Source organism: Azolla caroliniana, unplaced genomic scaffold (assembly GCF_043228905.1).
Source record: "Azolla caroliniana isolate FFs.n. ecotype wild unplaced genomic scaffold, voAzoCaro1.0.p SCAF_14, whole genome shotgun sequence".
NCBI lineage: Eukaryota > Viridiplantae > Streptophyta > Polypodiopsida > Salviniales > Salviniaceae > Azolla > Azolla caroliniana.
The window spans coordinates 2,148,616-2,220,704 of record NW_028230449.1 but is presented as its reverse complement, the minus strand read 5'-3'; the positions used below and the strand labels follow the sequence as shown (position 1 = coordinate 2,220,704).

The following is a 72,089-nucleotide window of genomic DNA, read 5'->3' as shown; positions in this document are numbered from 1 at the left end:
GGTTCGGAGTATGCTCACGCATGCAAAATTATCCAAGACATTTTGGGCTGGGGCATTGTCGACGGCGACATATGTGATAAACAGATCACCCTCAGTACCCTTGGACGGAGACACGCCGCAGAGAGTATGGACCGGTAAGGAAGTGTCCTACCGGCATCAAAAGGTGTTCGGACGCCGGAATTAAACGGGTTGGCCGAGATGATGAACCAGACCATAATGGAGAGGATCCGGAGTATGCTTGGGCATGCAAAATTATCCAAGAAGTTTTGGGCTGAGGCATTGTCGACGGCGACTTATGTGATAAATAGATCACCCTGAGTACCCTTGGACGGAGACACGTCGCAGACAGAATGGACCGGTAAGGAAGTGTCCTACCGGCATCTGAAGGTGTTCGGGTGTCTCGTGTACGTGCATGTTGCTAAGGACCGGAGAGGAAAGTTAGATCCAAAGCCCCGGCCATGCATATTCCTCGGTTACGGCGACGATGAGTTCGGCTACCAAGTGTGGGACCTGGTCGACAGGAAGGTATTCCAGACTCTAGATATTATCTTCATGGAGAACAAGACGCTTGCCGACTGGGAGTCGGAGAAGAAGATAATGAACTCCGAGTCGACCGGTGAGGATCGACTCTACAATGAGCAGACCCAACCGGCAAGAAGTAGATGAAGCTGAAACCGGAACCGGTCAAGATCCCGAATCGGATTCAAATGACGTGCAAATGGAGGACCCGGTTACCGAAGCCCAAAGACGGAGATATCCTCTTACAGAGAGAAGGGCCCCCCGGAAATTTCCGGATGCAGAGCATGTGCTGCTAACCGATGAGGGGGAGCCAGAAAGCTTCATAGAGGCAAATGGTTAAGTGCCATGCAATATGAGATGGATTCCCTGCATGAGAACCATACGTACGAATTGGTGGAGCTGCCGAAAGGAAAGCGGGCACTCTGAAACAAGTGGGTGTACAAGTTGAAACTGGGAGATGCCGGCAACCCCTGGAGATACAAAGCCAGGATTGTGGTGAAGGGGTTCCAGCAGAAGAAGGGCGTGGACTTCGACGAGATATTTGCCCCGGTAGTAAAGATGACCTCCATCCGGACGGTGCTGAGTATAGTGGCAAGCATGGACCTCGAGGTAGAACACCTGCACGTGAAGACGGCATTCCTTCACGGCGACCTCGAAGAGGAGATCTACATGCAGGAACCGGAAGGATTCATGGAGAAAGTGAAGGAGCACTTGGTTTGCCGGCTGAAGAAGAGCCTGTACGGACTAAAGAAGGCTCCCCGACAATGGTACCGAAAGTTTGACTGCTTCATGACCGATCAACAGTACCACAAGACGGCAGCCGATCATTGTGTGTTTGTGAAGAAGTTCGAAGGAGGCGACTTTCTGATACTCCTTCGGTACGTGGACGACATGTTGATCGTCGGACGCGACCAGGTCAAAATACGGATGTTGAAGAAGGCCCTCAACCGGACCTTCTCAGTGAAAGACTTGGGTCCGGCAAGACAGATGCTGGGGATGCATATTATCCGGAACCGGTCAGCCAAGCAATTATGGCTGTCACAGGAGAAGTACGTGACAAAGGTGCTTCACCGGTTCAACATGTCAGATGCCAAACCAGTCGGATCGACACTTCCGGCAAACTGTAGGTTATCCGGTAATCAAAGCCCGAAGATGAAAGCAGAGAAGGCATATATGATGAAGATTCCATATGCCTCTGCCGTCGGGAGCTTAATGTATGCAATGGTTTGTACCCGACCGGATATAGGATACGCAGTCGGAGTGGTGAGCCTACCATTCCCAGACGAAGCATATCCAACGAAGCTATCACTAGATCCGGGAAAGAGTAGATGACTAGGAGTTCGCGCTGATGAAGATCCACACGGCCGAGAACGGGTCAGATATGCTAACCAAAGTGCTGATACCCGACAAGCTGGAGGCATGCCGGAAGAGAATCAGACTCGTAAGACACCCCATGCCGTAGTGAAGGGGGAGTTTGTTGGGAGACAGGTCCCTCCGGATGGGAAGGGAGAAGAACAGTGCTGATGAGACCCGGTGAGAGACCCGGTGAGAACCGGCTGAGGAGTACCCGGCTACTGAGGACCGGATGGTGCAGACCTGGTGAGAACCGGATGAGGAGTACCCGGCTACGGAGAGCCCGATGGTGAAGACCCGGTGAGGAGTGCTCTCCGGATGAAGAGACATATTTGTAAATATGTCTCTGAGAGTCCATCATGGCTATATTTGTAAATAGCCGAAAAGTTACATTAGTATAAATATGACTTAGGGCAAACCTTTTGATATAGTTGTTGTCATTCTTGTTGGTGCAAGGAGAGAGAGAGCGCGTAACTGTGTACAGAGAGAGAGAAAGAGAAAGAGGTCGTTGCCTCTGTTGTAACCGCCGCATGTGGCGAGGATCGCGAGCACGAGGTCGTTGCCTCCGTGAACTTATTGTTGTACATTCTAACATAGTGATAGTTTGCAGCCTGTGGGCTGCCGTGGTTTTTCCCTTAGTTTGGGTTTTCCATGTAAACATCCTGCGTACTCGTCTCTTCTTCGTGTCGTTCATTATTTCCCTTTTTCTCTGTATGATTCTAAGCTCGGCTGTGGCCGAGCGTTGCGTATAGGGAGCGTGTAGTTCCCGTCATGCTGGGGATGCATATTATACAGAACCGGTCAGTGAAGCAATTGAGGTTGTCACAAGAGAAGTACGTGACAAAGGTGCTTCATCGGTTTAACATGTCAGATGTGAAACCGATTGGATCAACAGTTCCGGCAAACTGCAGGTTATCCGGTAAGCAAAGCCCGTACACGAAAGCAAAGAAGGCGGATATGATGAAGATTCCATATGCCTCTGCCGTCGGGAGCTTAATGTACGCAATGGTGTGTACCCGACCGGATATAGGATACGCGGTCAGAGTGGTGAGCCGATTCATGAGCAATCCCAACAAAGAGCACTGGAAAGCGGTCAAATGGATACTCCGGTACTTGAAGGGCACTTCGAATATGTGTCTCCGATTCGGCTCCGGAAAACCTCAACTTGATGGTTTTACCGATTCGGACATGTCGGCTGATGTGGATACCAACCAGTCTACATCCGGGTATGTAATGACATATGCAGGGGGAGCTGTTTCGTGGCAGTGGAGGCTACAAAAGACGGTTGCGTTGTCAACCACGGAGGCGGAGTACATAGCGGTTGTGGAAGCTAGCAAGGAAATATTATGGATGAAGGACTTCATCGGAGAGCTCGGTATCCGGCAAGATGAATACCGGCTCTATTGCGACAGTCAAAGTGCCATCCACCTTGCTATGAATATGGCCTACAATTCCCGGCGAAGCATATTCACCGAAGGTATCACTGGATCCGGGAAAGAGTAGATGACCAAGAGTTCGCGCTAATGAAGATCCACACAGTTAAGAACGGGTCAGATATGCTGACCAAAGTACTGATACCCGACAAGCTGGATGCATGCTGGAAGCGAGTCGGACTAGTAAGACATCCCATACGGGAGTGAAGGGGGAGTTTGTTAGGAAACAGGTCCCTCCGGATGGGAAGGGAGAAGAACAGTGCTGATGAGCAAACTCCGAAACAAGTGGGTGTACAAGTCGAAACCGGATTAGGAGTACCCGGCTACAGAGAGCCGGATGGTGAGAGACCCGGTGTGAACCGGATGAGGAGTCCCCGGCTACGGAGGACCGGATGGTGCAGACCTGGTGAGAACCGGATGAGGAGTACCCGGCTACGGAGAGCCAGATGGTGAAGACCCGGTGAGGAGTGCTCTCCGAAGGAAGAGACATATTTGTAAATATGTCTCTGAGAGTCCATCATGGCTATATTTGTAAATAGCCGAAAAGTTATATTAGTATAAATATGACTTAGGGCAAACCTTTTGATATAGTTGTTGTCATTCTTGTTGGTGTAAGGAGAGAGAGAACGCGTAACTGTGTACAGAGAGTGAGAGAGAGAAAGAGGGAAAGAGGTCTGTTGTAACCGCCGCATGTGGCGAGGATCGCGAGCACGATGTCGTTGCCTCCGTGACCTTACTGTTGTACATTCTAACATAGTGATAGTTTGCAGCCTGTGGGCTGCCGTGGTTTTTCCCTTAGTTTGGGTTTTCCACGTAAACATCCTGCGTACTCGTCTCTTCTTCGTGTCGTTCATTATTTCCCGTTTTCTGTGTATGATTCTAAGCTCGTCTTTGGCCGAGCGTTGCGTACAGGGAGCGTGTAGTTCCCGTCGTGCTGGGGATGCATATTATCCGGAACCGATCAGTGAAGCAATTGATGCTGTCACAAGAGAAGTACGTGACAAAGGTGTTTCATCGGTTCAACATGTCAAATGCGAAACCGGTGGGATCAACACTTCCGGCAAACGCCAGGTTATCCGGTAAGCAAAGCCCGTAGATAAAAGCAAAGAAGGCGGATATGATGAAGATTCCATATGCCTCTGCCGTCGGGAGCTTAATGTATGCAATGGTGTATACCCGACCGGATATAGGATACGCGGTCAGAGTGGTGAGCCGGTTCATGAGCAATCCGAACAAAGAGCACTGGAATGCGGTCAAATGGATACTCCGGTACTTCAAGGGCACTTCGAATATGTGTCTCCAATTCGGCTCTGGAAAACCTCAACTTGACGGTTTTACCGATTCGGACATGTCGGCTGATGTGGATACCAACCGGTCTACATCTGGGTATGTAATGACATATGCAGGGCGAGCTGTTTCGTGGCAGTGGAGGCTGCATAAGACGGTTGCGTTGTCAACCACAGAGGCGGAGTACATGGCGGCTGTGGAAGCTAGCAAGGAAATATTATGGATGAAGGACTTCATCGGAGAGCTCGGTATTCGGCAAGATGAATACCGGCTCTATTGCGACAGTCAAAGTGCCATCCACCTTGCTAAGAATATGGCCTACAATTCCCGGACGAAGTATATTCAGGGAAGGTATCACTGGATCCGGGAAAGAGTAGATGACCAGGAGTAAACGCTAAGGAAGATCCACACAGTTGAGAACGGGTCAGATATGCTGACCAAAGTACTGATGCCCGACAAGCTGGATGCATGTTGGAAGCGAGTCGGACTAGTAAGACATCCCATGCGGAAGTGAACGGGGAGTTTGTTAGGAAACAGGTCCCTCCGGATGGGAAGGGAGAAGAACAATGCTGATGAGCAAACTCCGAAACAAGTGGGTGTACAAGTCGAAACCGGATGAGGAGTACCCGGCTACGGAGAGCCGGATGGTGCAAACCCGGTGAGAACCGGATGACGAGTGCCCGGCTATAGAGAGCCAGATGGTACAGATCCGGTGAGAACCGGATGAGGAGTACCCGGCTACGGAGGACCGGATGGTGCAGACCCGGTGAGAACCGCATGAGGAGTACCCGGCTACGGAGAGCCGGATGGTGAAGACCCGGTGAGGAGTGCTCTCCAGATGTAGAGACATATTTGTAAATATGTCTCTAAGAGTCCATCGTGGCTATATTTGTAAATAGCCGAAAAGTTATATTAGTATAAATATGACTTAGGGCAATCCTTTTGATATAGTTGTTGTCATTCTTGTTGGTGCAAGGAGAGAGAGAGCGCGTAACTGTGTACAGAGAGAGAGAGAGAAAGAGGTCGTTGCCTCTGTTGTAACCGCCGCATGTGGCGAGGATCACGAGCACGATGTCGTTGCCTCCGTGACCTTACTGTTGTACATTCTAACATAGTGATAGTTTGCAGCCTGTGGGCTGCCGTGGTTTTTCCCTTAGTTTGCGTTTTCCACGTAAACATCCTGCGTACTCGTCTCTTCTTCGTGTCGTTCATTATTTCCCGTTTTCTGTGTATGATTCTAAGCTTGGTTGTGGCCGAGCGTTGCGTACAGGGAGCGTGTAGTTCCCGTCATGCTGGGGATGCATATTATCCGGATCCGGTCAGTGAAGCAATTGAGGCTGTCACAAGAGAAGTACGTGACAAAGGTGCTTCATCGGTTCAACATGTCAGATGCGAAACCGGTCGGATCAACACTTCCGGCAAACTGCAGGTTATCCGGTAAGCAAAGCCCGAAGACGAAAGCAGAGAAGGCGGATATGATGAAGATTCCATATGCCTCTGCCGTCGGGAGCTTAATGTACGCAATGGTGTGTACCCAGCCGGATATATGATACGCGGTCAGAGTGGTGAGCCGGTTCATGAGCAATCCCAACAAAGAGCACTGGAACGCGGTCAAATGGATACTCCGGTACTTGAAGGGCACTTCGAATATGTGTCTCCGATTCGGCTCAGGAAAACCTCAACTTGACGGTTTTACCGATTCGGACATGTCGGCTGATGTGGATACCAACTGGTCTACATCCGGGTATGTAATGACATATGCAGGGGGAGCTGTTTCGTGGCAGTGGAGGCTGTAGAAGACGGTTGCGTTGTCAACCACGGAGGCGGAGTACATGGCGGCTGTGGAAGTTAGCAAGGAAATATTATGGATGAAGGACTTCATCGGAGAGCTCGGTATCCGGCAAGATGAATACCGGCTCTATTGCGACAGTCAAAGTGCCATCGACCTTGCTTAGAATATGGCCTACCATTCCCGGACGAAGCATATTCAGCGAAGGTATCACTGGATCCGGGAAAGAGTAGATGACCAGGAGTTCGCGCTAACGAAGATCTACACAGCTGAGAACGGGTCAGATATGTTGACCAAAGTACTGATACCGGACAAGCTGGATGCATGCTGGAAGCGAGTCAGACTAGTAAGACATCCCATGCCGGAGTGAAGGGGGAGTTTGTTAGGAAACAGGTCCCTCCGGATGGGAAGGGAGAAGAACAGTGCTGATGAGCAAACTCCGAAACAAGTGGGTGTACAAGTCGAAACCGGATGAGGAGTACTCGGCTACGGAGAGTCGGATGGTGCAGACCCGGTGAGAACCGGATGACGAGTGCCCGGCAAGATCCAGATGATGCAGGCCCGGTGAGGAGCGCTCTCCGGATGAAGAGACATATTCGTAAATATGTTTCTGAGAGTCCATCGTGGCTATATTTGTAAATAGCCGAAAAGTCATATTAGTATAAATATGACTTAGGGCAAACTTTTGATAGGGTTGTTATCATTCTTGTTGGTGCAAGACTAGAGAGCGCGCAACAGTGTACAGAGAGAGAGAGAGAGAGAGAGAGGAAGAGGTCATTGCCTCTGTTGTAACCTCCGTCTGTGGCGAAGATCGTGAGCACGAGGTTTTTGCCTCCGTGAACTCACTGTTGGAATCATTGTGATATAGTGATAGGTTGGAGTCGGTGGACTTCCGTGGTTTTTCCCTCTTAGGGTTTTCCACGTTAAACATCCTGTGCACTCTTCTCTCACCTTTGTGTCGTGCATTCGTTACCTGTTTTCTGTGTTTGATTTTAGACTCGGTTGTGGCCGAGCGTTGTTCATTGGAGCTTGTAGTTCCTAACATAACCTAGATTGGAGATTGAAGAATGAAGGTGGTTTTTCTCTCGCCAAAATTGTTATCCTTATTGGGTCGAACCATTGTGTGAGGCCGTCTAGGCATACTTGAACCATCTCATCTTCGTTGAAGTTTATGTTGATGGAGCCAAGCGAGTCCCAAATGCACTTGATCTTGACCGTGTAGTCCGACACTAACATGTCCTTTTGCCGAATGTTTTTCTACTTTTCCCGGAGTGGAAGCTTATGGGCAGTTGTGTTGGCGATGAAGATTTTCCTCAAGTTCTCCCACGCTTTTTTGGGATTCTTGGCATCACGAATGTGGCTCAGCATGTGATCATGAACACATATTGCTAAGCAATACATTACCCGACTTGCTCCACATTGGGTAATTGGCATTTGCGATGACAGGTTTATTTTCGAGGGCGTCGTCAATGTACCTCCAATACCCTTGGCCAACTAGGTATTGGTTCATCTTGTACTCCCAAGATGAAAATTTGCTGCGGTCCAGCTTTTCACTAGGGAGCGAGCTACCCATTTATGTGTTCATGTTGATGTAGTGTCTTCCTTCTCGGCTTTTCTTCCTTTAGTCACATACATGTGCTACGTAGTGGCACAACGATAGCGGATATCTAGAGTTGTCATCGGCATCATGAACACACTATCACTATGAATCGGATGGGCTTAGTGGATATGCTAAACCACACGCTTTGATACCATGTTAATAATTAAGTAATTAACTAAGGGTTAATTAATATCTAATTATGTGGTAGTTAATCATGTATGTGATTAAGCAATGGAAGACTATGTGATATGTGTGTGCGTGTGCACGTGAGAGAAAGACGAAGTTCAACTTATGAACAAAATGGGGGATAGTTAACAAGGGTATAGCTTAATGACCTTTCTCTATATTAATAAGCATCTAGTTATAAAAATACCCACAATGAGGTATATATACATCTCATGTACAAGGGTGCACATGTGTGAGGAGAATATAGGTACAAGGATGTAAATCCTATATTAAATGAACTTTGAACTGAAGGATCTAGAATGTATCCCACTTAAGTACAAAATCCTATTTAAGGCTTTAAGGTCAACACTCTAACTAGATTCTATTTATGCAACTACTAAGTTACATAATTGACAAAATAACTAGACCTACTTGAGCTTGATACCTCAACACATGTGATGTATGTGAGGGTGCATGACATGCATGCATTCATGAAATGCATGACATGATGTATGATCGCCATTTGACGCACATGTGTTACATGTGATGCATAATAGCCATCCTGCTTATATGAGATCCTATGTGTGATAAATAAACATAAGACGTAAGTATAATGATTAGAATACAATCATGTAGAGTAGTTTATCTTAATGGTTTATACCTTATACTCGATGTATAGAGTTATAAGTTTGAACCTCATTAATGAAACTTGATATATTTGAATTTGTTTTTATATCATGACACAATTGCTTCATTACATCGTGAACAATCATCAATGAAGGTAAAAACGTTCCCACACCCACCAATTGTCTTGTTCTTAACCAGGCCCCATTCAAATGTCCCGCTTTTTGATCGTGTATGGGTCTCCTTAATTCCTAGCATGGATTTCAAGTCAAAAAATATTAGGGGGTTCTCCCTTTTTGTTATGATGGTCTAAAAATCACCATAGTTTCATGCATAGATTGACAAATGCGTGATATTCGTCATATTCTCCATGTGTAATATTCTCAATATTCGAGAATACGAAATGGCCCCAAGAATATTATAAAACCATTCGTTTTACAAAATAAATATATAAAATATTAATTCATTCATTTTTTATTTAAATAAATTTAATTCACTATAAAGAGAACAATCATTCATTAATAGATTATAAATATATGATTAGTATTAACTCTCCTTTATAGTATCAAATAAAAAATGGGGAAGTTTATGAACCTTTATTTTAATTAATTATTTTTTAAAATAACGAATATTTGTATATTTATTATAGAAATATGATTAGTTTAAAGTCCAATTTTTTATGTCAAAATAAAAATATCCATAATTTTTGAGAGAATAAAAAGTGAGGAATTAAGGAAGCTTTATTTTATTTTATTTATTTATTAAAAATAAAACGAAGACTTTTATATTTATTATAAAAATTTATTAGTGTCAAGTCCCCTCTTTTAATGTCACTTTTTATTGTCAAGTCCTTTTTTCTTATCCTAGTAAACTAAAAAAGGAGGGATTTCTTGGACTCTTCTTCTTTTTGGGGGGGGGTTAAACGAATACTTGACCATGCATTTGTATGTGTATTCATTTGCATTCGAATGGGAAACCCCACAAATGCGAATATGTCAATCTATGCTTTCATGTGAGGCTGCCAAGATAGATATGCACCATCGTGTCATCATCGACCGTGACATTGATGGAGCCGAGTGAGTCATACAACTTTTTGATCGGGAGGGTATAGTCCGTCACGGATATATCACGTACTACCAGAGTTGTAGTTTTCAGGTCGTGGTTGAAGCCACGAAAATCCTCTTCCAATTTTACCACACGTCCTTCGAGGCCTTCGAATCTCGAATATAGCTTAACATGTGATCTTGCACATATGTTGCCATGTAGTACAATACCCGATTGATGCCTTACTACCACGTGGGGTAGTTGGGGTTCATAAGATCGAGGGTTGTTTCTTAAGCACCCTCAATATAACTCTAGTACCCCGGCCCGATAGGGACTGGTGCATCTTGTACTCCTAAGATGTGTAGTTGTGTCCGTCCAACTTCTCTATTGGAAGTGTGCTACCCATTCTTGCATTCATCTTTCTAATTTTGCTTGATTTGTATGTTCCTCTTAACATGAATCTTTTTGTTGTGCAACACCACTACAATGACGATAGGCGGTTTGAAACAACGTCTCTAACTTCTCACACAATTTCAATGTTAGATCTTGGTGAAGGATCTCCAACCCTCACATTTTGATACCATGTAATCTAACTCTCATAGAGTTGGGGTATGCGGAAGCGTAGTGCATGTGTGGGGGTTGGGGTGTGAGCAAGACAAGGAATCTGAGAAAATAACCAGAAACAATAAAATATACAATAGTGGGATAACTTAATATGTGTTCAAGAGAAACTACATTAACCAACTAAAGATTATCAATTGAACACAATGGGCCAAGGGGTTTTTATATACAAGTCCTCAAGGGTCTACCTCATTAAATGTGGTTGGTGGAATCTACTCATAAATATTCACTCGAGTATTATTTTGTCATAAGAATATCTTAACACGTTCGCGTTCACAAGTGGAAGGATCGCGCATTCCACTTGTAGAATCTTCTTGAAAATATACAAATATACCCTCTCTACAAAAATTGGATGCACTAGTATCACATGTTCCACAACTTGATTAGAATTTGCAAATATAAAAATACATGATAGGTCTACGAGTGAAGATCATTAGAAATCATTCAAGTTTGGAGGTGTTGATAAGTTAATGTAGGCATAATAAAGTTCAACAATGGCTCAATATGTCACTAATGTGCCACATGGGAAACACTAAGTTAAAGACCTTTATTAATTTGGTAAGGTTTACAAAAATATGAGGTGTACTTGTAACCATACTAATAAAATGAGTTATAATTTATACTTTGACCCATACTCACATGTATATAATTGTGGACAATGTAGGATAGTGAACTTTAGGATAATGTGATTGGAATAACTAACTTATTAAGGTATTTAATACTTGTATTTAAAGTTGATCTAATCTATTCCTTAGTTTGTTCGTATGGGATCAAACCATATGTATATAATTGTGGACAATGTAAGACAATGAACTTTAGGATAATGTGGTGGAAATAACAAACCTATTAAGGCTTTCATACTTGTATCTAAAATTGATCTAATCTATTCCTTAGGTGATTCACATTGGATCAAACTCCGAACGATAACACTAGTGGAACTACAAGCGTATAAAAACATGCGAATAACCCTAGTGGAACCATTATCAACACACTACACAATCAAAGCAACAATGGAAGAAAAACATAATAGTTTTAACAATAGAAGACAAAGATCCATAATATATGGACTGGTATATATTAGACACGGAATGACAATCTCAACAATTGATCGCAAATAACAACATGGACAGTCATGGCAACAATTCTACGAGCATGTTATGTTAAGGTAAAGTTTGACCAAAGTCAACCTTAATTTAAACTAATTCATGTTTCTCCATACTGGTAGTCAGCAATGCACGCGGCGAAACCAATGTCATAAGTCTACTAACCAAGTATATAGAAATAAAATTGAAACATATAGAAGATTATAAAGAATAGAATACACCAAGTAAAACCCCAAATTTGTATTAGTAATGTGAATTCCAAACAATACATTTCGTGAACAAAAGAGTCTATTATATAGCAAGCAAATCGTCAATGTCATTTTATTCTTCATCATGTATAGAAGTCTCTTCGGCTATACTTGCATTGTCTTCCCCTGTTAGCCAAGCCAACAAAATATCTTCTACAAGCTCATCGTCAAGCTCTATTAGCTCCCCGGGTTCCCCGATTCCCCGGCTAATGGAGGAATAGGCTCTGGCAAAGCAGGTTGAAACCTTTCGGTATCAACGAGATTCTTTGCACCGACCTCCTCGTCCTGGTCTAGGCACTCCCACAAAGCCGTAATCCTCATGTTTATAGTTATAACTTTCTCCTTGTCATTCTCCAATGCAACTATGTTTCTAAAGAGCTTCAATGCACATGCAGACGTTGTCCCTGTGAAGAAAGTAACAAGAAGAATTAGTTTTCAAACAAAAAAGATTCAGTATTGGTTATCTCAAGATCATTAACCTAGTTCGAGGAATACTTGTGCCAGAAAAGAGGTCTAATATCCAATCTCCTTCTACAGAAAACATCTTGATCAAGCGCATCATAAGTCGTTGAGTTTTTCGGTATGGGTTGACAAGTCCCCATTTTGTCGTGGTGACATGTCGCAATTTCTGTGTCATTGTTGGATATACCAGTAGATTTGAACCTCCAACTTCATTAGAATGCTCCTTGATTCTTTGTTTCTTTATTTTATCGAAGTAACCAACCGTAATGTATTCAATGGCATTTACGAACTGAAAGGTTGGCCCTCTATTGACATTGGTTTTTATCCTATAACAAATATTACATCGAGTTAAGAATAGATTGAACAATCTTAAGAAAGGCAATATAGTGAATGAGACATATAAATAATCCTTACCATGCAAGGTTCTCGATGTCATGGCAACGAGATCTCAAAGCTTGAGCTACCGAGTACCCTTGGTCCATACTATGAAAGACAATATCCTCCACAAGGATGCAGTCGTTAGCTCACCAAAATCCTTGACCATCTTCTCTAATTGTTTAAACCTAAACAGTTCATCATCATATGATGACCCTGCCATTCGAAATCCATATGGAATATCAACAATCATTAGCGTATATTCCTTCTTTGGCACTTTTTGGATCATGTCAACGACATCGCCACAAACCACGTTGTAGTAAAGATCTCTCGTAATATCCTTTTTGTGGCTAAATTTTTTGAAGGAGCCATCTTCCTCAATTTCGTACGCCTTTACTAAGCGACGATCCTTTTCTTTTTTGGCTCTCTCGAGATGTGCTAGGAAGGATGTCGGGAAATCGTGTATATCCTTAACTTCTCCTTGTTTCTTGCCACGACACGGTTTCTAATAGAAGCAGTAAGACATCAAGTATTATTACACAACCTCTACATATAAGGAAAGCTCAATGAAAAAACACCAATACTAACCCAATCCTTGAATGCAATAAAATACTCGGATAACGCCTTATATGAAGACGTTAGAGGATAATCCTCGGTCACTTGTTCCCAAGTTATACATCCAAGTTGTTTCATCATAACTTCTTGGATCTTCATGTACACCTTATGACTGTGAAATTAGAAAACGAGATTAGAACTTTCAATTGCACCATATTGAATTCAATATCACTATTTGAAAGACTTACTTATTGAACTCAGTGACCATTTCCTCAAGGCTTAAATCTTTCGCCACAACCCTTGACAAAACAGACACAAGAAGATGCTCATCCTTACTACTTTGCATCACACTCCATAGAGACAACTTCATGTCATCAACCGCTTCTTCAATTGTCAAATCAATTTTCTTGGCCACTTGTGACTTTAATTCTAGTTGAGGGTCTACATTACATTTCTTTTGTCATTGACCCTTGACCTCCTTATTCTCCCACATTGAGAAGATTTGATCTTGTAGGTCCCATACTTCTCCATCTCTAAAGGCAAGTTGAAACAATGACTCATATTTCTGAAGACCATCGGACTTAACATTATCATCTACCACAATGCCAACTTCATGCAAGCATTGACGTCATAGGCCTAGATGTAACTTCACACTGAACTTTTGTTTGATGTCCAAGTACTCGTGGTGGAAGAACCTTATACGCTCAATCGATGACATTTTCTGCCTATAGTCATTATCGTTATTGTGGTCCCATGCCAACAACTTTGCCTCTTTAGTTGTGAGGGCCACGTAAATTTTGCACTCGGCATACTTGAAGAAGAAAGTCGTTGGATGTTCTCTCACAAGTTGCCGACGTGCCTCCGCCGAATGCGATCCACCAATTACAAAGTAATTGTATTGATCATGCTTTCTTATGTTGAATTCTTCAGTGGTTTCACATTCTTCGGGATCTACCATCATAATGAAAGGCACAACGGTAGCATGTGGATTAATTTTCGTTTTTTTCTTGAGATTTTGAACATGCATTCGGCGTGGCTCTCTGATCTCAAGTGGTCTTCGTCCTGTTTTTTCATTTACAGGGGGCCAATGGATGTGTGTTATAGGCAAATTAAACACTTGCCCTTTTCTCACCAGTTTACATTGCATTAATTCTCTCCATATCTTATTCTGCTCGGATGACAATACAGCCAATGCCAGCTCAGCTCCTGGCGTCCCCCTAGTGTCCTCATCTTCATTTGAGTTTGATGAGTCGAAGTTTGACATTTTAGTGGTCTTCTTTTTTGCTGGTCTTGATTGCACTTTAGATGCCCTTTTTGGGGCCTTCACTAGAGAGGGAAAGGGCTCCCTTAGAGTTACATGACCTTGTATATAAGGCCTCAACGTGACAATAAGGTTTTGTGAGCTTTGTAGATCTTTTTTAAAAGATTCTGGCCCATAAGATTCCTTTACTAGTCGATCTTCATAAAGGTACACTTTACGTACCCCCTTCGAGCACTCTATCATTACAAGAATGTTGGCTAAATCTGAATCTTCGTAGTCAAATCGTAGAATACGGCCATACATAAATGCATTGTCATTTTCAAGCTGACCGTCGCCCTTCTTCTTGGAGTCGACGTTGTCGTGAAGATCCGTCACTAGGCGCGGATCACGAGGCGGAACCGCCGAGGTTCTGGACCGGAAGGATCGAATTTTGCACCAAGCTTAGCGAGAAAGTATTTAGGATAGATTGAGAGAGAGAAAGAGATTAAGATTAAACGCTTGACTTAGATTGAGAAAGATTGATATGGCCAAGAGAGAGATATTGAGATTAAGATTTTAACTCTTGATTTAAGAAACAAGATATATCATCAATGAATTTTCTTCCCATTAATTTCTTAGTTCATACATGGATCCATAATACATTTTCATCCATCCTTTTATAGATGCCCCCATGCATATGATGCATGTTTGCCATTTGGCGCTCATGTATTACATGTGGTGCATGATAACCATGTCACTCATTGTAGCTCTCATGTATAAGAATTTACATGTAAAAGTACGATGATAGAAATATAATTTCAACTAAATATCTTGGCTTAGTGGTAAGCCAATTGACTCCTAACTTAGAGGTGCAAGGTTTGAATCCTTACTTGCCCTCCTTGTATATGTATATTTATTTATTTATCTAGTTGCCGAACGTCGGTTCGCCGGATATCGATACCGCCGGCTCCGTCGGATGCCAATACCGTCCAGTTCCGTTTTGGTGGGCCAAAACCATTACGAGTGGCTAGGCCACCTCCACTCTTAGTTCAAGTTACCTTGAACTCTCTATGCTTCACACAAAGATAATAACTTTTGCTCTATCTTATATATGGTGAGAGCCTTATTCGTCTTGTCTATGTGGGATATCTCACAATTTTCTCTTTTTCTTTCACAACTTCTTACCCACATAAGTTGACACTTAGATGTCCATTTTTTATGTAGTAAAGTGCATCTATTTAAGATCTTCGTCTTTTGTACTAAGATATTAAACTTATTTAGAATTAGTATATTCACTATTATTGTTTTATATGATTGACACTTGATTTCGTACGTCTTAGGTGATTTTCACACCATTGCCGAAAATCTTCCCGACATTCACCCCCACCAAACCGCACGTCCTCTGATACGTGCCAAGAAGAGAGAAAGTGAGATTTCGGCAATGGTGATCAGCATGACTCCACGTCGAGCATGTCCTTTCCTTTGCACTCGAATCATGGTTGCCAGCCAATCCACCATATCATTCCTCTTTTCTTTGCTTTACCATGACTTATGTGATTTTCACACCATTGCCGAAAATCTTCACGACAACGTATTGCATACACCATTCCTTGTCCATTAGATCACGGTCAGGAAGGTCCTCACCACTAGTATCTGCTACCATTTTCTTTTGGCTGACATCATCGGATGGTTGATATTCTATCTCCTCGTTGAAGAGAAGCTTTTTTCCTCTCTTCATGTTCTGAGGAACTTTTAGTTGCTGGGTCTCAATTGGAGAGCCCTGAATTCGGAGCTTTATTTTCTTCACAGGTCGGTCTAACAAGTTCTCAAACGACCTATTTAAGAAAGGACGTGCGAAAATATAAGTTAGGTGGTTTCCTAGATTAAGGTTGTATATTAAAATATACATAAGTAGATCAAGACAACAACTAGCAAGCGATTTGTCCTAAACTATAAATACAAATCATACTTTGAGTGAACATGATAGTCCTTTATTCAGAATTTATATCTAGTAAGGGCTATTCAACTTCGAAAATTATATGTCTTAATAATTAAACAAGGATATGTATCATATTGAAGGGTAGGTATGGCTTATATTGATTCCATATCCATATTGTAGAGAATTTTAATACGACAAACTTAAATTTGGTATCATAAAGGTAATTCGTGGGTTATTTTCTATTATTTTAAGCTATTATAGGTCATAAAACCTTTCTAAGTAAGGTCATTAATTGTTACAAAATATAGCAAATGTCACTAAAAAAGTCTGAATTGGACATAAATTGTTCCCCCAAAGACACAATATTCCTGTTTAAATTTTGTGTTTTATACAGTAACTCGATACAACGTATCGAGTTCATGTATAAATCACAAAATTTAAATAGGAACTCGATACAGGGTATCAAGTTCATGTATAAAACACATACTTTACACAATAACTCAATACGCCGTATCGAGTTACTGTATAAAACACAAAATTTAAACAGGAACTCGATATGGCGTATCGAGTTCCTGTATGAAACACAAAATTTAAACAGGAACTCGATACGGCTTATCGAGTTCCTGTATGAAACACAAACTTTAAACAGGAACTCGATACGGTGTCGTGAAGATCCGTCACTACTCGCGGATCGTGAGGCGGAACTGCCGAGGTTCTGGACCAGAAGGATTTAGAGTCGATACAAGCTTTGGCGAGAAAGTACTTAAGATAGATTGGGAAAGAGAGAAGTTGAGATTACACGATTGATTTGAAAACGAATTTCTTCCTTTTAATTTTCATAAAAAAAAACCGTGTTTTTTCTTCTCCCCCTTCCCTCTTTTATAGATGCTCTCATGCATATGATGCATGTGAGGGTACAAGACATGCATAAATTGCATGTTTGCCATTTGGCGCTTATGTATTACACGTGGTGCATGATAACCATGTCACTCATTTTAGTTCTCATGTATGAGAATTTACATGTAAAAGTACAATGATAGAAAGATAATTTCAACTAAATAGCATGGCTTAATGGTAAGCCATTTGTCTCCTAACTTGGAGGTGCAAGGTTCGAATCCTTACTTGCCCTCCTTGTATATGTAAATATGTATATATATTTATATATTTATTTATCTAGTCGCCAGATGCCGCCGCCGGATGCCGTCGGTTACCGGTGCCTCGCCGAATGCTGTCGCCGAATACCGGTGCCGGATGCCGCCGGATTGCCGCCGGATGCCGCCGGATCATCGGCTCCATCGCCAGTCCGGTTTTGGTTGGCCAAAACCCTTTACGAGTAGCTAGCCCACCTCCACTCTTAGTTCAAGTTACCTTGAACTCTCTATGCTCCACACATAGACACAAAGATAATATCTTTTGCTCCACCTTATATATGATGAGAGTTGTATTTGTCGTGCCTATGTGGGATATCTCACAATTTTCTCCTTTCCTTTTACAAACTTTATACCCTCATATCTTGACATTTAGTTGTCCGTTTCTCGTGTAATAAAGTGCATTCGAAACCTCCATCATTTTGTACTTAGATATTAAATCTATTTAAAATGTTATCTTCACAATTATTGTACTATGTGATTAATACTCGATTTCGTACGTTTTATAGGATTTTCACACTATTGCTGAAAATCTTCACGACAACGGCGTATCGAGTTCTTGTTTAAAACACAAACTTTAAACAGGAACTCAATACGCCGTACTGAGTTCTTGTATAAAGTTTGTGTTTTAAACAGGTACTCGATACGGCGTATCGAGTTCTTGAGTGCTAAAACATATTTACAAAAATGTCAGGACTGCCAGGTGCTTACCTGGATTCTTGGCGCTCGATTTTCTTCGAAGACATGATTCACGTTGTCGATGCTGAGGGGGAGATGACAATTTGGCTCTTTGTGCTTTGTCTGCTCTGTGTGCTCGTGTGCTTTGTTCTGCGCGTGTGCTTCGTGTGATTGAGATATGAAGAGGTCTTCCTATTTATAGGAATTTACCACAGTGGTTAAAGTAACCACAGTCACTTTAACCAGGGTTGGCAAGCTTAAGGTTAGTTAGTTAGACCTAAGAAAGAGTTACTTTATTTAGTGCATAATCTTGAATGTACCAATCACTCTCTTATGGATTTGAATTAAATGATGCTTATGAATGCATCAATGATTAAATACTCAAACTAACATATTAATGATTATTTTATAGTCAAACTAACATACAATGACTTTGAAGGTCATGAAGGAAACAATGATAGAGGTTCATGAATGAACTAATGATTGAATACTCAAAGCAACATTTTTATGACTCTCAATTGCTTTGTATTAAAGATGTGGCCATGAATGAACCAATGATTAAAATGGCTGATATTTAAAATGGTGGGCATGAATGAACCAATGATTGAGAAGTTCTATATTAAATATGGGTGCCATTAATTAACTAATGATTTTAACTTTAAACCAACATATATATGGCTTGGTAATGATTGTAATTATATTATACTTCATGGCTAAAGTAAATTTAATTGAAATAATATATTATATGATTAATAAGGTATAAAATATAATTGATTCAAATTTATACTAACTAGTTTAAGTAATTATTAATATGTTGAATAAAATTATTATATTAAAAATAATATCTTTATTTATTGTATTAATATAATATTAAATAATATAGACATTATATTGAGGGAGCTTCTATTTAGAGAGGAGTTTATGTTTAGAGAATGGAGGAGCTTATCAGTTTTTTATATTAGCCCAAGGGCATAACTTAAAGAGCTCTGTGTGGACCTTAAGCCATGAGTGAAGACTCACCATTCTCGATTGAAGAATATTGTTTGTCATCAGACTCTTCGTTTTCTACCGAAGAGTATTGTTTGTCGACAGACTCACCATTTTCTATCGAAGAATATTGTATGTCGACAGACTCACCCATTTTTATCGAAGAGTATTGTCTGAGCTCATCTTCACCTACAACACATGTGAATAATGACACATGTGAAGAGTTCTCTATTGAAGAATACGATATTAATAAAGATACAGAGAATGAAGGTAGTGCCAATGAAACATCGAATGTCATGGGCGATGGTCACAACAAAGAATTGGATTGTAACAAGGATACACCAACTTCTATGCAGAAAGAGAAATCTGGAAGCCCTATGCATATAAGAAGAATCCCATGTAGAATTCTTTTGGCCAAATTTAACTTGGTGACATCAGATAAGCAGATTGGATTTGATGTCAACAAAATATGTTGTGCTCGTGGTTGTATGTCTATGATTGGAAAATCAAAGTTGCGAGAATTAAGGTGATACTATTTTTCGATGACTGGTGATGAGCAAGACACTTACCTCGGTCACATATGCAACTAGTGTTTGACAAATGTACGGGGATCAAAGTATCATTCGAGTATTATATCTTCCATGCACAACAGATATGTAGAGTTGCATTCAAAATTGTGTTATGTGTTAGTAACATGCGGCTACATAGAGTACAACAACGTCTACTTAGCGGGGATCAAATGCTCAATTGTAACGAGGTTCCAAGTATGAAAGGTGAAATTGGAAGACATGCTATTGGTTGGATGAGAAGTTACTTTCACTTAAATTGTGAAGTAATGCCCACTACAGGTAGGATGCACCTCTTTGATAATTACATACGTCAGGAAGTTTATGATGTCTATCGATCTGATATGGAGGGCTCACGTAATAAATCTGTCACATATAGCCAATTCACAAGATTATGGAGAGCTCAGTTTTCAAATGTTATCATTCCACATAAAGTACGCATGGGGTATTGCTCCATTTGTGCAAATCTTAAAAGTTTAGCTAAAGGTGCAAAGACATCAATGGAAAAGGATATGAGTAAGAAGTTACTACAGGAGCATCATCAGGCACAATCGTTAGAACGAAAGAAGGTGATGCATCATAGAGAGCAATGTTTGAAGAGGCCCAAACAATACATGTGCTCAATGATAGATGGCATGGACCAGAAGAAGACGTGATTGCCGCATATGCGGAGGCTCCCCAAATACGTCAATGATGAGTGCCTTGTTCAAATGCACTTGGTGGGATGCTTGGCTTATAATAGGTCAGTTGGACCTCACGTCTTCATTACATACCCCAATGTTCACAATGACCCTAACCTAACAGTTACAGTGATTCACTGAGTTTTGATGTCTTGGGGCCAACTGTTCTCCACTGTTCTATACATTCAATTGGACAATACTGCTAGAGAGAACAAAAATTCAATTGTGTTTTGCTATCTAAGTATGTTGGTCAACCAAGGATTGTTTAGAAAAGTGAAAGTCAATTTTCTTTTGGTTGGACACACACATGATCATATAGATCAGATGTTTAGCACATTCTCCAGATAGTTGTCTCGGCATGATGCTTTCACATTACCAAAACTATTTGATGTCATTTGTGATGCACATACACCACGCCCAAAAGTGTTACACTTGAAGGAGGTATATGACTTTAAGAGATATATATCAGATGGGGGTGTTGGGAATGTTAAAGTGCTCGCCCAGTTAAACAATATAAGCTTCAATCACATTTTTATGATAAAGAAAATGAAATAAATGGTTCTACGCTTTTGTATGGTAAACAATATTCATCTTCTACAACATGTGAACCTAAAGGTGGTTGCCAGTTATTACTCTGTATGCCGAGTACAATTGTCCATGGAGCTAAACAAATGCCAATTGAGAAGAAAGGACAGTTGCATAGTGACTTGGTATCGGAACAAAAACTGTTATGGCTACAAGCCTTAGAAGAAAAAAGAAAGCATATTGAGGCCGCCAAGATATATGCCGCACAACAAGACACGTCATGGTGGGATGTATTTTTTAGTGATCAGAAAGGAATTATAGACAATTGTGTATTTGGTGATAATTGGAATTTGGAAACGCCATTCACATGGTCGCTACAACATGATCATGTAAATAAAACTCCAGAGCAACCAGCAAATGCGATTAATGACAATTTGGTCCATCCACAACAAAGAGACATTTATGTGGGACTAAGGATGACCAAAGCAACCGAAGCTAGATGGCAAGGCAATTTGCAAGATCTCGCAACGGGGATGTTGATTGCAACGCCGGCTGATGAGAATTCACATGGCCACCAATTTTGGGTTGGTAAAATTCTCGAAGTGCTAATGCATGAAATAGAAAACACGATCAAGTCTATAAACGTTCATTAGTACAACACTAGAAGTGCAAATGCTTTTACAGGTAAGTATACATTGGAGATTATTGAATGCCCAACGACAAGGGGACGTAGGAAGAGGGAACGAAACATTCGTAACACCTCGACCCTTGATATCTCTGATGTGGATATCATCATGTACGACCTCACGCTTACAAAACCCAGGCGATTAAGGAAGTCAACAATAGATATAATAAAAGAAAAATTACCAAGTGTACAAGGTGGCTCGAGTTGAAGGCAAACGAGATCTGCTACATATAATCTAGAGTCAAACCATTTGGTTTATGATGAAGATAATGCAATGATTGGTACATCCGAGGATGACGAGGAGGAATCGTCATTGTATATTAGTTATAGTAGTGATTCTCTGTAAAGGAGTGATCATGAATGTATTTTTGGCTATTAAGTGTAACTACATTCCACTTGTAACAAATCTAGTAACATAAAAGCATGTGTTTTGAATTCTTATGATTTCTAAAAAATTGTTTCTTATAAAATAACATTGGTTGTAAAGTTTGTGATATAAATTGGGAATGTAACTTTTTGAAATTCATCTTTATTTATTTATTTCTAAATCACGAAAATAGTGGATTTGTAACCTTTTTCATAGTATATTTGAACATGTATGATACTGGTATCAATGTGTTTTGTAAAATCATTGAAAAAGTACTAAATTTAACCAAAATATTCCTTATCCTTCTATTTATGCGTGATCCTTCCACTTGTGAACACGAACTTGTTTTTTATCTTCTTTGACCATATTTACACTTTACCACTTACTAGATATCACAATCTAGTTCTTCGTGTAACTAGATAGTTCACACGGATTACAATAAAGTATGCTAACGCACCTTTTCACACATTGTGCTTTTCTTTATAAGCACATATTCACACGAGTTGAGCTTGATTATTAAAAAGTTTGTTTGTTTTTTTCACCTTCAGAATATCTTTCCATTAGGTTAGAAATGTCATATGGGCTACAAAATACGTAGAAAGCAAACCAAAATACTTCCAAAACCTATTGTGAAAGTCAATGGCAAGCAAAAGATCATTTCTTAAATGGGCTAAGGAGATGAATCTATGTACATCAAAAGTAGTCAAGAAGAACCAACAAGGGGGAGAATTTTGCTAGTTCAACTTAAAATTTTCCAACTAAAAAATTGGAATGCAATTGTAAAGCTTCTAATAAGAGTCTAGTATCCTTATGTGTAAGTACTAAGAATATAATCACCAATTGTAACCAAACGAAAGCAATGATTTCTTCAACTAACATAATATCACATTGAAATATCCCCAAAGTAACGACACCAAAGGACGCTTATCCAACACCTACAAAGTACATAATAGTTTGTTCATATACATAGAGTCATAATTCAAGTGTCTCATAATATTTGAAGGATATGAGGGGCATGTTGAATATGACTAAGAGAAACATTTTATTCTCTATGGATGAAGCAATGTGTTTGTAAATGTTTTTCCAACAAGAAATGTACTTGTAGATCCTTTGAGCTAAAAGAATGAGTAGAATTCGTTGATTACTCAATCTACGAAATCTGTTATTAAATGATCTAAACTATCTTTGAAATATTCTAGTTCATGGATTATCATAAAGAAGACAGGCATAATTGCCCCATAGTTCATCCCCTCAAACTTTAGCATACTCATCTCTAAGAGCACATTGTCCTCTTTCTTCTGTTGGAAGCCCTTCACCACAATGTGGGCTTTGTATCTCGGTGGATTTATGGTGTCTCTCGGTTTTAGCTTGTACACCCACTTGTTCCGGAGCGCTCTCTTCCCTCTCGGCAGCTCTGTCAATTCATATGTGGGGTTCTCAAGTAGGGAATCCATCTCATCATGCATGACACTTAACCACTTGCGGTTGTGGGTGTCCCTCTTTGCTTCTTCGAAGCTTTCCGGCTCCCCCTCGTCAGTTAGTAACACTCGCTCTTCATCCGGAAATCTCCGAGGGCCTTTCTCTCTCTTAGAGGATATCTTCGTCCCTGGTTTTTGACTACTTGTTCCTCCATCTATTCTTCATATGAATCCGATTCGGGGTCTTTTCTGGTTTCGGTGTTTGATTCTTCTTCGGTTGGTTCAGTTCTTTGTCTGAATCCGGTTGGTTCATCCTGGTCTTCGGCTGACATCCGGCTTCCGACTGTCACTCGACTCGGAGTCCACTATCTTCTTCTCCAACTCCCAGTCGGAAATGGTCTTGTCTTCCATAAAGACTATGTCTCAACTCCGGAGAACCCTCTTGTCGACCAAGTCCCACACTCGGTAGCCAAACTCATCATCACCGTATCCAAGGAATATGCATGGTCGGGACTTCGGGTACAATTTTACTCTCTTGTCCTTTGCTATATGCACGTAGGCGAGACAACCGAACAACTTCTGATGCCGATAAGACACATCTTTATTGGTCCATAGTCTTTGTGGTGTGTCTCTATCCAAGGGTGCTAAGGGTGATCGGTTTATCACGTAGGTCGTTGTCATCAGCGCTTCAGCCCAAAACGTCTTGGACAACTTAGCATGTGCCAGCATGCTCCGGAATCTCCACCTCTTGTATATATTCAAGTGTTATGTTCTAACCAACCCTAGACTACAACAGAGCACGAATGATGAGGCTACGACCGATAAGGTTACAAACGTGGAACGTGATGAGGCTAGAAACTCAAGAAGTTGGGAGCAACGGGATGAGGAACTTAAGATGCCAGGAACAATACAAGAGCATAAAGACAGAGATGTAAATCAAGGAGAGAAGATGGGGCTAAACAAGAATACTAGATTGATGTTTCAATGATTGGTGTTGTATCCCTTGAAAGGGACTAAGGAGGTTACAAGTATTTATACTTGTTGAGCGGCAAGCTCAACCAGATCCGGATCGGCTGAATAAGCCTGAGCCGGATCGGTGCCCCGGTGAACAAGTGAGTCGGTGAGCTGGGGAGCTAGTTAGCCGGATCCATCAGTAACCGGAAGCCTAGTAGCAACTAGACTACTAGGGAGTTAATAGTCTCGTAGTCAGTGTTAGAGGCTCGAGTGAGCATTCAAGTACGCGGTACTTCTGTCAGTCCTCTCAGGACTTGTATAAATAGTGTTGAGCACATTTCATGTACAGAGAACTATTATTGTTTTGTAATAGATTTAAATGTTCTGCTCTCTCTGTCTCTCCTCAGTACCCTCTGTATTCTATGTATTATTCTCTCTCTCTCTCTCTGTTGCTACACAGCCAAGCTGTTGTCTTACGCTTCCGCACATAATCTTCTACATGGTATCAGAGCGCAAGGCTTGAAGACCTCTACAGCCGACATTCGCTTTTGCAAGACAAACCCTACAGGTTGGGAGAACAGAATAGTAGACAGAGAAAAAAAATATGGACAGAGGTATGGCGAGTTCGCTTCCTATAGTGAAGCTCGATCGGAGCAACTATGCATCCTAGTCATACAAAATGCACCAGTACCTACTGGGGCATGGGTATTGGAGTTTCGTGGAAGGAACAAATGAGGTAGCACCAGAGCCTGGACACAATGACTTCCCGATATGGGAGCAAGGAGTGAGCCGAGTATTATATTGCCTCGCATCTTGTGTGCACGACCAGATGCTCGGCTACATCCGGGATGCAAAGACACCGAAGGAGGCCTGGGAAAATCTGGGTAAGATTTTCGCCGCAAGTACCTTCGCCCGTAAGTTGCAGCTCCGGCAAGAGCTGAACAACATCCGACAAAGAGATATGACGGTTACGGACTACACCACCAAAATAAAGGAGATTTGCGATGCACTTGGGTCCATCAACGTGACGGTGGACGAAGACGAAATGGTACAAATCTGGCTTGGTGGTCTAGCGCAAAGGTACGGGCCAATCCGGACAACGATCTACACCCGAGAGAAACCACCAACCTTCTTCGACTTGCAATCGATGCTTATGGTCGAAGAAAACCATGCGAGTGGGTCCAGGACCACTCAATCGGTCAACCGGATGCTGTACACGGAGGTGGATAGGCCCCGTGGGCGTGGGGGAAGAGGTGGGTCGGCACGCACTAGAGGCGGCCGGCAAGAGCAGGAAAGAAGGCACAGAGAATGTGCCGACAACAATTCCGGGACTTCCACAAGCAGGGGGAGTCAAGGCGACGCCAGAGGCCGGCAAGACAAATCCGCCACGGAATGTTGGTACTGTGGCAAAAAGGGCCACATAGAAAGCGAGTGCTGGAAGAAGTGCGCCAATTTGGATAGATCTGGATCCGGCAAAACCGGTCGGGAGAACCGGCAAAGCTCGCACTACGCGCAAGGATCGAAAGGATCCGGAACCAGGAACACCGGTAAGGGGTCAGCCTTGGTGATGAAGCACGAGGCAAATTCGATGAAGAAGACCACTTCCAAATCGGAGGAAGTATGGTATGTTGATTCCGGTGCGTCGAATCACATGACGAGCCACAAAGAGTGGTTCTCCTTCCTAGAGAAACCGGAACAACCGGGTGTTGTCGAAACCGGAGACGACACTCCTCACCCAATCGTGCATATCGGAGAAGTCCCTTTGAGCCACGTCGGACAGAGGGGGAAGCTGATGAACATATTACACATTCCGACTATCACAAAGAACTTGGTGTCGGTTGGACAGATTGTCGACCAGGAGATGCAGGTGCGGTTTACTCGCCTCGGGTGCTTCATCGAGGAAGAGGGCCAAATCATTGCGCAAGGGCGCAGAGACGGGAGGATGTTCATCCTCAACACCAATGAGGTCGGCACTACTTTGTTTGCCAAAGGACAGAAGGTCGAATCAGACATCGACCTGTGGCACAAGCGGATCGGCCACATCAATTACCGGAGGCTTCAAGACCTGCAAATGAAACAAGTTGTTTTCGGTTTGCCGAAGTTCAGTGGCCAGAAGGCCCAAATATGTGAAGCCTGCTAACTCAGAAAGCAACACCGGCTTCCATTCCCCACCGAACGAAATCGTAGTCATAACAAGATTGACCTTATTCATTCGGATGTATGGGGACCGGCACAAAACGTGAGTCTTGGCGGGAGTCGATATTTCGTCTCCTTCATCGACGACTACAACCGGCACACATGGATCTACCTCATTGAGCGGAAGAGCGAAGTCTTCAAGTGTTTTCGGAGCCTGCAAAGTCTGGTTGAATGGGAAACAGAGAGGAAGATCAAGTGCCTGCGGTCGAATGGCGGAAAAGAATATTTTTCCGGCCAATTCAAAAGTTATCTGCAACAAAGAGGAATTCGGCGAGAGTTCAGCTGCAGATACACACCATAGCAAAACGGTGTGGCTGAAAGGAAGAACTGGTCGCTTGTCAACACGGCAAGGGCAATGTTGGAAGAGAAGAGCATGCCCCATTTCTACTGGGCGGAGGCGGTTCGAACGGCCATCTACATTGAAAACCGGATCGGTGACAAGGTGTCCGCGCATGAGCTGTATTTCGGGCGCAAGCCAAATTTGAGACACCTTTGGATTTTCGGCAACATAGCATATGTGTGCATGTGCCGGATGAGAAGCGGAGGAAGCTGGATGCAAAATCGGAGAAGTGCATCCTCGTCGACTACTCACATGAGCAAAAGGGGTATAAATGTTATAACCCCCGGACGAAGCAGGTCCGAGTTAGCCGCGATGTTGAGTTTGATGAGACGGCATCATGGTATGCCTAACCAGCTCTGACTTCTGACCCCGAGCCGATACCGGAGGTTGAGGCTAGTGAGCCTGAACCGGTCCAGTTAGAAGATGAAGACGTCGGCACTCTAGAAGAGAGTCCGATCTCATTTCGGTTAAGTGGACCGAATGAGTTGATGAGTCGAGATGACCAGTCAGATGAGGAACCGGTGAGTAGTGGAGACTCTGCCATGCTCTCCACGCCCAAGGAACCTAGGAGACGGTTCACGTGCAAAGAGAAGGGGAAGAAGAAGATGTCGGAATACAAAATCAGCAACGTTGAGTCGGATCTGTGCGAATCCGACCCCGGAAAAGATGAAGGCAGATCTTCGAGAATGAAGTCCGACCTGGCCAAGAAGGGCCCCAAACCGGGTAATACCAAGTTACGCCGGTCTTCCCGCCAGAAGAATCCCGTGACACGGTATGGGTACAATGAGTACATGGCGCATCACTATGCGTACATGACCAAGGTGGCGGAAGTGCATGAGCTGGGGAGCTACGTTGAAGCGGCAAAGGACGCAAATTGGCGTGTCACTATGGAGGAAGAAATGCAGCCACTTGATGCCAACGACACATGGGACCTAGTTGACCCTCCCCAACACTGTAAACTGATCGGATGCAAGTGGGTGTACAAGGTAAAGTACAACGTTGATGGTTCAGTTAACCGATACAAGGCCCAGTTAGTGGCGAAGGGATACGCGCAGACCCATGGAATCGACTATAACAAGACCTTTGCCCCAGTAGCGAAGCTAACGACGATTCGTGTGGTATTGGCAGTTGCTGCGACAAGGAGGTGGCATCTTCACTAGATGGATGTGAAGAATGCGTTTCTTCAAGGAGATCTTGAAGAAGAGGTCTTTATGACCCAACCCCCCAGTTTTCAATTAGAGATGAATAAGTCAGCGGTATGCCAACTGAAGAAGTCACTTTATGACCTAAAGCAAGCCCCCTGAGCTTGGAATGCGAAGTTCACGCACCAGTTGCGTAAGATGGGGTTTGTGGCCTCCAAATCCGGCTGTTCATTGTTCATACGGCAAGGTCCGGACGGTCCGACTTGCATTTTGTTGTATGTTGATGATCTAGTCATCACCGGACCCAGACTCGATGAAATCAGCCGAGTCAAGGCCCAGCTGTCGGAAGCATTTGAGATGAAGGACCTGGGGAACCTTCACTATGTCCTTGGGATTGAGGTGATCCAAACCCCCGACAACATATTGCTCTCACAAAGACACTATGTGTTGAATATGTTGTACAAGTTCGGCATGACGGAATGGCGACCTATCTCAACACCCCTGGACCGGAACCAGAAGCTCCGTACCAACTCCGGACCGGCCTGCAATGAGAAACGGTTCAGACAAATTGTCGGAAGCCTTATATACTTGACCATCACCCAACCCGACATCAGTTATCCGGTCGGTGTGATTAGCCAATTCATGCAGAAGCCGACCATAGAGCATCTTCAGTGCGCGTGCCGAATACTGTGGTATGTAAGCGGCACGAAGGACCGGGGACTGTTATACTGACGAGGTATAATCGAAGAGCTAGTTGGTTACATGGATGCCAACTGGGCCGGCGATGCATCAGATCGCCGATCAACTTCCGGTTACATGTTCTCCCTTGGTAGCGCAGCTATTGCATGGAGCAACAAAAAGCAGCCAACAGTGGCTCTGTCGAGCACTAAGGTTGAATACTGAGGCACTACCGTTGCCACCTGTGAAGCCATTTGGCTTCGGCGACTGCTGCAAGACCTGCACTGCGGATTGAAGTGTTGACCCCGATCCTGATCTACTGTGACAACATAAGCAGCATGTAGCTCGCCAAGAACCCCGTATTCCATTGTTGCACAAAGCACATAGAAGTGCACTACCACTTCGTGCGTGAGCGTGTCCTGAGCGGTGAAGTAGAACTTCGATATGTCCAGACAGATCGGCAGGTCGCCGACATCTTCACCAAACCGCTTGGATAGGACAAGTTGTAGCACTTCACCGAAATGCTTAGTGTTCAACATCTCAACGTGCCACACTTGAGGGGGAGAATGGGCAAAGACACCACCGGAACGGGCAAAGGCAAAGAGAGTGTCGATTGCGCCAGTAAGGGAAGAACCGGCAAGGGGGGAGATAAGAAGAAGAAAGGAGCTGAGTCGACAAAGTTGACACATCCAAACAAGTCGAAACAAGCGGCAGTGGCGGCGGAGTCAAGAAGGACAGAGCCGACCGGAAGAAGAAGGCCAAGACTTGGACATGGTCCGATGTGGTGAAGGGCCTGGAACTGGAAGACGAATCGGGAGCAACCGATTCAGACAAGAGCTGGAACGAATCAAAGACAACCGATTCGGTTCTACAGAAGGATTCAAGGCCAAGAGGACGAGAAGGCAGTGAAAGGCGACGCCAACACGAAGGGATCGGTGAATCGGAAAAAGCCGAAGTCACAGCAACGAGGGAGCTGAATTGGGCCTGTTGAGCAGACAAGCCGACCGAGGAGGTCGAGGTGCGCAGGAACAGAAGGGTCACAGCAAACGGAACCAGACCGGACGAGGAGCGCGAGCGAGGTGGAGCGACGCTAGAAGGAGCTGGGTAGAAGGATCGGTTGCCACAAACGTTGACACTACGACCAGACCTCAACTTGAGCTTGAGGGGGAGTGTTGAGCGGCAAGCTCAACCGGATCCGGATCGGCTGAATAAGCCTGAGCCGGATCGGTAACCCGGTAAACAAGTGAGTCGGTGAGCTGGGGAGCTGGTTAGCCGGATCCATCAGTAACTAGAAGCCTAGTAGCAACTAGACTACTAGGGAGTTAATAGTCTTGTAGTTAGTGCCAGACGCTCGAGTGAGCATTGAAGTACACGGTACTTCTGTCAGTCCTCTCTGGACTTGTATAAATAGTGTTGTTGAGCACGTTTCATGTACAGAGAACTATTATTGTTTTGTAATAGATTTAAACATTTTGCTCTCTCTGTCTCTCCTCAGTACCCTCTGTATTCTGTGTATTATTCTCTCTCTCTCTCTCTCTACTGCTACACAACCAAGTTGTTGTCTTATGCTTCCGCACATAATCTTCTACAATACTACAAGTTAAAGTACATGCATTAGTATATTCTGGAGAATATTCGAGAACCCTCTAGAACCTTCTAGTTCTAGAACTTTCTAAAAACTCCTGTAACTTGAAATAGATAATCTAGTAATAATATACTAAGATACACATAACATGACTATGTATTTGGATGTGTTGGTGAGAACATAACCCTTGACTATATACAAGAGGTGAAGAGTTCAAACCTTGACATGACTATTGTCATGTCCGTGACATTATCCCCCCCTTTACGGCCGCCTTTTCAGAAGCGTGGTGTAGGGGTGGGTTGAAAGAGAAAACCAGAGTAGGTTGAGGAGTGGCTGACCATGTGCACAAGTGAACGTGAGCGACCATGCGTGGTCCTCATAGGGAATTGAAGCAGCAACGGGTGTGAGAGAGCATGTATGGTCCTCACCGGAGACACGAACACCAACGGGCGTGCGCGACCACGTGAGGTCCTCACCGGGAATTGAAGCAGCAACGGGTGTGGGAGAGCATGTATGGTCCTCACCAGAGACACAAACACCAACGGGAGTGCGCGACCACGTGAGGTCCTCACCGGAGACATGAACACCAACGAGCATGAGCGACCATGTGAGGTCCTCACCGAGAACTAGAACACCAAGGGACTTGAGCGACCAGATACGGTCCTCACCAGGAACTAGAACACCAACGAGTGTGAACGACCATGTGCAGTCCTCACCAGAGACACAAACACCAACAAACGTGAGCGACCATGTGCGCTCCTCACCAAGTATTGGAACACCAACGGGCGTGAGTGACCATGTATGGTCCTCACTGGGAACCGGAACACTTGAAAACAATGACGACTAGGCAAAGTAGTGTTGATGATGACAACAAGAGGGTTGAAGATGATGATATCGAAGAAGAAGCAATGAAGGCAATGATGTTGACGAAGCGACTTTGGAAGCAACGACTTTGACTATGGCAATGATGGAAGCGGAGAAAGAGATGAAGAGGATAAGAAACATAGAGATCGAGATGTTGAGGTTCTGAAGAAACACAAAGACACATATACCAAGGATGATAGAAAACACAAAGATAGGGATGAAGGTGATAGGAAACGTAGAGAAAGTGACGAAGATAATAAGAAACACATATTAGATAGAGATGAAAATGGTAGGAAACACAAGGAGAAGGATGACAATGAAAAAAAATGCAAGGATAGGGATGTGGAAGATGATAAGAAGTGCAGAGATATAAAGATGATGATGAGAAGAAACTAAGAGATAGAGATGAGAAGAAACTAGGAGAGAAAAGAGAAAGACAATGATGAAAAGAAACTAAGAGATAGCGATGGCAAGGAAGATAGAAAACGAAGGGATGTTAATGATGGTAACTCTAGAAGCAAGGGCGAAGATTAAGACGGGTAATGCTGCTAGTTAGAAGGGATTCAAACTGTCACGGACACACCAACCCTAGACTACGACGGACCACGAATGACTAGGCTACAACCCATAAGGTTACAAACGTTGTCGTGAAAATCCGTCACTATGTGCGGATCGTGAGGCAGAACCGCCAGGGTTATGGACGGGAAGGAAATAGGGCTTACACACACAACAAAAGGAAGGCTTACACAAACAAGGCACGAGTATTTGAACATGTTTGTGAAAAGAAGAGGTCCATGGGCAAGCCCGAATCAACCCCTAGTCACAAGGCGAACGAAGGCACATGAGGAAGGCTTACACATGGACACACAAGGAAAAGGCTTACTTACACACACGAGAGACAGAGTTTCGAATGCCTTTGTGAAAAGAGAGGTGAATGGGCTTAGCCCGAACGCTCCCTTGTTACAAAACACGCGAACACACAAGCAAGGTTTATGCACGGGAGACACAATTTCGAACACCTTTGTGAAAGGAGAGGTGCATGGGCAAGCCCGAACGCTCCCTTGCCATAAGTCGCACGAACACACAAGCAAGGTTTACACAGGGAGAAACAATTTCAAACGCCTTTGTGAAAGGAGAGGTGCATGGGCAAGCCCGAATGCTCCCTTGCCACAAGTCGCACGAATACACAAGCAAGGTTTACACACACGAGAAACAATTTTGAACGCCTTTGTGAAAGTAGAGGTGCATGGGCAAGCCCGAATGCTCCCTTGCTACAACTCGCACGAACACACAAGCAAGATTTACACTAACACGCAAGACACGTAAGTTTGAATGCCTTTGTGAAAGGAGAGGTGCATGGACAAGCCCAAAACGCTCCCTTGTCACAAGACACACAAGAAAATAAGCACAAACGGCGATAACATATAAGACATGTAGGTTTGAATGCCTTTGTGAAAGGAGAGGTGCATGGGCAAGCCTGAAACACTCCCTTGTCATAAGACACACAAACAAATAAGCACAAATGAAGATAACAAATAAGCACAATCAAGATTTACACATAAGACAAGTAGATGAAAGAAAACATTAGTTTATATTAATATAATAGATTCTTTTATAATATAAGAATCATGTTACAATGGGTTGGATGTGAATATGAAGGATTGTTTATAAATGAATGGGGGAAGAGAGGTGGAGGAAAGAAGAGAGTGGAGTATAGGAGTTTCTTTGTTGATGATGCCTCTCGATGTTGTTGATCCTTCTTCTTCCACTTTCCAATTGAGTAGAGTTTCCACGTTCCTTCTCCGTCCCCCCCTTTCTTCACAAGAATAGGCTCTTATTTATAGGTTTAGGGTTGCTTGCCTTTTTCCCCTAAAAAAAAGCTTGTCTATATGAGTCGACTTTTCTTTTCCTCACTATTTCTGTTTTCTAGCCCCAACTTTCACATGCAAGATATTCTTGGAAATCTATTTGGGTTAGCTTTCTTATGCATCTTTTCTTTTCTAATTTGGACATTCGACATTTGAGCAACGGGATGAGGAACTTAAGACGCTAGAAACAATACAAGAGCATAAAGACAGAGATGTAAACCAAGGAGAGAAGATGGGGCTAAACAAGAATACTAGATTGACGTGTCAGTAATTGGTGTTGAATCCCTTGAATGGGACTAAGGAGGTTACAAGTATTTATACTACGAGATGAAGTACATGCATTAGAATATTCTGGAGAATATTCGAGAACCCTCTAGAACCTTCTAGTTCTAGAACTTTCTAAAAATTCTTGCAACTTGAAATAGATAAACTAGTAATAATATACTAAGATACACAAACATGACTATGTATTTGGATGTGTTGGTTAGAACATAACACTTGACTATATACAAGAGGTGAAGAGTTCGAATCTTGACATGACTGTTGTCATGTTCGTGACATCTATCATAGTCCGGTTCATCCTTTCGGCCAGTCCGTTCAACTCCGGCGTCTTCGGCACGGTGAATTCGAGCTAGATTCCCTTTGATTGGAAGTACTCCTCGAACTATTCCCGGTATTCGCCTCCATTGTTCGCTCGAACTGCCTTCAGGTTCCAGACGGTTTCCCTTTCCACTCTCGCATGGAAATCCTTGGAGACGGATAGTACCTAGTCCTTCTTCTTCAGCGCTGAGACCCACAACTTCCGACATGTTATCGATGAACATCACAAAGTACTGCGACCCAGCATGTGATTTCATGTGCACCTTGCATACATCGGTATACACAAGCTTTGGTGGTTCTTTCCGTCTTGTCGGTGATCTCGACCGGAAAGAGGTTTGGTTCTGATTTCCGGCCAAAGTATCAGTGCACTTCTCAAGTTGCACTTCTTTCACCTCCGGAATGAGGTTATCTTCGGCAAGTCTCTGCATTCCCTTCTGGCTCATGTGGTACAACTCTTGTGCCACAACTCATCGGCAGTGTCAGATGCCACATTCACTTCTCCCGAAAAATCTGGGCATGCATCAGGTACAACGTGTTGACTTCTAGGCTCGGGCCACTATCATGGTTCCTTTCCAAAACTTCATAACTCTATCTTGGATGCTACCGGTGTAGCCCTCATCATCAGTCAACCGGCTGATATCAAGCTCAACCGAACCTCCAGAACATGTCGGACATCTTTTAACAACAACTTGTACCCAGTTAACGTCGTCAACCACATGTCTCCTATGCCGACAATCTAGCATGTACCGTCATTCCCCATCCTCACACAATCGTGATCTCCGGCTTTGTAGGATGCGTAGCACTTCTTGTCGGGGGTCAGATGGAACGACGCTCCGGAGTCGACCACCCATGTCGTTTCATTGCTAACAAGATGTAGCTCGCTCTCCTCGGTGATGAGCAGTAGTTCTTCCTCACTTGTCGTAATTGCCGACATTCCTTTTTGACCCGAACTTCTCTAGTTCAGACCCTTCTTAGAGTCGGCATTGTCGGTTCCTTTCTCCTTCCGGAAGTGTCGGCAATTCTTCTGGAAGTGCCACGGCTTCCCACATTAGAAGCACATAGGCTTCCCCCTAGACTTCGACCTCGTGCCTGATTTGTCCCGGTTCTGGGGATTCCGATGCCCGGCCTCTTCCCCAATTATTCTTATCTTCCGTAACTGGGGCTTTTGGGTTGGTTCCGGACTCTTGGTCCTTTTGGCACTCTAATTCGTTTAGCAAACTTGACTTCACTCTCACCAAGGATAAGCTCTTTCAATTTGGTCTGGCATTGTTCAGAGTGACAACCAACGTCTCCCAACTATCCGGAAGTGATCCGAGCAATAACAATGCCAGTACCTCGTCGGCTAACGGTACTTCAAGCAAGTTAGTCTGGTTTATCATCCCTTGGAAGGCGTTCATATGTGTTGCCATGGTTGCGCCGTCTTGATACTAGAGCCTCACTATCTTCCGGAATACTGAGACCCGATTTACAGCGTTCTTGTTCTCCAACATCGTACCAATCTTCTCCCAGAGCTCATTGGACTTATTCTCTTCATTAAAGTTATTGTATAGGCTCATGTCAATGAAGCATGGAATGTATGTTGTCATTTTCATGTGCATTACCTCCCAAGTCACGGCGTCGATCTTGTCCGGTCTTTTGTCCCCAAACTGTACCGGCAGCCAAAGATCTTTTACCAATAACAGGTTCCTAATCTTCAACTTCCACACTAGGTAGTTGGAACCGGTGAGCTTGAACATGCTACCAAATGACTCTTCCATCAAGTTTTTTCTTTGTTTGAAGTTTAGAACTTCACTCTAATACCATATTGTAGGAAATAGTGCTCGGCCACAACTGAGTCTCAATCACAGTGGAAGAAACAGAACAGAAATAAAGATTAATGCACTTACACTCGAAATGGGTCGACACAAGATATTAATGTGGAAACCCTAATCGAGAAAACCCACGAGAGTTCTCTAACTCCAAACAAGACCACTATAGAGGAGGCGTACAAACAGTGTGAGACTCAAAGGCAACAACCTTGAGCTCAAGCTTCGCCAACCGGTGGTTACAACAAGAAAGTTTCAGTATCTCACACTCTCTCCCTCGCTCTGTCTCTTTGTACAACAATAATGATAACAATAACAATAAAAACACCACAAAATAGTGTTGCCCTAGTTATATTTATAAACATATAACTTTGGGGCTATTTACAAATATGACCATCCGGATACCTTCCGGGTCCATCCCATCTGGTTCTCTTCCTTGGACTTGTGTGATCCCTCTTGTCCGGTTCTCATCCGGATCCCATCCGGAGGGACCGGTTTCCCAACATACTTTAGGATGATCACTTGCATCTCTGTCCTAGTTCATCTGCAATACCTTCCATTATTGATTTATAGCATTGAACTTGGTTATATGGGCTCCAACCATGCTAGATTTCCGAATCTCATATAGACTTCTCATCAAATACACCTTATTTGAGGCATTATTTTTCAACTATGTATTGTTCAGCTTAATCCTTTTATTTTACATTCCAAGACTAGGAAATTGACATTATCTACTAGATTTAAGTTGTTTATTGGCACCAACAACTAGTCAAGTATAACCTATATTAGCATATCACTTTTCAACAATGGTTTCTCATTGTAGTCCCAAAATCACCGTTTTTATTCTTTCATAGGTAGATCCTAGATCTCCCCTTCTACTTTTGGAGCCTATGGATATCATGCACAATCTTCAAAGTCTTCTCCGCTTGAAGTTACTAGGATATTTTCAACACACACCCCTCTATATGAGAGTCCTAACAAAACTTTACAATATAAACTAGAAAAGTTAGTAGGGAGATTTGCTATGTGCAAAAACTAGACAAATGATGAAACACAAGATCGAGATGTACATTGTAGGTAGGTAGGTAGGTAGAGAGAGACAAATAGAAAACAAATAATAAAACCTTGCTAGATTAGCAAAGCTAAGGCAGTATATCAATAGTTACAATTGTATAATACAACATATACAAGAGTTATCATTGTTTATCCAAGCTCAAGATTACCTCCTTTGGTGTTTCTCATGGTGTCTTGTATACAATAAAGGTTTGTAGAGTACATAATCAAGGTTAAAAACAAACTCACTCCAACTTGTTAAAATTATGTGATGCAACTAAGACAATCCAAAACACACAAAAGAAAAATACTTCATTTATAATGGATGTGGGCAATGAAGAAAGGGTTTGGAGAATGAGCTTCATGATGTCCCAATACATTACTAGTTAATGAGGTGCTTCATGATGTCTCAATATATCAATGTACCAATGTTGAGGAGATATATTGAAGCTCACACTTCCACTACTTGCATAGCACCAAATTGCAAAAAACATCCATACATTCCACAACAAATCATCCATAAATTTTACAACACAACCATTTTCCATCATTTTCAACATTGGTTCCATATAACTTAGAGTAGCACCATCTTCAAATGTGAGACAAGTTGTTGGAGACTCATAGAATATTCATGTTTCACTTTCCTCGCATAGGTCATAATTGATCTTTCAAGATGATAATAAAATGTCTTTCCCTAAAGGCAACTAAGGGCCTATGTCCCTTCTTTGACTTAGATGGTCTTCAATAGTGTGCTCTATCTAGTGTTCTAGGATCAAATGAATTAGAATATTGTTTTTTTATAGCAGTTCTAAGAACCTTAAGTTTAAAAATATGGAAAATATGGCCCCTACAGAGATATGTGTAAATCTATATTAATTTCAATTCAAGTTATTGTTCTCCTATTTTGCAAGGCTTTTCCTTGAAATGGCCATGTCCATGTCCATGTCCTATGTAAAAGTTTGTGTGTGGGGGTAGGACGAAAACGAAAACAAAGAAGAAATGTGATTGGAGCTCAAATATTTTGGATTTGTTTCGTAATTGAATTCCAATATAAGCCTCTAACCAATTTTAATATTTATTTTTTATATAGGAGAGCTCTTGAGTCTTAATCCTCAAAGTTAAGTGCAATATTATAAATACTTTTATTAATTTCAAATAAAGCTTATAGTTTTGGGTAATTTTCTAATTGAATGGCATTCAACACTTGTCGTTTGTATTTGAGTTCATGTGGATGCTAAGGCGGAATTCGTCTTTCAGTGAGTTTTTAAGTTGAATTACATTTTGTCACTTACATCGTTTATCATGTAGAGGCCCTTTTTTTCAGGTACCATCTCAAGGACAACAATACATATATAATCATGATCAGTACCATCTTTTTGCATTTGCTCTTTTTGTTTGAAACATATTAATAATAGAACCAATCAACCATAGAAATCAATTTAAAAGTCGTCAAAATTCACATTCGATAGATTTTTGCATATAAGAGACTTCTCATCAATATATATGACCTACAGTAGGACAAGCTAATTTTGTAAGCATATACATTCAATCTATGTGGACCCATATTACAAAAACACGATTAGGAGTACGGTAAATCATTTTACTGGAAATTCCTAATTTTGTTATTAAATTGGGTGAATCTTTTGGAAGCATGGAACATCAAAAAAGCCAAAAGTTTGCAAAATTGTTGAAAACATCTTTCCCCCAATTTGAAGAGAAGGTTGGTGTGAAGCATTGTTACTATCTATGGATGTTGATTTAGATTTTCACTAAAATAGATATGGGGCATGACTCATAACATGTTTAATGTCAAGATTAGCAATGGGCACGGTTCAGTTCGGTTTCAAGGCAAAAAAACCAAACCAAACCGTTTATGAACTCTCAGTATTTAAACCAAACCATTTAAGAAAAAGTTAAAACCAAACCGTTTAAGGAAAAGTTGAAACCGAACCGAGCCATTTAAAACAAAATTTAAACCTAACCACTTAAGTCAAACTAGTTAAACATCTAAAGAAACAAAAATACATTAAATTAAATAAGCATTTAAGTTAAATTTATTAAATCAATAAAAAACCATTAATTAAACCATTACATCAATAAACTATTAAGGTTAAAAAAAAAAAGTTAACCAAAAACCTTTAAACCAAACCTGTAAACCTATAAACTCGAGTTTTAGAACCAAAACCGAACCGTTTATCGGGAATCCAAACCAAACCAAACCATTAAATATTTTGGGAACCAATAAACCGTTAAACCATGGCTTAACGGTTTGGTTCGGTTTGAGCCAAAACTGTGCCCATTGCTAGTCAAGATATATAATCACCGACCTATATCTTCTTGTATAAACATGTCATCAACCCCATAGATATTATGGGTGTTGTATTAGGGTTGGTATCTTGTAAGTTCTTGTCATACTTTCAAGTTTCATATCTCTTTCCATCTTGCCGTATTTAGATTCGAAATTGTAAAATCACATTCTCAATCACCCCCCAAGCTCTGTTTTGAATCCATTTCAAGTTAGGTTAACAATAAAACATTTACATTTTGATAAAGTTAATCACATGTGAAAACAACATAAAACCATATCAGGTTCATTTTCCACCTTATCTTCAATACTTTCATATTGCACCTTTTTTTTGGTGAAAATCTCCCTTCAAAAAACAATACTTAAAGTCTCTTTATATTTTTCCCATGAGTTATGTTGTCCAAGTTCATGGTGTGTAGAAGTTGTTAGCATGCAAATATTTCCAAATTGTTTTCCGTTATTTCTTTGGTTCAGAAACAAGAAAGGCGATAATCATAAAAAGTAATGTTTTTTAGCAAAATAGAAAAGGAACCAAGGAGAAACTCACATGAGATTGTCACTTGTTGGCTTTATGCATGCATTGTGGGTTCAGCCATGTGGACACAAAACTCTCTTTTTCTTTTAAAGAAATTCTTCAAAGTAGAGGAAATGCTCTTCCAAGTCTAAGTTATCTAAAGCTCTACCTAGAAGTCTACTAAGTCACTCTAACAAAAAGTTATCACTAACCTCCAAAAAATAGTTTGTCAAGTCTCCCCACATCATGTAAAATCCAAAGGTGTTTTTTCAAAAACTTGAGTTTACAATTACTACTAATATACTGAAGGAAGTCAAGGAGTTGGGGGTGTTTTCTTGTTATAGTGCACAACTCCATACACCATTAAATCAAATTTATAAAAACGATATAAGTGTTTAGTTTTTAATCAAATTCCTAACATGTATCCTTATCATCTATAGGTAATAAGCACATTACAAGTTAAAGCTCCAATATCTTTATCCCTATAGTCTTTTGGTGTTTTTTCGATACAATTGCCCCATTCTATTCACTTTCAAAATGTATGCATTGTTGACATAGAATTTTTCCATGATTCTAATGAATGTCCACTCTTGGATGTAGATGTATCAACAATATACACATCCAAAATTCAATTCTTACTTTATTTTTGCTTAAAAATTAGGGAGTGTATTCTTTGGAATAAGAGTGGTTGTTTATGAAGTCCACTTTCCCCTTCACCAAAATAATGAATTAGGTTCACGATGACCTCAATTATTGTCATACTTTGATTTCACATCATTTTATTACCACACTATGATATAATACATCTCATAGGGACATGAAATGCAAGAAGTATATTTGCCAACAAAATTTTGACTAGGTGAATCTAGTTTCTATGTCGTCTATGCAATTTCAACATGACACGTTACATAACAATGATACCTTTCTGTAATTCTCTATAATTAATGTCAGTACTTACGGAAATGCTACAAATATCCTAGCACTAGTTTCTTTTAACTCTTACTTTTTTTAGTATTAAAAATAAATTATTTCCTTGAAGGGAAAAGAGACAAATTCTCTATTGGTTATAACCTATGATCTTTTAACTCAATAGATCATATTTGAGAGAATTTAGGTTTGAGAGAATTTAGGCAAGCATGCCAAAACATATGATATTTCTCATGAGGAATATCCGTAATTGACTTGATTTAACAAATTAGAGTAAAATTGGATTTTGACTGATACTTTCTTGTTGGGATTTGAAGGTTGCGTTTGCGATTTGTTTTAAAAGACTCTTTACTAGCCAATACTTTTAAAATTATGTAACAAACGACAATAACTAGCATTCTTGTTATGCATAATTTATGCTTTCTTAATTACTTGAGTCAACGTCAACAAGTCAACAAATTAACTAGGTTGATAACGTATACATAAAATGGGAACTTTAAATTCTTGCGTCCATAAGAACAATAGTATGTGTTTGACATGGATATAGTGCATTTAGTTTGAAGCTTAACTTGCAAAATTATGTTATGGCACAGTTGGGCTCTTTGATAGATAAACCTTGTTAGTCTTTCTATACATAACCATATATGATCATCCTAGTTATTTTGCAATTCTAGTTATCCAAGAAAAATATTTTTGAGTATGCATCATCTTAATGTGGACCTCATGTCAAAGATTGTTTATAGACTACCATGCAATAGAACAATGAAAAATACAAAAGATCAACATAGAAAAAGGTCAAATAACATATGGAATAGTATAACAAAATTGTCTTTTTCCAAGGTGGTAGAGTTGTTATCATCCTTTAGTTAGAAGTCAATTATGACCTTCAAGCAAAGAAAAGCACATTCATGTTGAGGATTAGGACTTCATAAAAGACTTTGGATCCTATAATGTATCTTACTAGATATTGTTGCACTCCAAGCGAGATAGCTCATGATTGATGGCATTCCTCTTCATTGCAAGCTACACTCTTCCAAGCTAGACCTTTACTCAACTAGTGGTTGTTTTTTGGTAGAGGTCATTTATCATGATTGTATCAAAGTATTCCTTATTGTAGACAAGACAGTGGAAGAGGCCATCAATGGCTTCTAAGCTTTGGGCGCAATATTAACTAAGTACAATAGTGCTCAATTGACAACAAAACTTAGCAACCAATGTTTAATTAATTGGAGAATGGACAACTCTTAGAAAGGAATTTAAACAACACTTTCAATTAAGTAGATAATGAGACGATACAAGATGATGATCATGAGCTTGAGAGAGAGATTCTAGTTGGAAAAGTCACAAAACTGAGTTTTGAAGTTCATTTTGTGTAAGGCCTTTTCTTACTTGTTTGGACAAAGAATCTTCCAATGTTAAGCATAATTTCCTACACTATTATTACATAAAGCTTTTCGTATAGAAAAGCTTGGGAAGTGTAATGACTCGCAAGTCCTTAGCAACAACTCTTTCGTTTTCCGAATTCATGATATTTTGGTGTTTTAGAAAAACCTTTTCCATTGAAGAGTTTCTCCATGAATCATCAAGTACATGATGTCCATCTAACTTTTTAAACCACTTCTTAATGTCTTTCATTAAAACGATATCAATATTTTTCTTCTACGTTTGTTAAAGTTCACAATGAGTTTAGCGAATTATCATTAGCAAGTTGAAACGAATGCTCTTAAGGTAGCTGAAGTGTGTTTGGATATGAAACCAAATTTGTCCTATGAAAAAACCTCGTTGGATAGTGTGATTTTGGCTAGGATAAAGGTCAAAGAATATATTGGCTACTTCTTAATTTTGTATCTCCTTAAGGTTCCAAATCTTTTCTTGAACTTGCAAAAAGTGTTCGGGTGTCTTGTTGTCCTTAGCAAAAATGAATTACAAGGTGTTAGTTAGATTATGCTTGACACATTTTATTGTGATAGCCACAATTGCTTGTCGTGAAAAGAATATATTACTTCTTATGATACAAAGAAGTTTTAAGCTCCAATAACATGTTAAATGAGAACTTGATTTACTTGAGAAGGCAAAGTTGAAGTATTGTCCTTCAAATGCAAATTGTGCCGATCTCTTAGTGAGTGAATACTTGGTGTGGTGCATTTAGCACATGTAGACAATTATAGCGACACAAGCGATTGAAGGGTGGTAAAGAAAGGTGGGCAATTCGAGAATTTGCAAAAAATGTCTCAAATAGTTAACAAATTTCTCATAATACCCTTTGTGGCATGCCTCAAATAACCTTCATGGACATGCTTTATTCCAAAACTGAAAGGAAAAGAGTGTTTGAAATATAGGAAGTGAGCATGAAAAAACCTCATGAGGGAGAAAAACTATAAAAGAGGATGTTGTCGTATTTTTATAGTTTCTTCTCAAGTACGGCAAAATCAACTAAGAAGCAAGGGTGTGCTAATCCTATTGGACTAAGTACTAATGATTATGTTTCAACATCAAAGCACAAGCTCAACGTCACGTTAAGGGCAAAAGTGTCCAAGCTATCTTAGTAGCAAATTACTAAAAGTTTATCTACTTTAGGGCTTCTTTCCTGTATCCAAGTTGTTAAGTTAATAACATTGTTTCTAAATTTCATTCTTATAGTAGATTGCCTCTAATGTTGTAATCGGGGTAGCTTTGGGTGTTTGATCATCTAGTTTATTTGAATTTTACTCTCTTTAATAGCTTTGTAATCATGTCTACAAAATTAGATTCACCTCATCACATCATCTTCAGGAGTTTCCTCATGAAACCTAAACATCTCTTGGTTCAGAACCCTTGATGTTTTGGCTTAACACGTGTGTATTGTGATACTTTGCAATATATTTTTGTGAACCAAGCATGAAGAGGCATCACACAGAGATGATATCCATGGAAGGATCATCATGAAGCTCTTTACATTAACAAAGGTGAGATGCAACAAATGTGAGACCATGATCCGAGCAGAATTAGTTGCTTTGATTGAGTGATGTTGACCACTCTACAAAGCCACATTAGGGAGTTACACACTACCCATACCACTTGCTTAACATTCAAGCAGTTGTTGCTTAAGGTGTTCATTTGTAATATCGAAGTCAATAATTACTCATCTTGACTTTGAGAAATTGACGATGATGAAACTACTTAGCAAATTTGGGCAATTGTTCGGAAATCTCCTGACACTCAACAATCCTCTTCTTAAGACTTGATAAGGTTCAAGATTAGGAGGGATTTGGAAACCCTTCTAAAGGATGAGAATACCATTAGGTCTCATGGGCGATTGGGATGATTTGAAAAATTGGAGTTGGGCTGAAGTCAAGGGAAAATCTTGCTAGGATCATAATTATCAGTCCAAAACCACGTTCTTATCTATGTTTCTGAATGCCACACACATGCTTCGATAGAGGGCATAATAATGCTCCTAAAGACAACATGGTGGGAGTTCAAACTTGAAGCAATTGTGCGAGATAGGAGCATTTAGATATTGATGGTAAGTAAGATAAATTTGTCACCCTTTAAATGGGGTTTTGCTCAAGGAGCTAGAGCTCTATTCTCCGCACCATATAATATAGTGTATATGGTACTGGATTCTAGAGAACAACTAGTGTCTTGGAATTGTTATTCTCCATGGAGTACAATAATCAATACACCAATTGAAAGGAAAACCTAATTTGGGCAATTGCTTTACATAAACTACCTAATTTGGCAAAGTGCTTTACATAAACTAGTCCTAAAACACCTTAAAGAGGATTTATCTTGCCACAAGATCTGCAGAAAAGATTTTCAGTACAGTAGTATGGACAAATTGTTTCCTTGTGGTCGACTTCAGGAAAGTATATATATATATATATAATGAGCACAGGAGCAGCAATGAGCATTCCAATTTTTTACAAAATACAAAATACTCTAAAAAATAGGCAATAAAAGTTGTCCAGTTATATAATACAATAAACGATAGACAGCTTTACATTTTATTCCAAAATCAACAGAAGTTTGGTAATGATATGAACATTTTAAACATGAATCAATCTAAAATTCTTGCTTGGGTTTTTTTACCAAACATTTGATCAATCGCTCATGTATTCATCCATTTCCGAGTACATCGAATATGCACCTTGTTTCCGGCGAACATACCTTTTGTCGTCCTTGTCTCCATGAAGATGCTCCCATTCCAGTATTTTCCCATCCCATGAAGAGCTCACAAGGTTTGGACGAAGAGGATGCCAGCTGCAGTCCCGAATAGTCGACTGATGAAAGCCAGCAAGCTTCCCGACAACTTGGCCAGTCACCTGATGATCATGAAGCGCAAAGAAATTAATCGTTAATAGAATCCATGGTATTCATGTGTCTCACAGGCCATACGATAATTTCAAAGATGTTAAATAGCTCGATAAGTAACGATGATTACTTGAATCTTTCACTGATAATCATGAAGTGCATAGAAATTAATCGTTACATAGAATCCATGGTATGCACGTATCTCACAGGGCATACGATACAAAAATCTTTACTAGCTTGATATATAAAGATCATTACTTGAATCTCTAACGTAGATTTTTTGCCTAAATCCTAAATTATCATTTTACAAGCAAATAACAATGGATTAGTACAATTATCCGTACCAGATCATATATGTATACACATGCATCATGTGATCCGGTATATATATACTTCTGCCCAGTTCTGACAGATAAATTCAACAAGAGAAACTCTATTAGGAAGGAATTATATCAGTGTCTTCATAAGAACAAAAAAATTAAGAAAACTTTTAATGAGAAAAGAAAAAGGAAAATTAATGTAAACTATAAGGGAAACAATGCTCGAAGAATTCTGCAATGCATCAAACTTACGTGAATACTGGTGAAAAGTAGCAACGGATGAGTGTACGCAAAACATGATGACCTTTGTATGTCATGAGAGATTGATCACACGGGTGCTTGATATTTAAACCAACTCCTGGATAATCCATCCATCTATAATCCCAGTTATACGATCGTATTTTCTTTCCTTTCATCTTGCTGCAAACATGAGGAATTCACAACAATTGTCACATTCTCTGCTTCCTTTCGAGGCAATATAAAATAATCACTTGATCTCTCTAATCTAATTTTAGCACTACCTACATAATCCAAGTTTGAATCAAGAACTATGAAGCATGATGTTAACACAACATACAATCGGATGTTACGTAATGATTCAAATAGAAAAACACCGTAAAATACCCTTGAACCCCAGTGAATTCCCAAAATCTACAAATAAGGGATGAATTCCTCATATAATTTAGCATTATATATTTGGGACAAATGCGACAAGTAGACCATTACTGAAGATGGGGTTGATCTGGGCATTTTGGGGAAACAATGAAAAACAGGAGTATTTGGGGAAATACGGAGACCTTTGGCGCATTTGGGAAATTAAAGAAAAAGTGATGCATTGAGGAAAAATAAATAATTAGGCTTGTATTTCAGATTTTTTCCATAGCTCCAATTTATCCACATCATATACACATATACCTTAATGAAGTAGTGGTCGACATCGTCCTGATGTCCCAAAGTTTGATTGTTTGATCTTTACTATTGGAGATAAAATATCTGCCATCTCCACGGCTATCGATAAATGTTATGCCCTCCAAGTGCCCCACAAGTTTTCCCGCTGGCTGGCTTTTTGACATCAAGCACCTCCTGTCCCAGACCTACAAAATAAAAAAACGACCAGAGTTTCTAAAAAAACAAACAAACCAACCTTCACATTTCAAGAGAGTAGACGAAGTGTAGAAGTCATTGCGAGCTATTATTGATAGATAGATATCTTTTAATGTTCACGGGAGACCAATTGTGATCTATAAGACAAGGGCTAGCCCATGGCAAGAATGAACTCAATTCTTTCAACCTCATGACTTTGATGATATGGTGTAAACGACCAACCCAACAACCAGCAAGAGAGAGGGAGAGATAATGATAGAAATATTGCATCATATATTATTGAAATCATTGCATGGATATTCAAGGAAGAAAATAAACAGAGATAAAGGGATTCCTATTTTTTTCACTAGAAACATTAACTACAACCCAGTTTGGAAAAGCCTAAAACTCACATAAAACAAAATGTTAAAAATATCACACAATTATGTCCTATGGTATGGGGAGAGAGAGAGAGAGAGAGAGAGAGAGAGAGAGAGAGATTTGAGCAAAATGCATATAGGACAACTTGCCTTGCATGTATGATCATCACTCCCTGAGATTATAAGGTGAGACGTTTCATCTGCATATGTTACAGAGTTTACATCATCCTGCAAACCACGCAAAATGTATATAAATATATGTCAGCTTTAAATGCAAACCAATGTTTTATCTTGACATATCATTGCATGAAATGAAGAATCGAAACAATAATATCATCATACATTGTGAGCTTGTAAGCATAAACTTATTCGATTGGCCTCCAAATCATATACGTATATAGATTTCCTGTTACTCCCAGCTACTATTTCCCGGCCATCTTTCGAGAACTGAACTGAATACAAACTTGGTGAATCTTCGCTCAATGGATTTGTTGAGAAATCAAGGCCATTGTGGATTTCCTGTATGGGTTTTGAGTGGTTAGAAAAGGATCGCCACCACCAATAGCAGACTTGTCCTTACCATGAAATAATCGTTATATTGATTTTGTTAAAGCCTTTTACCTGTTCAAACTCTTACCAGTCACATTTTTTGGAAACTTTCTTCTTAACTCACTCATCCTGGTAGGTTTCTTTTCTATTTTTCCAGGTTAGAGGTGAGTAGTTCAGTTATATTGCCCTTTACTATGTGTATGTAGGTTGATGAAATATATAAGCCCATGTTGAGATTTCCTTTAATATTCTAAATTCTAAAAAAGTGTATTGTTTTGTACAAGCCCTAATCTTTTGTTCCTGTGAAGAAGAACAATCATCCTTGTGGCTTGATTACAATGAAATTTAAGGAAGAAATAAAATGAAAATCATCGTACCGTGATATTTGCAAGAGACTCAACACCACTTTCATTTTCGATATTCACTAGATGAACGATAGGTGACATTGTTGAATAAATCTGTACACAAAAGGGAACCAAGAGGAATTCATTAGACATGCAATATGTGTGTGTGATTTGGGGATGTCATTTGGCCATTCTATTGTAAGTTAAAAGGTTAGCAATAGAATATTTCAAAGAAACTCGACAGATATATCAAAATGAACATATGAGAACTTATTTTGAATAAAATTATGTCAACAATAACTGGAACCTATATTATGGTCAACCAGACTCCTGCATCCAAATTGAGAAGACAAGTAACCTGATGTAGGAATGTACATGTTCCTCACAAAGGCATGCATTTAGACTTTGGTATTCACATACACCCTTTGTATGCACTATCAACATTATAAAAGAAACCTCACAAGAAATCGCTGATGTATGATGTATGAATGTACATGTTCCTCACAAAGGCATGCAATTATACTTTGGTATTTATGCATACACCCTATGTATGCACTATCAACATTATAAAAGAAACCTCACAAGAAAACGCTGATCGTGTGATAATGCGGTATCAGTGACTGTCCACTGCAATTGGCGGGCAAGTATGTCTTTCTTGATGCTCCAGCCCTGATTAGTATTATAGACGCGTATGTGGCGATCCTAGCAATAAAAATGTTCTATCGTTTGAGACATAGTACAGAATTAAGGAGAAAAGTAGGTTGCTTTACATAAAACATTTGACGAAGAATGACACACCTGAAATCCACCCACAAAAAGGGATCCATCTGATGAAAACTTTCCAACATAAACCCTACTATCCATCTGATCAATAATCTTTGGACTATCGACAGGTAAATATCTTGCCGCCATATGGCAACATTCAGCCCTTGACCATCTCCCTCGTTTTGATGTATTTGTTTCCCTTCCATGAAGCATTATCACGGTGTGCACCATCCCATTCTTCACATGACAACGATAACCTTGACCCGGTGCAGACAAAGTCTTTGTCAAATGTGCAATAGAAGAATCCAAGGATAAATCTACACCCTTAGCTGACAATTTGTGAGGACTCACTTTCTTTGTGCCAATTTCTGGTTTCTTATGTTTCCCCTCCTCACAACTGTTAAGCTCACGTTCGATACCTGAATTCCCATTTGCGTCATCACCTTCATCACTGGAATCACCCGATCCATGTAAAGCTAAGTCATTCTCTTCATCACTACTTTCACCACCATTCCATAAAGACCCAAAACCATAAATGTTGCTTGAGCCAACTCTGCGTGCCAAACGGAGGGCTTGTTGATAGAAGTCAAAGGCAAACTCATTCCCTCTTCCTGGTGAAGTCATCCTCAAAAGGTTCTTCAATATGACGATGTCCACCAATAATAATAAAATCTTTCTAACTCACAAGCTGAACGAAATGGCATTTAGAAATACCCCTGTGCAGACAAACCACAAGTGTTGAGCAAAACATTGATGAGCTATTTAGCGACAATAACACAAGACATAGATGGGCTATTAAAGAACAAGGATACAAAAAATAAACATATAAGCATGAAATTTTGCACCATGTATCATGATAACGGATCCATGTATGTGAATCTCATCACATTATGCAATTGGAATCATATCAAAGTTAAACTCACACGATTGATAAATCATTCTCACACGTTTACACTGATCTTTTACCTTTTGGTTGATATGTGTTATCCATTCAAGTATGCCCAATTACGATAGTCATTTCACAATTGAAAGGCATGAGTTCACATTTATCACATGACTTAAGATATAGTTCAGAACTGATCATACGACAAAAGAAAGATGTAGATTGACGACAGACAGAAACTTTTCCAGCAAGATGGTGAACATTTTTGAGAATAGAACATGTACCATATGTTTATAAACTCCTCATGAGTCAAAACAATTATGCCCTTTTATCACCTACTCTATTTGAGCTACCACATGCCGCTTGCGTACAATCCAGAGATGGAGGATTAGAGCAAGTGTCTATGTTGCTATTTGCGCGAGCTCCATGAAATGAAATTCCTGTTAGATGGTGAATATTGTTGATGCCAATGGTACATATACCATAGGTTGTCTATTCAACCACAAACAAATTTATCACCTTTGCTTGACCACTAGTGTATGATCTTTGCTCTTCCACTCAACCACAAGTGTATCAACCAAACTCACAGAAGATCAAGAAAAATTAAATTCAGAAACAGGTTTTTAAATCTTCTTTTTTGTTAAACCATTCTAAACCCTAGCCTGCCAACAAGAGTGCTTTATAAGCATGGATTGGTCCAATGGATCATTTCATCGTCATCATCAACCTCTCTCTCTCTCTCTCTCAGTGAAAATTCATACATACCACAATATCACCATACCATACCATCATCGTAATATCTGGCATCATCCATCACTATAACCATCATCATCGACATATACAGCATCCATCATCATCCATCACCGTAAACCCCCAAAATCATCATCATTATTTCTCTCTCTTACTTATAGATTAACATATCATACCATACCTCCACCTCCTTTGTTGTTGTTGTTCCTTCTTCTCTGCTCCTTATCTTTTCTTGGCAAATAGTTTTAACCGGAGGGAAAAGGAAGCGGAGCTAAAGACATGCCTGGGGAGCTTGATTTGAATGGAATTGATGCAGAGGAGATTGACTGAATTTGTGTCGGTTTTAGAGGCGAAGAGGAAAAGGAGAGAGTCGAGACCCATCCAAAACAAAAACAAAAAACAAAACTGGCTCATATGATCGCCCATCAGGATCGGATTGTACCGGCTACTGCCGGTCCATGAGAAGGTGGGGAGATGGGGAGATTTATCGTAGAACACGTGAAGGGTCACCGGCTGGGGCCGGTGTGCTACCCAGCCACAGCAGGTCACCACCGGTTGCTCCTTGGTCTCATAGCTAGAGTTTTGGCCCCTATAGAAACTCTACATTTCTCGGCTCCATTAAACTCCATATCTCATGTCTTGAATGTATGTATGTACGTACGTGTGTGTATGTATGTATGTTATGTAGGTACGTACGTATGTGTATGTATGTATGTATGTAGGTAGGTAGGTACGTATGTTATGTATGTATGTATGTAGGTACATATGTTATGTATGTATGTATGTATGTTATGTAGGTAGGGACGTATGTATGTATATCTATGTACCTATGTATGTATGTTATGTAGGTAGGGACGTATGGATGTATATCTATGTACCTATGTACCTATGTATGTATGTATGTATGTATGTAGGTAGGTAGGTAGGTACATATGTTATGTATGTATGTATGTATGTTATCTAGGTAGGTACATAAGTATGTATATCTATGTATGTTATGTAGGTAAGTACGTACATATGGACACACTAGGTTTAGGCTATTTATGTAAATACTAGAAAGGGTTGTTGCCCTAAGTCAGTTAGTATATAACTAACTGGCTTTGTAACCAAGTTTAAGGTGTCGTTGTTGATGTACTGTGCCATTGTAACTTTGAGAGAGTAATAAGACCGTTACATTGATTTATGCCTATTTGTGTGTCTCCTCTCTATTTGACCTCTTGATCTTGTCTTTGAAGAAGTTGCATATGTTGTTATACAATCTATTCTCTTGCTTTGTTCATCTTATCTACATCACTCAGAAGTTCCTCGCTTGATAAGAGTTGATCTTGTTCTGCATATGACGGCTTGCTTCCAACATCTGGTATCAGAGCACGAGGTTCTTTGATTATGTGGGCGTCTGCCTTCGTGCCTTCATCAACACTTCTCCACTACACCCCAAATATCTTTCTGTTGATTTGTTTGTTGGAAGACTGAGATTATTAGTCAAACTGAAATCTTCTGGCTGATAATCTCTACAAGATCATTCTTCTTGAGAAGAAACACCTGAAAAACCCACACTCCACTTAATTAAACCACAGCTCAAGTAGGCCAAACGATTGTGTGCTCTTCTTGGTGGTTGTAGTCGCTCAGAGTGGGATCTTGAGCAAATCGGCCTCATCGATGCTCCATCCGACTAAGAAAACCTCATGTAAACCAGTCAGTGTTGTCCCCTCATTCACTATAGTCACTTGGAGCAAGATCAACATTACAAACAACACATAATCTGTAATCGGCCCTTGAAATCGGCATTTGGAATTGGATTGACAAATAACTGTGCTCAATCCGGCTAAGCAATATTCGGGAAGACCAGTTGGCTCTGTCCCTCCACTTGTTATAGCACCTTCGAGCCAGCTTTGCCCCTAATTGCCATATGGAACCTAATCGGCTAACTAAACGGGAAGTTGATCGGCTCGTGTCCAAATCCAATTCCAAAGACGCCGATATTCTCCTCCGTTATCTGCTCGAACCGCCTTCAGCTTCCGGCCGGTTTCTCTTTCAACTCTCGCGTGGAGCTCTTTGAAGACGGATAACACCTGATCCTTCGTCTTCAACGGTGTGGCCCACAACTTCCGGCTGTGGTCATCTATGAACGTCACGAAGTACTGCGCTCCGGCATGTGACTTCGTGTCTACTTGACACACATCCGTATGCACCAACTCCAGTGGTGCATTACGTCTCATCGGTGGCCTTGGTCGGAAAGAGGTCCGGTTTTGCTTACCGGCTAGACAATCAGTGCACTTCTCCAAGTGCACGTTCTTCACTGGAATGAGGTTGTCGTCTGCAAGCCTCTTCATCCCCTTCTCGCTCATATGACACAGTCTCTTGTGCCACAACTCACCGGCAGTGTCGGATGCCACGTTCACTTCTTCCAGACATAACCGGGCATTCATCAGGTATAGTGTGTTGATCTTCTGGGCCCGAGCCACAATCAGGCTCCCTTTGCTGAACTTCATGACACCGTTCCGGATGCTACCCCTGTAGCCTTCATCATCTAGCCGACCGGCTGATATCAGGTTCAGACGAACCTCCGGAACGTGTCGGACATCCTTCAGCAGCAACTTGCATCCGGTTGGTGTTGACAGCCACACGTCTCCTATGCCGACAATTCGGCATGTACCTTCATTCCCCATCCGAACACAGCCGTGATCACCGGCTGAGTAGGATGAGAAGCATTTCCGGTCCGGGGTAAGGTGGAACGACGCTCCGGAGTCTACCACCCAGGTAATCTCGTCGCCGGCAAGGTTTATCTCACTCTCCTCGGTGATGAGCATCAACTCTTCTTCACTTGCCGCGATTGCCGTCGTTCCCTTCCGGTCCGACCCCCTCCGGTCTTTACCGTTCCGGTCCGGGGTCTGCTTCGAATCGGTACCGTTGGTCTCCTTATCTTTTCGGAAATGCCGACAGTTCTTTTGGAAGTGTCCCGGCTTGCCGCAATAGAAGCAAGTGGGCCTCCCCCTTGACTTTGACCATGTCCTCGACTTCTCCCGGTTCTGGGGACTACGGTTTCTATGTCTTCCGCGTTCCGATTCGGTAAGGAGCGCTTTGGAGTCGGAGCTCGTATCTTTATCTTTCCGACGCGCCTCCTCATCTAGCAAGCTCGACTTTACTCTTGCTAGGGATAACCGCTTTCCTTCCGGCCCGGCGTTGCCCAAAGTGACAACCAACGTCTCCCAGCTGTCCGGGAGGGAACCGAGCAGGAGTAGCGCAAGTACCTCATCTGCGAGAGGTACTTCCAATGAAGTTGCCTGGTGGATCAGCCCTTGGAAGGCATTCATGTGCTCCGCCATGCTGGAGCCATCTTGGTACCGGAGTCTTACTAGCTTCCGGAATACCGACACCTGATTAACAACATTTTTGTTCTGAAACATTATGCCGATCTTCTCCCAGAGCTCATGAGCCTTGCTCTCTTCATTGAAGTTGTTGTACAAGCTCATGTCGATGAAGCACCGTATGTACGCCGTTGTCTTCATGTGCTTCACCTCCCATAACTGAACCGGCAGCCAGAGGTCTTTAACCACGAGCATGTCCCTCATCTTCGACTTCCACACTGAATAATTGGAGCCGGTGAGCTTGAACATGCCGCCAAACGATTCGTCCATTTTTTGTGTCGTTTCGCTCTGATACCACTTGACGGGAACTGAAACGCTCCCTATACGCAACGCTCGGCCACAACCGAGCTTAGGATCATACACAGAAAACGGGAAGTAAATTCACGACACAAAGGAGAGAAAAGGTACACAGGATGTTTACGTGGAAAACCCAAACTAAGGGAAAAACCACGGCAACCCACAAACTGCAAACTATCACTATGTTGGAATGTACAAACATTGAGTTCACGGAGGCAACGACCTCGTGCTCACGATCTTCGCCACAGGCGGCGGTTACAACAGAGGCAACGACCTCCTTCTCTCTCTCTCTCTCTCTGTACACTGTTACGCGCTCTAATCTCGTGCAAAACAAGAATGACAACAACAACAACAACTAAAAGTTTGCCCTAAGTCATATTTATACTAATATGACTTTTCGGCTATTTACAAATATAGCCTCGATGGACTCTCAGAAACATATTTACGAATATGTCTCTTCATCCGGTTCTCACCGGGTCTGCACCATCCGGCTCTCCGTAGCCGGGTACTCCTCATCCGGATCTCACCGGGTCTACACCATCCGACTCTCCGTAGTCGGGTACTCCTCATCCGGTTCTCACCGGGTCTGCGTCATCCGGCTCTCCGTAGCCGGGTACTTCTCATCCGGTTCTCACTTGGTTTGCGCCATCCGGCTCTCCGTAGCCGGGTACTCCTCATCCGGTCTCCACCGGGTCTGCACCATCCGGTTCTCCATAGCCGGGTACTCCTCATCCGGTTCTCACCGGGTCTGCGTCATCCGGCTCTCGGTAGCCGTGTACTCCTCATACGGTTTCGGCCTTAGCCGAGTTTGTTCATTAGCACTGTTCTTCTCCCTTCCCATCCGGAGGGACCTGTCTCCCAACACACTGCCACATTAACGATTGAGGCCGAATATGTAGCCACGTCCAACGCGACCAAATAGGCCTTATGGCTCGGTCAATTAGTGTGCACGTTTCGACAAGCCGACTTTGACTTGGCTCTAGTTGTCTATAGTCATAGTCAAGGTGTTGTCGCTCTATCCAAAAATCAGGTTCATCACAATGCCTCAAAGCATATAGATATGAGGTATCAGTTCGTTCAAGATGGTGCATTTTCAAGAAAATCAGCCTCGAGAAAATATACACAAGTGTATTCCTACAAACCGGTTTTGCTCTGAACACAAGATGGGCGTAATGGAAAGTCAGTCTAATCAGGTCAGACACTAAAGAAAGGTCTCGGGCAATTGGCATCAGCATTTCAAGATTGGGCTTTGGACTGTTAGCCGGTCAACTAGCCGAATTATACTAGTCGAAGTTGGAGTTGGAGTCGGGGTCAGAAGAGTGAAGATAGTTTAACAGAAAGAGTAATTTTTGCCAAGTAGAAAATGGGTAAAGCATGCTATGGTGTACCAACTTTTGGCCAAAAATTTAGTACTAAATCGAGGAAGAAAATAAACATAAAAAATTGAAAATAAAACAATTACTACAGAAAATAGTGGATTATCATCCATTGAATGAGGTTCAAATTCAAATAACAAATTCAATACGAATGTACAAAGGTATTATAAGTCACAATTGAAGTGTCCCAAGGCCGTATTTAATACATTAACTATAACTTCATTCTCCTAGGTAGACATGTACGAAAGCAGACTTGGAGAAGGTTTCAAACGTGTTAGTTGGTCAGTCTCTCTCTCTCTCTCTCTCTCTCTCTCTCTCTCTCTCTTCTGTCTCAAAGTTGTCAGTTAGACAATGGTAGAAAGTTAGAAATCAATTGCATGTATATTACCTATCCCTCTCTTTCTCTCTTTCTCTCTTGCTCTCTCTCACTCCACCTTTGATTCGCTGTTTCCCCTCGTTATTCTTGTTGTGTTCCTTTTGTGCCTGATTTTTGTTGTTTCCCTACAATCCTTGAACTCTGTATACATAGAGATTGCTGTTTCCCCTCTATGCTCGTTGTTGTTGATGTTGATGTGCTTTCTCTGAACTCTGTGTATGCTCGTTTTTCTCCTCTGCATGACCTCGTCAACAACCTCTTGCATATAGGTGATTTCCTCAGCTTGGTGTGCTCCCAAGGTGAAGAAATCAACACGGTGTGGTACCTCTGTCTTGACCTTCGCTCCCTCTGCCTTTGACCCATCGTTCCATCTGCAACTTGTACAACCTCCAGGTATTCTCTAGGCTGCATTTACGGTTTAGGGTTTGATTATTCATATTCTCTATGCTGCATGTCCAATTGGTATATTTTCGTTTTCTGTGTTTCATGTCTGTTTGTTTTTATTAGTACGCGTGTTTGACATGAATGAGTTTTTGTCCGACTGTTTAGGGTTTTTGTGTGTTTGAAATGGCTTGTACATGCAACTTAGATTGAGTTGGCTATGATGATTTGCTGGTTGTTGATGGTATTTTGATGAGTTTTCTTCTTGTACACGCATATTCTTTCAACAAGAATAGTGAAGATTAGGACAATGACGAGAAGGACACCCATAAAGAAGACATTGGTGAAAGAGAAAGTGAAGACACTAGTGAAGGAAAGAAAAAGGACACCTATCAAAGAAAGCAAGAAGACACCCACAAGAGAAAGGATGATGAACTCATCAACTCAAAGAAAGAAGATGTGCCATTCCATCATTCAAGACACACCTCTCGGATGGTGTTATTTCCTTCAAGTACGACTTGAAGTTTTTGAAGAGCTGAGAGAGTGGTTGATAAAAACCTGGGGGTCACCACATCCCGATACAAGGCAAGGATTCCACATAAGTGGCTTGAAGAAGGAATATGTGAACTTATTGAAGATGAGATATGAACATGTTTATGATACTAATCAAATCTGTAACAATGAGGTGGGTACTATTTTTGCACGCTCATTTGCATGTGAACTTCAGGGTGGCATCGACGTAGATTGGGAAAATTTTAATCGTCACTGATTAGAACATTATAGAGGGTCCTCTAGTACCAACACTGGCTTGAAGTCATTGACAACCTCTCATGTGGATATTCCGGCTACGACACCTGTCCACCAAGTTCAATCTGCAAAACTACGGGCCACAATGACCGAAAAGCATGAACAGATGATGGCCGGTTGCATAGCTTCTATGAGCTCAAGAATACAAGCACTACTTGCTTATTTGGAAGCAATTAAATCGGCTGAGATTCAGGCAGAAAAGCAATTCTCTTCAATAAAGACTACAGATGAATGGATTGCATCAACAATCCAAAATTCAGAAATTGAGGTGTTGAAAGAGGAGTTGAAGAAAGAGCTGAACATTATGGGCACTCAATTAGGATCATAGATGAGAGACCTTGATACTTGCAGAAATGCACATTGCGAACTAGATAATAAGTTGTCAGCTTTAAAGCTACATTCCGAGAACCTTGCATGCTTGATGTAGGATTTAAAACAAAAAGGTTTTGAAACTTTGTGTCCATCTGTAATTGAGCACCCAAGTGGTATGGAAAGTACCATTACTAGTATAGCTATATCACGGTATTGGCTTTAAAAGTTATTTATTTTTACTTCTGTGGTATAAATATCATATTAGCTAATATATTATAACTTGTGTTTGCAATCTGCCAAGTGTATATTTTGTGACCTCAGATTCAAGCTTGAGGCTATGGATGTTGTGATTACACCGTGCTTGCACACATACCATGTGCTATGTGCTAAGTATCATTTTGAGAAAGAAAATACATGTATGGACTGTAAAACTATAGTTGTTGCTGAATGGTACTATGCTTGGGGTTTAAAAGTACACTCGTACGATATGTGGCTCTACTATTCTATTGTTTGTATTATATGATGTCAATTTACATTTGGATTAGAACTGGTGTACGCCACAATTCATACTTCAAATTTAGGAAAACAATGGATTAATACTAGTGTAGCTCCAACGACTAATATCATGATTAGTACTACTTGTATGCAAAATACCACTTTAGTACTAAAGAATGAAGCTGTTTACATGTATTTGTTGGATAAGTTGTTCGTCCAATCTATATTACAACTTGCCTAGTACTAGTTTAGTACACACTATAATTGTAGTACACTGTTCACTATTGGTACTATTTGTGTAATTTGGGAATTAGTTGTGTAGTACATTGTTCATGATCAGTACTAGTTATGTAATTTGGGAACAAGGTGTATAGTAAATTGTTGAAGATATAATATTTTTTGTGTAATTTGGAAATGAGGTGTGTCAAACACATATCACGATTAGTATTACTTGGGTGCAAAATACTACTTTTGTACTACAGTAGGGAGTTATTCACTTGGAGTACACTGTTCACTATTAGTACTATTTCTGTAATTTGGGAATTAGTTGTGTAGTACATTGTTCACGATTAGTACTAGTTATGTAATTTGGTAACAAAGTGTGTAATAAATTGTTGAAGATTAATACTATTTGTGTAATTTTGGAATTAGGTGTGTAGAACACATATCACGTTTAGTATTACTTGTGTGCAAAATACCACTTTAGTACTAAAGTAGGAAGTTGTTTAGATGTATTTGTTGGATTAGATGTTAGTCCAATCTATATTACAATGTGCCTAGTACTAGTGTTAGTACACACTATACTTGTAGTACATTGTTGATGATTAGTACTAGTTGTGTAATTTGGGAACTAAGTGAGTAGTACATTGTTCACTATTAGTACTAGTTTTGTAATTTGGGAACTAAGTGAGTAATACATTGTTCACGATTAGTACTAGTTGTGTAATATGGGAACTAGATGTAGCCTAATGATTTAGTAATGCGGCTCTTGTGACCGACATTGTATTTTTTATATCACGGTACTAACGTTGAAGGTTTTTTTGTTTCTTGCAATGAATGTTGTAGTGTCAAGGAACTCCACACCAGGGAAGGTAATGGAACAACCAACTCCTGTGCCTAAACCCTCAGTATCTACTACACATTCCAAGGTTCAGGGACCTTCATTACCAATAATGTATGAGTTTTATGATGAAGATGAATGTATGAGAAGAGCCATTGGAGCAGTGGAACATATGCTTCTACAACCAAATTCCCCAAGCTTCGGTCAACATCACAACAATCCAGGTACCAAAAATTGAGTTAGCATATCTTATTTCTCATTTGTGTGTATGTTGAATGCCTAATGTCTTTAAAAAAGAGCCCACTAAGAAGAGGAATGCTGCAAGAAAGTTGTATGGAAAGGGCAAGAAAGGCAGAGTTGAATGCAATGGTGAGTCATATATGTTCTCACTTGTCTGGAGAGTTGTCAAACTAATGCATTGTCTAATACCATGTACTTGTGTTACTAGCTGATGACGAAATGATCTTTGGTGAGGGAGATACGAGTCCAAAACCTGATCATGAAGACGAATTTATCACACTCCCAGGTACACGTGAAAAGCCCTCTAGGAACACAATGATTTAGATCATAACAACCCTATTATAGTGGTGCTTTTGGTGCATTCTATAGATACTATTATGAAATCTTCTCTTGACAATGAGCTCCAACCTGCGATTGTCACCATCCCTAAATCTGATAAACACTTAGATGTTGTGGAGAAGATGACTGAGCCTACCACTTGCAATGGGGTGTCTACGGTTGTACAGTATGACGATGTAACAATAGGTAAAAATGTGGCTATTAACCCTATGTTCATTGTTGCTGGTATGTTTGCAAACTTTTGAGTATGTGAGTTGATACTAATATTCTCTAGGATCCCATTATTTAGGTTTACAAGAGCAGTCCGATTCCCAACTGCAATCAAACGAATCGGGAACTATATGGAGACAAGTGCAGAGTCAGATTGTGGGATTAACCTTTGCATGGAGGTAGACTCTAGAAGCACATATTCCACACATGAGGACTGTGAAAAGACGGAAGCATTCATATTTGAAGAGCAGTTGGCATGTACAAACAACAATTTGTCTAAAGAAGCCCATGAGGAGTGTGGAAAGAATATCACTAGTACTGAAGAGGAGCCTGATTGTATTGAGAATGTGCTAGTAGTGTCTATAGAAGCCCATGATGAGTGTGGAAAGAATATCGCTAGTACTGAAGAGGCACCTAATTGTACTAAGAATGTGCTAGTAGTGTCTATAGAAGCCCATGAGGAGTGTGGAAAGAATATCGTTGGTACTGAAGAGGAGCCTGATTGTACTGAGAACGAGCATACTAGCATCACCCATGAGGACCAGACAATAAAGATCACCCAAGAAGGGGAGCACAATTGTCTTAAGAATGAGGTGACAACCACCGTACAAGAGGAGTTGACCATGAGTACTGCCACAACCCACATACATGAGTCTGATTGTACTAAGAATGAGGATACTAGCATCACCAATACCAACCAAGGAGGGGAACATAGTGGTCTTAAGAATCAGGTGACTATCACCAGCCAAGAGGAGTTCACCATGAGTACTACTATAGCTCACATACAGGAGCAACAACATGTGGAGAACAAGATGAGTGATAATTTGACTATCAACAATACCTTTGTGGATGTGTGTACAAGCATTGCAGTTGCAGAAAACACAGTTGCTCTCTCAGGCTTGCCACTGGTACAAGGTGCCCGTACATCCACTCCTGTCTCTGATGCCTCTGATGATGAAGTGCCACTTAGTAAGCTGATACCTAAAGGCTTTAAGATAAAGAAGAATGTAAAAACACAAAAAACTGGCACCAATAACAAGCGCATTATAAGATCGACGAAATTGTGAAATGGTGCCTGATTGTCTTTCTATTGTACTTGAACTATAGCTGATCTGTAATGCTGTACTTGAACTATTTGGTATACCAAAATAATGTCTAAATTGCTAATGTGAAATGCTGTACTGACTCCAATTCACTCATCTAGTGTTGTTAACATAATGTGAAATTCTATGTATTCTATTGTCAATTGTCATGCAGCCATGATTGCGTTGAACTACAACTAAACTGTTAATGATGTCTATACTTTGAACTATTTGTAATACCAACGTAAGACCAGATCACTCATTTAGTGTTGTTAGCGTAATGTGAAATTCTATATTTCTAATTGTAGAGAATGAGAATGTATTCTATTGTCAATTGTCACAACCATGATTGTGTTGATTACAAATAAAATTCTCCCCATGTCTAATTGTAGAGAATGAGAATGTATTCTATTGTCCATTTTTCATGAATGTATTCTGTCTGTGTAGCAGGGAACATTTGACATTCGTATTAGTACTAAAATAAGATGTATGTATCCGTCTAACTGAGATACTTCGGGAGACTACTATGTATTAGTGAACACTTACAATTGACATTAGTACTAAACTAATATGTATATTGTAATAAGTTTGGGCTATATTGATACTTGCAAAGTATGGTCTCCTTGAGTGCACATAGTCAGAGTTGAATAGAGACTTAACACAATAGGGATTAGACTACTGTATTGATAGTTGAATAAGTTTGGGCCATATTGATGCTACTAAGTATTGAAGGCTTCACACCCTAAACCCTAGAAACAAGCAACCCTATAATTACCATGAACACTTACAAAACAAGCTCAATAAATACTCTAAACACTTTAGAAGAAAGACAAAATATATCGATTCATTTGTCAATCATCACAGTTGCCAACTACAATGTATTAATAGGGTAACTTTCAAGCATTAAATAGAGAGACCTCCCCTAATATGTGCTCATGAACCTCTTGGGGGACTTGTAGACAATGTTGTATCCCTTAACCTTGTGCTTTGCTTGAGTCATATTGAACTTGATCACAAGAATGACATCAACGTAGATTATTGCGGTGGGTGCATCTTTTAGTAATGCATATGTGTTCTTGCATTGCGGCAACTCTGCATAATAGTTTCCATACACAAGAGACTCACCAACATTGAACATGTTGCCCCAGCCATCCCTCACCACTTCTTTCGATAATGTCTTTCCTTGCTTGCACACCACAATGTAGTAGTCTTCTAAATCTTCATTCTGAGGAGATTTGAGCACTACAAAATGATCTCCAACTTCCAATAAAGCTGCCAAGTCTTGATGTTGGTTGTAGTATACAATATCGTTTGAATGTGCATCCTCTTCAATATCATCTTGTTGTTCAGGCTCAAACTTCTGCAGCTTCCAGGGCTCCATGATTGATAAGTTGATGCATTCATCCCAAGCTTCATTTATACACATGGAACAAAAGCATGATAAAGTACGGAGTAACAATTGTGTTGTGTCCTTGCGGCCAAACCCTAATACACAATATGATTTACAACCATATGATTTAGTTCTATCGACCTCATCAACACGAACCCCAACAAACAATCTTTTCTTACCATATGATTTAGTTCCATTGCATACGAATGTTGAATAGGATTGTATCCCAGGTTTCCAACAAAGATTAGTACTATGTTGTCAATTGAGAGTATTATACATCCATTAATACTGATTTAGTATAAATACAAAACAAAGCATAGCAAAACGTATCCATGGAGAACACTCTACACCAATTAAAAGATAAATAGTACTATGTTGTCAACCAACAATACTTAGCATCCATTAATACTAATTTAGTACGGATACAACACAAAGCATAGTACAATGTGTTCATGGAAAACACTCTACATGTATTAAAAGATAATTAGTACAAACTTTTCAATATAGGACAGTACTATGTTGCTGACGACGAGTACTTTACATCCATTAATATTGATTTAGTACAGATAAAACACACAATACAATACAATGTGTCCATGGAGAACACTCAACATGGATTAAAAGAAAATTAGTACAAACTCTTCAATATAGGACAATACTATGAGTACAAGACATGTACTTTACATCCTTCAATAAATACTGATTTAGTACAAATACAACACAGAGTACAATACAATGTGTCAATGGAGAACACTCAACATGGATTAAAAGATAATTGATACAAACTCTTAAGAACGGACAATACTATGAGTACAAGATGACTATGTGTACAATATGAGTACTTTACATCCTTCAATAAATACTGATTTAGTACAGATACAACACACAATACTAATTTATTACAGATACAACACACAATACTAATTTAGTACAGATACAACACTGAGTACAATACAATGTGTCCATGGAGAACACTCAACATGGATTAAAAGATAATTAGTACAAACTCTTAAGAACGAACAATACTATGAGTACAAGACGAGTACTTTACATCCTTCAATAAATACTGATTTAGTACAGATACAATACACAACACAGTACAATGTGTCTATAGAGAACACTTTACATGGATTAAAAGATAATAAACACTATTTCATGTGACATGATAGTACTATGTGATCAATCAAGAACACTTAACATAGTTACAAACATAATTAGTATGCATGCATCCATTTGAATAGTACTGTGTTGCCTATCAAGAGTTTTTTATGTAGTTGAAAACATTAAATAGTATTGATGCACAAGGGCAAATAGAACTAAGTTGGAGGTGACATGATAGAAGAATACCCACTTGTCTTGCAACAACACTAAAACATGGAGTACAAACGCAATAGGGAGTACCATATTTAGATGTAAACTTTGAACCCAACATGTAGGAGAATTACAAGAAGTAGTGAAGAATGAGCACTAACACAAGAATTACTTCCTTAGAAATTGCATTATAAGTACTAAACAAATGGATTAAAAATTACCTGGCGATAAAGTAGAATGATCGTGTTGTCTTAAACTACGAGGCAACACCATCAGACCAAACCCAATGACGGTTAAAGCTAAACCCTAGAGACAATAAATCTGCATGGTGAAGCTTAAACCAATGTTGAACAAATAGTGCTTCCGCACGAAATACAGCTCATGTGTTGACACTTTGTCTCCAATCCGGTTTTGGATGTAAACAACTGTCCGAACCACCTTAGCCCAGTAGAATTGGGGCATACTCTTCTCTTCCAGCATTGATTGCCCTTGCCGCGTCGACAATCGACCGGTTCTTCCTCTCAACCATACTATTTTGTTCCAGTGTGTATCGGTAGCTGAATTCTCTCCGAATTCCGTTCTGCTGCAGATAATTGTTGAATTGGCAAGAAAAGTATTCTTTTCCGCCATCCGACCGCAAGCACTTGATCTTCCTCTCCGTTTCCCGTTCAACTAAGCTTTGCAAGTTTTGGAAACATTCGAAGACTTCTCTCTTCTGTTCGATGAGGTAGATCCACATGTGCTGGCTGTAGTCGTCGATGAAGGAGACGAAGTATCGACTCCTGCCAAGACTAACGTTCTGTGCCGGTCCCCATACATCCGAATGTATTAGATCGAGCTTGTTATGGCTCCAATTTTGTTCAGTGGGGAATGGAAGCTGGTGTTGCTTCCCGAGTTGGCAGGCTTCACATATTTGGGCCTTCTGGCCACTGAATTTCGGCAATCTGAACACAACTTGTTTCAATTGCAAGTCTTGAAGCCTTTGGTAGTTGACATGGCTAATTCGCTTATGCCAGAGATCGATGTTTGATTCAATCTTTTGTCCTTTGGCAAACATGGCAGTGCTAACGTCATTTTTGTTGAGGATGGACATCCTCCCTTTCCTACGCCCTTGCACGATTATCTGGCCTTCTTCCTCAATGAAGCACCTGAGGTGCGTAAACCGCACCTGCATCCCCTGGTCGACGATTTGTCCAACCGACACTAGGTTCTTTGTGATAGTCAAAACGTGTAGTACGTTCATCAGCTTCCCCTTTTGTTTGACATGGCTTAAAGGGACTTCTCCGACATGCTCAATCGGGTGAGGGGTGTCGTCTCCGGTTTCGACTATCCCCATTTGTTCCGGTTTTTCCAAAAAGGAGAACAACTCTTCATGGCTTGTCATGTGGTTGGACACTCCAAAATCAACATACCATACTTCCTCCGATTTGGAAGTCGTCTTCTTCATCGAGCTAGCCTTGTGCTTCATCACGAAGGCTGGCCCTTTACCAGTCTCCCCGGTTCTGGATCCTTTTGATCCTTCTGCATAGTGTGAGCTTTGCCAATTTTCCCGACCGGCCTTGCCGGATCCGGATTTGTCCAAATCGGCGCACTTCTTCCAGCACTTGCTTTCCTCGTGGCCCTTTTTTCCATAGTACCAACATTCCGTGTCGGCTTTTCCTTGTCGGCTTCCAGCGCCGCTTTGACTCCCCTTGCTTGTGGAGGGTTTGGAACTGCTGTCGGCACTACCTCTATGCCTTCGGTCTTGCTCTTGCTGGCCGCCTCCATTGTGTGCCGACCCACCTCGTCCACCACGTCCATGGGGCAGATCTGTCTCCATATACAGCATCCAGCCGTTTGATTGAGTGGTCTTGGACCCACTCGCGTGGTTTTCTTCGATCATTAGCATTGACTGCAAGTCGAAGACGGACGGTGGCTTCTCTCGGGTGTAGATCGTTGTCCAGATTGGCCCGTACCTTTGCGCTAGACCACCAAGGAAGATTTATACCATCTCGTCTTTGTCCACTGTCACGTTTATGGACCTGAGTGCATCACAAATCTCCTTTATTTTGGTGATGTAATCCATAACCGACTTGTCTCTTTGCTGGATGTTGTTCAACTCTTGTCGGAGCTGCAACTTACGGGTTGTGGTACTCGCGGCGAAAATCTTCCTAAGATTTCCCTAGGCCTCCTTCGGCGTTTTTGCATCCTTTATGTAGTCGAGCATCTGGTCGTGCACATAGGACACGAGGCAGTACAATACTCGGCTCGCTCCTTGCTCCCATACCGGGAAGTCCTCGTGTGTCGGCTTCGGTGCTACCTCGTTCGTTCCTTCCATGAAGCTCCAATATCCATGCCCCAACAGGTACTGCTGCATCTTGTATGACCAAGACGCGTAGTTGCCCCGGTCGAGCTTCTCTGTTGGAAGTGAACTCGCCATTCCTCTGTTTGTTGTTACCGGGTTCTAGGGTTCGTGTACGAAAGCAAGTGTCGGCTGCAGAGGTTCTCAACCCTCGCACTCTGATACCATGTGAATGTTAACGTGCGGAAGCGATAGACAGAACCGGCTCAGCCAGATAGCAATAGAGAAAAAGATGAAGGTTTAATGGAGAAGCTTAATACATAGAGAGTATATGCGGGAGAGACAGAGAGAGCAGAACATAAATGTAGATTCAAAATAATAGAAACACTTGTACATACAACCTGCTAAACAACACTATTTATACAAGTCCTCAAAAGGACTGACAGAAGTACTATGTACTTCAATGCTCATACAAGCGACTGACACTAACTACGAGACAATGATCGCCTAGTCGTCTAGCCTACTACTAGGCTTCTGGTTCGCACTCGAATCCGGCTCTCCGATCCCTCTCCCCAATCCGGCCAGTTGTTTCCGGATACCGATCTGGCTCATCCTTCCGGATGCCGATCCAGCTCTTGCTTATTCAACCAATCCAGATCCAGTTGAGCTTGCTCACTCAACACGGAGTCACTACGGGAGGATTCGACGACCGACCAACAGCAGGGAGAGGCACAAGCTGCAGAGGACACGACACGGGGACCATAGCTTGAGCTGGAGAATTCCGAGCCCAACCATGCTACGACAGCAACCATCACAACGAACAACGAGGACCGACCAGAACCCAACATCCTCGATATTTTGACGAGGAGTAATCAAGGAGGAGGGGTTCGACTTGCTATGGCATTGTCCCACAAGCGTGCGAGGTGTTGTTCGCCGAAATCGGACTAGTGGGAAACGAGATGAAGGACGAGGTCGGACTAATGGATAAGCGTAACATAGTAATGGTGGAAGCTTTAGGAAGTGTAAACGATATGTAACGGTTCAAACACTGAGAGTAACTGTCCATGCCCTGTATATAAAGGGCATAGGAACCTTGTAAAGAGTTAGTAGAGTTGTTTTTGTGATTTGGAATATAGTCATGCTATCTTTTTGAAACTGTGTGTCTATTCTAATTTTATGTATATGTGTGTGTGGTAATTAAGCGTGCCTATGTAAAGAGCGACACACAATGCAAAAGAGCTTCGTTGTAGCCGTCTCCTATACAACACTTCTTCCCTTGCTTATACCCCGTGACATAAAAATTAGGCATGGTTAACCGGCCTAGGCCTTTTACGCTCTCCATCCCCTATACCATAATCTTCTTGAGCCATACCTCGAAAGACTGAGGGTAGGCCGTGTTAACCCTGAAGGACAGATATGCACAGAAACGTATGCGAAGACCTGTCTGTTGTGCTCAACAAACAACACAGAGGGAAGGGAAGAAGATATAGACTGATAACAGACACATACACCTAAAGCTTTCTTTATTTCTATTTTCTCTCTCTTGCTCTCTCAAAGACTCGATGTACAGGATGTTAAGAAATTCTCCTTTACAATGTTAGGTTATTGCTTATATACTAAGCCCTAACTATATGGACGAGTTCACACTAGGATACAAAGTGGAAGGAGTCGGGCTTTTTTGCCAACAAACTCCCTCATAAAAGGACTACTCTTTCCTACATGTTCATGTGTTTGGGGTTGTCTCCCCCATAAACCTAGGTTACAACACTAACCTAAATTTATGTTACAAGTAGGTCAGTATATAGTCGAGTCGGCATAGGTGAGGTCCGTGTCGAGCCTAGCATGGCTCATTATCATGATTCATTCGGTCGACTCTTATCTTTTGCTCCTCGTTCGGCTTTCTTTTGCTCGGTCGCTTGTCGTAGTCCCTTGTTTGTCCTTAGTTCTCCAAAGTGTTGATCTGGGAGTGGCTTCGTCAGGCAATCAACGATGTTCACCTTGGTGTCAATCTTCTAGAATTTGAGCCTCTTCTCGATTATGAGCTCCTAGATCTGATGATACCGCACCTTAATATACTTTGTCTTTGCGTGATAGACAAGATTGTTGATGAGGTGTATTGCGCTCTATGAGTCGCAATAGATGGTTGGTGTTGGTCGGTTGATTCGGCTTGTAGCTGAAAAATCGGCAAAAAATCGGTGTAGCGAGATTGCTTCCTTCGCTGCCTCTGATGCTGCTATGTACTCGGCCTCTTTGGTTGACATGGTCGTGCACTCTTGAAGCTTCGATCTCCATGATATCACACTATCACGATAGGTGAAAATATAGCCTAATGTTGACTTCTGATTGTCCGTATTTCCAGCATAGTTAGAGTCAGTGTAGCCTTCGACTTTGGTTGAGGTTGTCAAACCGAAAGTCAACTCTGTATCTTCGGTCCCTCTCAGGTACTTGAAGATGTGCTTGACGGACTCCCAATGCTTCCATCCTTGGTTTGATATGTACCGGCTAACCACTCTTATGGCATAGGCTAGGTCAGGTCGGGTCACCAACATTGCGTACATGATACTTCCTATGGATGATGCGTAGGGCATCTTTCCATTAAGCTCTCTCTCCTTGTCTGTTGAAGGAGAGTCTCTGTCTAATATTTGTATCGACGTCAAAAGCGGTGTTGGTGTTGGCTTCGCATTTTGCATGTTGAAGCACCTCAACACCTTCAGGACATAGTCGCATTGGGAGAGTCAGAGAGTCTTGGTTGTTTGATTTTGCTCAATCCTCATGCCTAGTATGTGACAGGCTTGTCCGAGTTTCTTCATCGCGAACTTGTCGTGAAGGCTCTGATTAAGCTCTTTGATCTCTGCTTGATTGCTTCCTACAATCAGCATGTCGTCGACATATAGGATCATATAAATCCTAGATTGGTCGGCTAGTTGCCGAATATACATGCATGGGTCGGAGTCGGATCGGCGGTATCCAAGTTGCTTGATGTAGGAGTCAAACTTCTGGTACCACATCCTTGGCGCTTGTTTCAAGCCATAGAGTCTTTTCTTCAGTCAACATACGAGGTGACTTTATGAGGTGTCTTCACTCTGTGTCCCAATCGGTTCTCCACTTCAGATATCCACCGAGTGAAGACCTCGAGTGCTTCGTCTTTGGACCTGATCGAGTAGGCCCATACCTTCCATGTACAGTCATCTACAAAGGTGGTGAAGTATCAGGAGCCTCCAAGTGATAGCTCTGGCATGGGCCCACATATATCTGTGTGCATGAGCTCTAGGGGCTATCGTAACGTCCCGTAGTGAAGAGTGTGCGGACTTCGGGTTTGTTTCCCATATCGACAGTGCTCACAGAAGTCTATCTTTGCTTGGAGTTTCGGGATGTAGCCTACCGCCATTTGCCGATCAAGTTCAGCTTGAGACATGTGACTGAGTCGGCCATGCCATATTTTTGGGTCAGTCTTTTCGGCTAAGTTCACGGCCCCTTTTGGATTGATCGCCATTAATGGTTACAAGTTGTTGTACGTGTGCCCACCTCCTATCTTTAGGGTTCCTTAGTTGATCATCCATACTAACTCAGTTAGAGTCGTTTTGTACCCGTCTTCGGCTAGCATGCCCATGGAGACCAAACTCCTTTTCAGATCAAGTACATGCCGAACTCGGTGTAGGGTTATTGTGTTGCCATTTTGCAATCGGATTGAAACCTCTCTGGTCCCTGCAATTTTGCACTCCTACCCGTTCCCTAGACGGACTATGCCGCTGGCGTCGGTTGAATAGTCCGAAAACCATTCAATGTTGGGGTCACATGGAATGTGGCACCGAAATCCAGTAGCCGCGTGTGTGCATCCTGTGCACTGTAGAGGACTTCTTTGATAACTGAATCCTCTAAGGAGAGAACTTCTCTTGATCGGGAGTCGGCAATGTTGATTTGGTTGCCGACTGGAGAGTGGTCTGAGTCAGGTCGTCCTCGATTCCGCTCGGATCTCCGACCACTCTCTTTCCTCTTGATTGACCAATAGTCAGAAACATTGTGGCCAACTTTTCTACGGTGTGTGCAGAATTCGCCTGATCGGCCAGTTCTCGACTTTGACCGTTGGTATCCCCTCGTTTTTGATCGGTTGGTATTCCGATTGGTTCTGTCGGCTTGTTCTCTCGTACGACTCTGTTGATCAAATGACTCGGTCGAGTGATGGGCTTCTACCAATTCATCAATGGTAAGTCCCATCGATTTTCTCTCCTCAGTGAGGACTTGGCCGATCGTCTCATACAAATTTAGGATCGGTCGACTATTGGCGTATGTCGTGCAGAATACGTCCCAACTTGCCGGAAAGTTCAATAAGAAGGCAAGGGCTTTCACTTCTTCTTCGAAGTTGATCCATTGTTAGGAGAGTTCTGACAATACCTAGCTCAAGGTGTTGAGGTGGGAGGTAGCCGGATCGGTTTCTCTCATCTTGATGTTGAAAAGTTGTTTGATCAAAATCTGTTTTGAAGATGAGGACTTGTTCGCGTACATGGCTTGTAACTTTTCCCATAGTGAGAACACTGTCGTCTCTTTTGCCATGCCGAAGTATACGTTTTCGGCCAGATGCATTCGGATGGTGGAGCGTGCAATTTCATCCATCAATTTCCACTCTTCGGCTGTCATTGAAGCAGGTTTTTTGCTGTGTCGAATAACTTTGACTTGTCTTCTGATGATCAAGACATCTTGCATCATCTCCTTCCAAAGTGCAAAGTTTTTGCCATTGAACTTTCTGATTTCAACTCTTGTTCCGCATGTTGAAGCCATATTCTTCTATGAAAAGTGAGATTTTTACTGACCTCGTCTTTTACTTTTGAGCTTCGTATGTTGTCTATTTCCACCGAACAACAAGATCGCTCCGATACCAATTTCGGAAAGTTGGTAGGTGTGTGCGTATGAAAACTTTTTTGGTCACTCGAAAACAACACAGAAAGGGAGGAATGCAGAGACTTACACAGAAATGAGCTTTAATGGAAAGCTTTATTGCATTCTCTCTCTCTCTCTCTCTCTCTCTCTCTCAGAGACTTAACCTTGCTTATAACGTTAGGTTCTTGCTTATATACTAAGCCCTAACTATGTGGACAAGTTCAAACTTGGACGGATACAAGTTGGAAGGAGTCGGCCTTTTATGCCAATAGGATGAACACGTAGGCTTCGCATCCGAATACACGGAGCCTATCGTAGGTCGGGTGTTTGCTTGACCATAGTGCCTGTGGCACTTCGAGCCTGACTGCTTTCGACGGGTGATAGATTTATTAAGTATACTACCGTCTTCAATTCCTCAGCCTAGAACTCCACCTTCAGTCCAGTTTGTTGGAGCTTTGCCATCACCCTCTCCTGGATTGTTTAGTTGATCCGTTCTGCCACTCCATTCTGCATGGGTGTGTAAGGAACAATCTTTTGATGTCGGTTTCCTTTGTTGGAGAGGTACTGCTTGAAGGCTCTGGAGGTATATTCACCTCCGCTGTCGGATCAGAGTGTCTTCACTCTTTATCCTGACCGGTTCTCCACTTCAGATGTCTACCGAATGAAGACCTCGAGTGCTTCGTCTTTGGACCTGATCGAGTAGGCCTAGAACTTTCGTGTACAGTCATCTACAAAGGTGATGAAGTATCAGGAGCCTCCTAGTGATTGTTCTGGCATGGGCCCACATATATCTATGTGCACGAGCTCTTGGGTTGTCGTACCGTCTCAGAGTGGAGAGAGTGCGGACGTTGGATCTGTTTCCCGTATCGACAATGCTCGTAGAAGTCCATCTTTGCTTGGAGTTTAGGGATGTAGTAGACCGTCATCAGTCGACCGAGTCCGGCTTCAGACATATGGCCGAGTCGGCCCTGCCATAAGTTTGGGTCCGTCTTTTCGGCTACGTTTACGACCCCTTCTGGTACAAGTTATTGTACTTGTGTGCACTACCAATTCTGAGATTTCCCCGGCTGATCATCCATATTGACTCACTTAGAGTCGTTCGGTACCCGTCTTCGGCTAACATGCCGATGGAGACCAGACCCCTTTTGAGATTGGGTACGTGTCTGACTTGGTGCAGGGTGATCATGTTGCCATTGGGTAATCAGATGGGAACCTCTCTGGTCTTGTGATTCTACACTCCTGCTTGTTGCCTACTCAGCCTGTGCCGCTGGAGTCGACTGAATTGTTCTAGTGTTACAAGGAATAGAACCGTCATACCGTAAGTTGTAATGGGATACTCCCTCGTATCCTAGTAGCGTATAAGGGAGATGGCTACAACCGAATTCCTATGGAAGTGCACTAGTATCCGCACTTACACCTACACCCTTACGATTAACTGTACGCAATAGAGAAACAAAGAACGCATCAGAGAAAAACCATAGATATGCACATGGATCACAGAAGATAGTATTCTATTAGAAAAACGCTCTATACTCCAAAATTATATGCTCCTTCTTACAGAGGATTTCAGCCCTTCATATACACAGGCCTTCTAGTCGTTCATGCTTCCCACATGAACCGTTACATGCGTTTCTTAACACTTTACTATATTATAATATTTCTACGCTTCTGTCCGTCGGTTATGATTCCGGCGGACAACACCTGGCACGCCTATGGGACAGTACCATGGCACGCCGGACCCATCCCTCTAGTCTTCCTCCATAATATCCCGGACCTTTGGTTCCACTCCTACGTACCAGTCCGAGGACGACGTAGTGCCCGTAGGCGCGTCGTTACATGGTTGCATGTTTTGTACTTGCTCGGTGGGGTTTTCCATAGTGTCAACTTCTCCTGGTGTGGGCAGACCCAGCTCTGCTGGCTCATTCTGTTCTACTGTGGCTGGCTCTTCCGTTTGCAGGCTCTCGGTAGCCTGAGGCTCTGTCCTGTCCTTAACTTCCTCAGTGTTGCCGGCCGTAGTTGTCCTCTCTGGTGAATTGTGTTGAGGTTCCTCCTGTTCGGCGGTATCACCTTCCGATATCATGATGGGCTCCGCTCTTTGCCGCGTGCTACTTGCCGTAGTTGCCATCTCCGGTGAATTGGGCTGAGGTTCCTCCTGTTTAGCGGTATCACTTTCTGGTATTGCGATGGGCTCCGTTCTTTGCCGCGTGCTGCCTGCTTCCATGATTCGGTGAAACATATCCTCTCGACTTTTGCCGAAATTGTCCAGTAGCTGCGTGTGTT

General features: G+C 41.5%; 1 protein-coding gene across 1 annotated transcript; it reads right to left on the bottom strand.

Annotated features, from left to right (window-relative positions):
* Nucleotides 1-44,171: 44,171 nt before the first annotated feature.
* On the bottom strand, nt 44,172-48,692 carry LOC147855149 (LEC14B protein-like). Its single transcript, XM_087330313.1, has 9 exons — nt 48,010-48,692; nt 47,794-47,913; nt 47,245-47,325; nt 46,661-46,837; nt 46,469-46,546; nt 45,771-45,949; nt 45,108-45,275; nt 44,880-44,940; nt 44,172-44,546 (listed from the first exon to the last, which is right to left on the bottom strand). Exons 1-9 carry the CDS (start codon nt 48,598-48,600, stop codon nt 44,325-44,327), a joined length of 1,677 nt encoding a protein of 558 aa, XP_087186439.1. The 5' UTR covers nt 48,601-48,692; the 3' UTR covers nt 44,172-44,324.
* Between the last annotated feature and the right edge of the window lie 23,397 nt (nt 48,693-72,089).

Coding starts and splice junctions, on each gene's coding strand:
- LOC147855149 (XM_087330313.1), bottom strand. CDS start 48,600: ATGACTTCACCAGGAAGAGGGAATGAGTTTGCCTTTGACTTCTATCAA. Junction 45,950..46,468: donor GTGATGATCATACATGCAAG/GCAAGTTGTCCT, acceptor TTTATTTTGTAG/GTCTGGGACAGGAGGTGCTT. Junction 45,276..45,770: donor TCGACCACTACTTCATTAAG/GTATATGTGTAT, acceptor TCATGTTTGCAG/CAAGATGAAAGGAAAGAAAA.